At 36.1% G+C, this 72,089-nt stretch overlaps 2 protein-coding genes across 4 annotated transcripts; one reads left to right on the top strand and one right to left on the bottom strand.

The window, feature by feature from the left end:
- Nucleotides 1-30,956: 30,956 nt before the first annotated feature.
- Nucleotides 30,957-62,910, top strand: LOC131160024 (uncharacterized). The gene is made up of 12 exons (XM_058115309.1): nucleotides 30,957-31,145; nucleotides 31,506-33,090; nucleotides 36,439-36,446; nucleotides 37,811-37,986; nucleotides 39,743-39,803; nucleotides 39,916-40,014; nucleotides 44,590-44,684; nucleotides 57,549-57,662; nucleotides 59,546-59,613; nucleotides 60,019-60,129; nucleotides 60,876-61,113; nucleotides 62,662-62,910. The coding sequence occupies exons 2-12, from the start codon at nucleotides 31,634-31,636 to the stop codon at nucleotides 62,770-62,772; spliced, it is 2,538 nt and encodes an 845-aa protein (XP_057971292.1). The 5' UTR covers nucleotides 30,957-31,145; nucleotides 31,506-31,633; the 3' UTR covers nucleotides 62,773-62,910.
- Nucleotides 62,911-67,235: 4,325 nt separating this feature from the next.
- Nucleotides 67,236-71,111, bottom strand: LOC131160255 (uncharacterized). 3 transcript variants are annotated; one of them, XM_058115705.1, is made up of 5 exons: nucleotides 70,934-71,111; nucleotides 69,349-69,675; nucleotides 68,336-68,820; nucleotides 68,017-68,248; nucleotides 67,236-67,885 (listed from the first exon to the last, which is right to left on the bottom strand). In XM_058115705.1, exons 2-5 carry the CDS (start codon nucleotides 69,629-69,631, stop codon nucleotides 67,413-67,415), a joined length of 1,473 nt encoding a protein of 490 aa, XP_057971688.1. In that variant the 5' UTR covers nucleotides 69,632-69,675; nucleotides 70,934-71,111; the 3' UTR covers nucleotides 67,236-67,412. The 3 variants fall into 3 exon arrangements, with proteins under 3 accessions (XP_057971688.1, XP_057971689.1, XP_057971690.1); XM_058115706.1 differs by having other exon boundaries at nucleotides 69,349-69,625; XM_058115707.1 differs by having other exon boundaries at nucleotides 69,349-69,621.
- Nucleotides 71,112-72,089: the final 978 nt, after the last annotated feature.

The following is a 72,089-nucleotide window of genomic DNA, read 5'->3' as shown; positions in this document are numbered from 1 at the left end:
GTCATGACTTGCCCCCTCATGACAAGGTTGTGCGGCCCGTAGGCTGGATTTACCCTGACTGGCCAACCGGGAATAAATCATTGAACTCCGTCAGTCGATCTGCCCACCTTAACCCATATTTGGATGGGGAGCCTAACCTCTTCAAGGGCCTAGATGATCGACCTTACCACGTATTATCTAAATAGGTGGTTGCACTCATAAAGTAACATAATATCTGTAGCAACGGTACCGTGCTCTGTAGCTGCAAGTCCAACAGGGTCTGATATCATATAATATATTTCTATACATATCTAACTGATTTATCATGATTCTGAAGTAATCGTAATAACCATGATGCTGCATAATTATACTGTAATTCATATGTCGTAATACTAAGAACTGTATAATCATAACATTGAACTGCATAATCATAATATTGGAATTCATGTAATCATGGTACTGAGATCTGTATAATCATGGTACTAAAATCCATAAAATCATGATACTGAAATTCACATAATCATAATACTGAAATTCGTAAAAATCATGAAACTAAATTCATAAACCGTATCTCCGTACCATATTCATATTCACAAGCCACACCATACTAAATACATAATTTTCATAATTAAATAAACTGTATAATGTTTCTAAAAATACCTAGCATAGCATATTTTCCTTACATGACTACTAGAAAGCCCCTAGGGAATACTAGCCTAACACCTGCAGGGCCTCCTACAAAACACCCTGAAAACAATATATGCCAGAACATAACATCAGTATTTCTCCGCCTACATCATTTTCTATAACTGCCATAAGGCCAAAAATAGGTTAAAAGGCCTTACCCTGAATTTGGGATGAAATCCAACTCTGTTTTCCCGACGATTTGCTCCGGCAAATTTGCAGAGAACTCCGCCAGGAGTGTCGTAGTAGCTTCGGATCGTTGATCCGATGACTGGTGGGGCCGAAATCGAAGAGAGAAGGGAGAGGGAGACGTAGGGAGAGAGAGGCGCAGTGAAAATGATAAAAATCCCGGGTTTCCACTATTTATAGGGCCAGGTTCGTCGAAGAAACACGTCACTTCGTCGACGAATCCTTCAGTAAATTCGTCGATGAAGCCCTATATTCGTCGACAAAATTCAGAGAAGCCCGAATCGTCTCTCGGTATTTTCTCGTCGACGAAGCCTTGTATTTGTTGACGAAATTCTTTAAACCTTCCGCGTTCATCGACGAAGTCTATGGCTTCCTTCTGTTTCTGTATCTATTTTCTCTCCCTCTTATTATTATTAAAATGCTATTATTCTTCGGGTCACTACATATCGGGCCGTGTCAAGATAGGTACTGCAAGGCTCCAACTATGCTTCAATAGGTAGAGGGATTAGGGTATGAAGCACTCGAAAAAAATCATAGCTTCTGGGAAGAAGACATGGATGAAGATACAAGCTTGGCATCGAGCATTTTCATGGGGTTGAGTAGATTATATATGCACTGACTTTGAGATAAGAATAGCCCCTTTTTCACGTGATAAGTTGTAATGCCCAAAAAGAAACTTAGAACACCTAGGACTTTGACAGCGAATTCACTGGCGAGAGCAGAGATCAGTCTAGATATAGCTTGCGAGGTGGAGCCAGTGATGATTATATCAACGCATACTAGCACAAAGAGAGTAACTGAAGCTTTCCGAAATGTGAAGAGAGAAGTATCAGAGCTTGAGTTGACAAAGCCAAGTGATTGAAGGTGCTAATGCAGACAGTGGTATCAGGACCGTGGGGCTTGTTTCAAGTCGTAGAGTGCTTTGTGCAGTAGACATACATGATTTGGAAAATTGGGGTGAACATATCCAAGAGGTTGATGCATATATACCTCCTCCGATAGATTCCCATGAAGAAATACATTTTGTATGTCACTTATTTAGATTGGCCGACGTTTGGAGACTGCAATGCTTAAAACAAGCTAGATGGTTGTGGGCTTGACCACTGGACTGAATGTGTCGTCAAAGTCAATTCCGAGCTATTGGTGGTGGCCCTTGGAAACCAGTCGTTGTTTACGGCATTCGAGAGTGTTGTTGGCTTTGTGTTTGGATTTGAAAATCCAATTGGAGCCGATGATGTTTATGTTTGGTTTTGATGGCACTAGAGACCATGTGTCATTCTTCATAAGAGCATAGACATATAGTGGGCATGTGGCTGTCAATGCTGGCTCAAAGTAATCTTCCTAAAACTTTTTGGGTTGATGCTTTTTCTACAGCAATGTTTCTAATAAATCATCTCCCAACAGCTATGTTACAAAATAAATCTCCCTACCATGTCCTTTTCGGCAAAACACCCAATTATACTAAATTTCATGTTTTTGGGTATGCCTGCTATCATTTTCTTTGTCCATATGCTCATGATAAATTAGCCTTCAAAATAAAATTATGCATTTTTCTAGGCTATTCATATCAACTTGATGGATATAAATGTTATGATCTTATATCTAAAAAAATCCATTTTTTTAGGCATGTCGTATTTGATGAGAATGTCTATCCTGCCCGAGAGTCCTCTGTCACTCAATCTCAAAGCAATGATGTAGCTGAACAAGGTCCGTTACTCATTCAACCTCAATATGGACCAACACAATCCCTCACACAGCTCGTCACAATACTTGACCCCCTAGTGCTTAATTATCTCATTATCTCATCACCTGAACCTATTACGATACCTGGTCCTCTGGATGTAAATCTAATTGTCCTGTCTCCAAAGCCTTATGAACCCCCATCTCCACTTAACCCACCTATACAAAATAACCCTCAGCCTGACCCGTCTCCTACGTCATAACCTGTGCCTCCTGAACCCAAACTAGCTCCTCTCGTCCCAAGTAATACATAGACGATCATCTTTTCTATGCCTCCAAACACCCCATAAAAGCTGTTGGAATTGGTGTTATCCCAATAGGGGGTGAATTGGGTTTTAAAACTTTTTGGCTGATTTAAACATTTACCCCGATTCAGCACTTATCATATCCCATTTTCATGTGTGTATGTAAATTAATAAAATGACAAATGCAGATATGCACGTGGAACATATCTTATTTAAATAGAGGTGTGCATGCAAATAATTATAATGATAAATGAAAGCATACACATGTGGAAGTTAAAGTGCAGTAATTAAATGAGATAAGGAGAGAAAGACACATAATATTTGTTATCGAGGTTCGGCCGAACCAGCCTACATCCCCGCCTTGGGCATACTCCCCAAGAATTCTACTAAACATGTGTACTTAAACGGGCAGAGTAGAAGCCGTTTACAATACCTCTCCTTATGAGGTGAGGAAACTCCAACTTAATTACCAAGTTGAGCCCAACTGGTCTCCCTTACAGGGCAGAGACTCCCCAGTTCAATTTTCAGGCTAAACCCAACCGGTCTTCCTTACGGGACAGAGACTCCCTAGTTCAATTTCCGAGCTGAACCCAACCAGTCTCCCTTACGGGGCAGAGACTCCCCAGTTCAATTCCGTACTGAACCCAACCGATCCATTAAAAACATTTTGTACATATAAAGTTCTTCTGAAAATATTAACAGAGATTTACACGTTAAAGCTCAAATACATACACTCTAATATGATATGCAATTTGCTCAGTAGAGTGAGGGTGCTCATCTAACAATTTATGCACAAATAAAATATATGAAAATATGAGTATTATGTTCTCCTATAAATATTTTTCCAAATAAAGAACATTTGGATAACCTAGGAATTTAAACTCAATAAAATATTTGTACTGTAAATAATTTCTCCCAAAATATTTATCAAATAAATAACTGGGAGAAATGCAAGCAATACTCTCAAAAAATGATTTCTAGAACATAAAGAACAAGTGAGAGTATGTGCAAGTAAAATGCCCTAAATAAAATACTCTCCTCAAAAATGATTTTGAAGTAAAAGCATGGAAGAGATTTGGAGAGGTTTGGATAAAAAAATTTTGCCCCAAAAGAATGATTTTAACTATAAAAATTGGTTTGGAGGAACTTTGATTAACAAAGGTTTAGAGAGAATGTTAGAGTTAGTCAAAGTTACTAATTTGATGTTATGAGGGGGTACTTATAGACTTTCAACAAATTATGACCGTTGGGGATATAAGGGGAATTTTTTGAAAAGATTTAATGAGGTTTAATTAAAATTAACCTCATTTAACTGCGGTAAAAATCTGGCAACCCAAGAGATTTAGTCAACTAAGAACAAGGTTCCGTCGACCACTTCTATAAGTTCGGTCGACCGAGGCAAATTTAAACTATATGTTTAGTCGACCATCTTAGGGGGGATTTTGAACCCTTTGTGGCTCCGGTTGACCAAGATAAAGGTCTAGTTGGCTACTTATCTAGGTTCGGTTAACCAAGGCTAACTTGAACTACATATTTGGTCGACCAAGTAGTTGGGGGGTCGGACACTTTATGGTTAGGTCGACCTAGGGAGGTACGTTCAAAACAGAATGGTCGACTAAGGGAAGTCAACATGTTGACTTCTAGCATGCTCGGTTGACCCAGCCAATTTGTGCATGGTGGGTTCAATCGACCGAGGCTTCATAGCACATGCCTCACATGGTAGGTTCGATCGACTGAATCATTTAGTACATAAGGGGTCGGTCAACCGAGGCTCTTTAACTAAGCCAAAAATCCAATGTCAGTCAACCATTGTTTTTGCCTCGATTTTGACCCTAACCAATTTAAACCTTTTTGTATGATTTTAGTTGTTAAGAGACGGTTTTCTATGAAGTGTGTTGGTCCCTAGGTTCTGTCTACGGCCTTTTGTAGTGACCTGAAGAATAATAGCATTTTAATAATAAGAGGGAGAGAAAATAGATACAGAAATAGAAGGAGGCCGTAGACTTCGTCGACGAATGCTCCACGTTCATCGATGACATTGCATTTTGGAGATAATATTAAATAATTATAAATTCAGGAAATTGCCTAACTTCGTCGACGAACACAGGGTCTCGTCGACAAAGGTCTTCAGAATTTCGTCGACGAACACAGGGCTTCGTCGATGAGAAAATACCAAGAGACAGTTTGGGCTGCTCTGAATTTCGTCGACGAATTTTGTGAAGGGCTCGTCAACGAAGTGACCTGTCTTGTCGACGAACCTAATCCTATAAATAGTGGAAATTCGGGATAATTCTCATTTTTCACTGCGCCTCTCTCTCTCCTCTCTCTCTCCTACGACTCTCTCTCCCTTCTCTCTTCATTTCCGGCCCCACCAGTTGCCGGATCGTCAATCCAAAGCTACCACGACGCTCCTAGCGGAGTTCTCCACACATCTGCCGGAGCCGATAGTCGAGAAATCAGAGTTGGAAATCATCCCAAATTCAGGGTAAGGCCTTTTAGTCTCCTTTTGGCCTTGTGGTAGTTATAGGAAATGATGTAAGTAGAAAAATACTGATGTTTAGTTCTAGCAAATATTGTTTTCAGGGTGTTGTAAAGGAGGCCCTGCAGGTATTGGGCTAGAGTACAGTATGGGCTTTTCAAAGTTAAGGTAAGGGAAATATGCTATGCTAGGAAATTTCTAAATGTTATACAGTTTATTTATTTACGAAAATTATATAATTTAGTACAGTATGGCTTGTGATTATGTATATGGTACAGGGATATGTTTTACGAATGTAGTTTCCTGATTTTATGAATTTCAGTATTATGGTTATACGAACTTTAGTATCATGATTTTATGGATTTCAGTACCATGATTTTATGATATTTCAGTACCATGATTTTATGAATCTCAGTACCATGATTATACAAATTCTAGTATTACGAATATGCAGTTCCATGTTATGATTATTCAGATTTTAGCACGTTATGCAGCATCATGGTTATTTCAGTACTTTAGAATCATGGTAAATCAGTTAGTTATGTATAGAAATATATTATATGATATCAGACCCTATTGGACTTGCAGCTACAGAGCACGATACCGTTGCTACAGATACTATGTTACTTTATGAGTGCAATCACCTATTCAAATAATACGTGGTACGGTCGACCACCTAGGCCCTTGAAGAGGTTAGGCTCCCCATATAGATATGGGTTGAGGTGGGCAAGTCGACTGACGAAATTCAGTGATTTATTCCTAGTTGGCCAATTAGGGTAAATCCAGCCTATGGGCCGCACAACCTCGTCATGAGGGGCATGTCATGACATAGATAGCCACAGAGAACAGTTTCAATTACTATATACACTAGAAGTACTTTGAACTATAACCTATAATACTGTTATGTTAAGCAACATGGAAAGGGGTGGTGTACTTTATTATTTGTGCTGTACTTTGTATTCAACTATTCATGTTTATATGAAAACAAATTTCATTATATATATATATATATAGTAGCTCATTTGCCACACACTAGTAATAGTATACTTCTCCTTACTGAGCGTTGGCTCATCCCAGTGTTGATATATTTTTCAAGTGATCCAGGTAGGCGAGCAGACCAGGCTCGCAAATAGAGGGGCTTCAGTAGTGCCCTACCAGAGAGTGAGTATCATTTTTGGGAACATTTTTGTATAGCCCTCACCAATTGAGGTTATTTTGGAAACAGTGACATATATATATTTTGAAATTACATACTAGCGCTCTGGTATTGTACATAAACATATATGGATGTGTTTATTCAGTTTCTGCTTCTTGCTGCTTAGGTTTATGGATGGGCTTATCTCAGTAGGGTATCAGAGCATGTAGTTTATCCTAGTATAAAAAAAAAATCAATTTATTAACCAGGTCACTACACCTTTGATTCCCTATGGTTAGTATATGGTTATGTTCGAGCATATAACCATATCATGCACATGCATGCATTATTATAGACCAAATGATAAAAATAAATGCATATACAATTGAAAATAGATGCCTTCGTCTTTCTTTTGCCCTTCAAGACTCCATTGAAATCGTATGAGTGTATAGTATTCTTGTCCATCCTCGCTTCCATTTCTAATACACTTATGTGTGTGTTGAATTATAACCTATTCAATCACAAAATATACACATAAGTGACTCGTGCTTTGTCAACATCAAAACAGGGATCGGACTCAAAAAGTCAACAAAAGCCCTTCACACTGTGCTTGAAATTTTTGAATCATCTTACTACTCACGAGCAGTTGTGTCTAGTGATTGGCATAGGGCAATGCAGGAGGAGTATCAAGCACTGATGGACAATGAGTCCTAGGAGTTGGTTCCTCGACCTCTAAATAGAAAGGTGATTCCAGTGCGCTAGGTATACAAGATCAAGCAGACTCCATTTGGGGCAATTGAATGGTATAAGGCGAGATTAGTGGCAAAGGGCTTTCATCAAGTTTATGGAGTTAATTTTTCTAAGACATTCGGTCCTATTATAAAGCCAGCTATAGTCCAAATTGTGTTGACACTTGCAGTGCATTTTGGGTGGCAAGTCAAGCAATTAGATGTTTCTAATGCTTTTCTCAATAGAACTTTACAAAAGGAAGTTTATGTTGAGCAACCACAAGGCTTTCAAAGCTCAGAGTTTCCAGATCATGTCGGTTGCCTTCGAAAGGCACTTTACGACCTTAAATAGGCCCCTAGAGCATGGTATCTGCATCTATCACAGAGCTTACTAGAATTGGGTTTTGTTGCCTTAAAAGTGGATACGTCTTTGTTCACCTATCACCAACATAATATGCACATCTACTTTATCATCTACGTATATGATTTGCTTGGTAATGGAAATAATTATGTCTTCATTGAGGCTCTTGTCACCAAACTTCAGGCCGAATTCAAAGTTAAAGACATGGGTTCCCTCAGTTATTTTTTGGGAATAAAGGCAAGTCGAGATAATACAGGTTGCATCTGAGGCAAACCAAGTATATCTTAGACATTTTGCATCGCAACAAGATGGTGGGTGCGAAGCCTTATAACACCCCAGGTGTCTTTGGCCGCAAGTTGTCCGCCCTATCAGGTCATCCTCTTCATGACGTTACTAAGAATCGGCAGCTCGTAGGAGCACTTCAATATTATACACTAACTAGGTCGAACATTGCGTACACTGTGAATCAACTATGTCAACACCTTCATGCTCCAACTTCTGAACATTGGAATGTAGCGAAATGGGTTCTTCGATTTCTAAAGGGTACAGTTGATCATGTATTATATTTCACCCGTGGTGCACTTGATCTTCATGCCATTTGTCATGCTAATTGGCTTGGAGACCTAGATGATAGGTGATCAACTACGAGCTATGGCATTTTCCTTGATCCTTGTTTAATTTCGTGGTGTGCCAAAAAACAAAACGTGGTGTCTCGGTCTAGTGCAGAGTTACCATGCTTTCGCAATGGTAGTTGCTGAGTTATATTGGATTAGAATGGTGTTATGTGATTTACAAATTGTTCTCCCTAAGGCTCCTGCTATGTGGTGTGATAATGAAAGTGCACTTGCTTTTGCTGCTAATCCAGTGTTCCACGCACACACAAAACACATCAAGGTTGACTACCATTTTATTCGTGAAAAGGTGGTCAATCATGATGTTAACCTTCACTACATACCATCCAAAGATCAGATTGACGACATTTTCACTAAGGGTCTCACCTCGAATCGCTTCCAATTTCTCAAGTCCAAGCTCATGGTGCATAAGCCCCCCTTTCGCTTGCGGGGGAGTGTTAAACAAGATAACTCAGAAATTGGAGCTATCATCGGTCAATCAACGCGTGGTGATTGACTCGGCTAATTTCTCTCCAACGGACACATAGTTTCCTATCATAATTGTATTTCCTTATTTAGACTGTGTCTATAGCTAACATGTTGTCACACTTAAAGTCTTTCCTTGTATGTAAAATTTCCTTGTATATTTTTTGCAATTCTATAAATAAAACATGTAAAGAATGGTGTAAGCATCGATTGCTACACCATATTTGTATAATCTTTCAATTGTTGGACTTCTGTCCTAGACAAAAGAAAATTAAATGAAGGAGGAAGAAAGAATGTTTTCTTGTAAATGAGTGAAAGAGGCATCAGAATTCCTAAATTCAAAATTTGAAGTGATAAAGAGGATAAATTATCGATTGATTTTGAAAAGGATGAATTTTGAAATAATTTGATTTTGAAAGTCAATGTTTAAAAGGAAAAGTGTTAAATGAAAATATCATATTTGCCTGCTGATTTGAATAAAAATATTATTTTAGAAATGATTTAATTTTGAATACATGTAAGTGCATCATCGAAATTAAAAAGAGACAAAGAAACTAAAGAGAAAATAGAAAAACGGAACCTAGCTTTCTACAATAATAATAATAATAATAATAATAATAATAATAATAATAATAATAATAATAATAATAATAAGGAATGTCTAAATTTTTTTATTATTTTTATAATTTTTTTCTTATTTTGAAGATATTTTATGTATTTATTTGGATTTTAGGTTTTGATAATTTTCTACAAAATAAAATATGAGGAAACACATAAAAACAAACCAAAGTTAAATGGGAAAATAATAATATAATAATACAATGATAATCTAAAAAACTGAAAATTAAGGAAAAAAACAAGAATAAGGAATATTTTCTATTGACTTTTTTTTTATTTTCTATTTTTTTTTTTACATTTTTCTAAAATTTTTGGATTTTAAAATAATTATAAATATAAATAAATAAATAAAGATGAAGCGAGAAAGAAAAATATGAAGCATAGGTACGAAAAAAACTCTAATACCTTAGTGAAACAAACAAACATTTCCAATTGTGGTATATTTTCTTTCCGAAACACTAAATCTTACAATCATAAATTTTGATTCGATATTTTTTTTAACACCCCGGCCCCCTACGTGGGCCCGGAGTGCTACTGATCTATTTATTTACCTGATAATCTACAAATCAATACGCAGCGGAAAACATAAATATAAACTCCACAAATATAATACTAGAGTATACTATCCCTATCTATCAACCATAATAAATTAATCATCCACCTGTATTCAACATATATAATTATCCCCAAAAACATCTAGTATTCACAACCATTCCTATCTCAGAAAACTTAAAACATAGAACAAAAACATAAATTTATACATCTAAAAATTAACATAAAAATATACCGTTTTCTCTTTCTATTTCCCAAAAATGTTATAAAACCTCGAGCTCTCTAAGCTCGATTTTGAAGAGGTCTTGAAAAAGATGAATTCATATTTAGGTGAGACACATCTCAATAAGGGAAGAAACAATATATTAAAACAGTGTGTGACTAACAAGAGTTTATATAACAACATATTATTTAATACTTGAAAATCGTTAACATAATTTCTGAAATCATTTTCTGATCCTATTCAAACACATGTAAGATATTTTACCCACAAGATTACCTAAGGATAGGGGTGATTACTTACTCATACAAGTAGCACCCCTCTTCTTTGATACATTTGGCAACCCGAAGGTCACAATTGATGTGATGATCCAAAAATATATATATATGATTAAAGTACAATAATAATAAAATAATAAAAATAGTCATTAAGTTAATATCAATACAGAAGTGTTTTTCTGTAGGATCCTTGATTCCATGTTTGATGCCTAAGAAAGACCTTGTCTTAGCGAGTGCTCAGAGACCATTGCGGCTCAGTCGCTCCCTGGAGGTCGGCCTGGTCAAAATGGAATTTCATAGGATAAACAGGATAGACACTATTTGTACACGTAAATAAGTATATATACATAAAATAGTGTTTTGACAGACATAATTTGTCGAAATACATAATAAGATAATAATAATATAGGTATCATATGTGGGGCCCACAAGACTATGTAGGGTCCACATGAGTCCCGGAGCCACAAGACACTGTTTATATACGTAAATAAGTACATAAAATAATGTTTTAACTGATATAATTTGTAGAAATATATGATAAAATAATAATAATATAGGTATCCTATGCGGGGCCCACAAGACTGTGTGGGGCCCACATGAGTCCCGAAGCCGTATGGAGGTTTTCACAAGTCTCAAAGTTATGTAGGATGCATAAAATCGTATAAGAGTTATTCGAGTTACGTAGGATCCATTCGGGTCTCGAAGTTGTGTGGGGCCCACATGAGTTTTTAAAATTTAAATTTAATTCTTGTTCAAAAATAAATAATAAAATAAATAAATACTAAAAGTAGTTTAAAATTATAACAATGATAATAATAATGATAATAATGATTAGAAAAAAATAATAATAAAATAATAGAATAATTAATTAAGTTATTGATTAATTAATTAGGTAAGTAATTAATTAAAAAAAAAATTATTTAGTGGGAATGGTGGCAAGCACTCCCACATGGCTTCCATCCCTATCCCATACTCAACCCATACCTTGCCCATTCTTTAATTTTTAAAAATTATAATTTCACGCATCTCCCCACACTTTTATAAATTCCATTTCTTCCCCAAAATTTTCCTATAAATAGGGAGCTCTCAACCTTCATTTTTCACAACAATTTTCTAAGGAAGAGAAGGATTAGTGAGTGAAAGAATTTGTGGTGGAGTGAGAATTTTGAGTAAGTTCTCACTCACCCACTCTTTCCGATCTCATATCTTAAAGATAGTTATTGTGTTCGTAGCACACGGTAAAAGAAGAAGGTAAGTAAATTTTGATTATGTTAGTTTCTTTTTATTTTAAATTCATACCCGAGCTTATTTTGTACGTAAATTTTAATTATGTTACTTAGTTCCACAAAATTTCCATGAGTTTATTTTTACGCATATTTAATTATACCAGTTCTATCTTTAATATACTTGCATCTATTTTTGGGTTAAGAAATGTTCCAATCCCCTCGGGTAAATTTTCAGCATTTCTTTCTATTCAAAAATAAAATTATATATATTTATAACACAAAAATTGTGTGGCATGAGTTTATTTCTACGTTACATTTTTTATGTAAATATGAGTAAAGATGAGATTTTCACGATATTATTTTAAATTGCATAAATTATAATAAGATGATTTTCAAACCCCTTATGGCAACGAAAGTTCAAAGTTACAGATGCTCGGTACCGCAGCTTAAAGTTTATACGGATCAGAGTGCACCCACACTGTTTACAGAGTGGTTATTTATGTTAGTGGATTTCTCCTGAGTGCACACCTGGTTCCAGACCAGGACTTAATAAGGAAAATCTCACTTAAAGTTTACGTACGTTGATTTAGTTTGGTCGGCCAGCCAGCTAAGTCCAGTCTTCGGACCGCACAACCCAGTCATGGGGGTAAACATGACTTACGGCAAACAGGCCTAAGGGTGGGTTTTTATAATATATATTTATACATATTTAATTACGTGTACAAAGTTACTGATGATTTGAAGGAAAAGTGTAAGTTTACGTGAAAAGGATCATTTTGGTACTTAAATGACGATCTAAGGAAAACGTATAAGGAAAAGTATATGTGTGTTTATCATTAAATATTTTTACAGTTTTAAAGTTAAAAGTTTAATTTAGCAGTTATAGTATATGATTGTAAAAATTTACTGTTGAAATTGATGACAAAAGTTTTATGCAGAAATTTTTAAATTTATGTTTATTCTAAAAGCAGTCTTGAAGTTATAGTATTAAATATTATTTTACGAAATTCTTTAAAAGCTCATTTTGGCCACACACTAATAATAATCTTATTTACTTACTGAGCGTCGTCTCACCCCAATCATATTTTATTTCAGATAACTCTGAAGGACATGTCGGAAATCAGACTTAGCAAGCATGCGGGTGGGGATTAGAAAAATAAAGATTAATTAGAAATATAGTATGATTTCAGATATTTACGTTTGTGTAATTTTCTTCTTTTGAAATAAGTGATTGTAACATGAATAATTAGCGCTCTGGTTTGAATAAAATTGAGTTTATTTGCTTCTGCTGTAAATTAGTAGTAAAAAGTTAATATCCCAGACCCATCGGGGTCGGGGTGTTACAATTGAAGCATGCCAAAGCACCCACCTTACTCGATAAGCCCTTAAGTATTAAATTAATCTCGTACTCACACAGTTCATACAAAAGTTTATCGGCGAAAACTCCCAAGAATAGGGAAATCTACTCGCTTATACAAGTAGTTTCCCTCTACCCTAACACGTTATGCAACCTACTGCTACACCTGATCCAACCAGGGCACTCGCCTTTCTCAGCGAGCCCTCGGGCGAAGAGTTCACCTCGCCCAAATGTAACATGCTCTACTAGCATAAATACTGCTAATACCATAATACATTATTTTGTTTGTCATTATTCTGCATCTTTCAACTGTTCATGTTTTCATCTTTTACTTTTCGTTTCATTTCACTTTACGTGGTTTTTTCCTATTTTACATTGTTCACATTTCACACTTCATTTCCATTTTCATTTTATTTCATTTCATACCCAACATTTTTCAGCTATTTTACCCAACATCTTTCAACTGTTTTACCCAATATTTTTCAGCTGTCACACATTTACCCAACATCTTTCAACTGTTTTATCCAGTATTTTTCAGCTATTACACATTTACTCAACTTCTTTCAGCTGTTTTACCCAGCATCTTTCAGCTGTTTTACCCAACATTTTTCAGCTATTTTATCCAACATCTTTCTCCTGTTTACATGGTTGCATTAACACACACAAACAACACGGTTCATATCATATTTCATTTTCAATGCATTACTTACTTAACTTGCATTACATACATTTAACATGTATTTGCACGAAACCTATATTCACTCATGCCACACAATTTAGTAATAAAATTCATACACTGTCTGTAAAATAAGTCAACTAACATTTAATGTTTATATACCAAAAATACCTTTCATTTCTTACATAATTATCCTGAAATTATTTTCCATTTTCATGAGTTCATTTCCGCATATATGCATCTAATAAACAACCCTAAACTCGGAAAAAACATAATTTAAATGGTTGACATTTTAAACACATACCAAAACATATACACATATATATAACACAATTTATTTTCCATTAAATTCATAGAAATTATGGTTCAATATATATTTTTCTCCTTACCTGATTTCTTGAACTGCGCCAATAGGGACCCAAAAAAATACCTGCGGCGCTTACCCAAGCCCTGGATCAAAAATCATAATTTCATTAAATTAACCTTAAATAAAATATTATTTAAATATTTCATAAGACTCTTAAATACTAAATAAACAGTTATACCCTCAAATATAATCAATTTGTCAAAATTTTCAAATCTCACTCTCGCTTTGGAGTGGGGTCTAGAAAATCTCAATTGGAACTTTACTTATGTCAAAATAATGACGATCACAACTAGGACCCCGTGGTAGTGTTTAATCATCGATTTAACAGCAGATTTAATGAGGAATTGAGAAATTAGAGAAAAATTGTCTTACCCCAAGAATGATGTCTATGCCGCTCTCACGACAAATCCGTTCTAATAGAAATATTGGTGACGGAATTAGGAATCCAACAGCACCTTCTATTTTCCAATCGGCTCTCGTTAGGCTAACGAAATTGAGGAAAAAGAGAGACGGTGACGAAGGAGAGAACCGACTGAGAAAAGGGAAAGTGACGGACGCAGGCTGAAGATGGAATTGGATTTCAAAATGAAATCCAATCCATCTTATTACATTTGATATATATTATTTTAATATTATAATTTACTTTAACTTATATTATATAATAACCTTTATATATTTATTTATATATCTTTATTTCATTTTTTTTACTATTCCTTTTATTTATTTATTTATCTCAATAATGTTTAATTAATTAATTAATAATTAGTCTTAATTTTTTTTTCATACTATTTCTTTTTATTTATTTATTTAATACATTAATTTAATAATATTTAACTAATTAATTGATTAATAATTTTAATTAATTATTTTTTAAAATTTTTTTTCGGTTATTACATTTTTCACATAACATATATTTTATTAGTTAAAGTGGAGAATTACCAATCCATTATTTTTCTATTTAACATTAAAAAAAATTTCTTCTAGATCTTTTTTTTTTTTTTTTGCTAGGCAAATCTCTTCTAGGTTTCGAAAGACATAAAACAAGTTTCATATCATATTTTTCACCGATATATCAACATGTAGGTATACTCCTAATGCTCGACATTCACATTCCTATTTTATGAACTAGAAAGTTTGACGTTTTAGATAACGTTGATATAAATAGATAATATATTCAATCAAACATACACATGTATTTTCTTTTATTGATTTGTGCAAAAAATGAGATGTTTATTATGCTTATGATAAGTGATCATCTTAATAGCACACTTTCATGGTAAAACTACAATTCTCATCATGCTTGGTTAGGACAAACTATGAATCTAATCAAACATAGAACAGTAAACGCTCGATAAACTCAAGGGTCTCCTAGTTAAATGGTCGGAATTCAAGTAATAGGAGGTTATAACTTTTCATTTAAGTGCATAAGAGTAGAGGTGTGGGTCCGTTATCCCGGCGAATTAGTCAAGTGTCCTCGAACACCATCATTTAAATTTTTTTTTTAAAAAAAAGGCAAAGAGAAAGCTTGGTTTGTGAGATTGCATGGGAACTTGTTGTGTATTTATTTATTGATAAGTGGGTGCATTTGTTGGGACAATGAAGAAGAATTCTCTTTCTAACCAAAAAAGATGTTCGAATATAATTGTGGTGGATTTGGATTACAAATTTATGATACAATTTCAAAATATTAATGACTTTATTCATGGATTTGGATTCATAATATTGATTATTTTATTATACAATTTCAAAATTTTAAAAACGTTTTTTTTTAAAACCCAATGCTTAGGTTTCGACTAAAGTTGGATCTAAGTAAAACAGAATACTTGCATGCATGCATGACACTACTGAAATTCCTTTATTATTCGACTTTTGTTCACGATAAAAATAATTTTCTTTTTCAAAAAAATGATTAACTGTTTACGAATCTTTATTTTATAAATGTATGTAGCATAGCTCTTGTTTCCCTTATCATTTATTTTAGGGTAAAATATATTCACCTCCCCTAAGGTTTGGAAAAAAGACAAAAACCTCTCTTGATGTTTTGAAAAATGTCACAAATCTCCTTTAAGATTTAAAAAATGTCACAAATCACCCAAGAGGTTTTTCAGAAAGACATAAATCACTCCTAAAAAAACTCGCCTTTTTATCAAATATAATAGGTTGTTTGTGTCTTTTTGACAAATTTTATGAAAAGTTCCTAAAATTCTTAAAACTACGGGAGAGGATTTTGAAAGTTTTGAAATCTCAGATAATGTCATTGTCTTTCTGCCAAATCTTAGAGAATGTTAGTGTCTTTTATCCATTATTTTACTGATGGAAATTATTGTTTTCTTTCTTGTATCCGTAATTTCGACACTTTCCAATTACTCTTTTACATGCATTTGACTCTCCATTAACAACTTGGTTATGATTTTGAAAAAAAAAAAAATGCAAAATCCAATAATACCCTTTGATCTTTTGAATATGACAGTCCACTACTTAAATTTTTGAAAATTATGAACACCTTTGAAATTTAATTTTATTGACAAAATGTGTTTTTCATTATTTGATCGTTAGTAAATCATTAAGTCTAGTGAAAAATATTACCCCTAATAAAATGACAAATTCACCATTTTTTTATAGGATAAATTAAGAAAAAAAATTAATAAATTAAGTTTGAAAAATTGATCAATTACGTACAATATATTTTGATAATTACTTACGAGTGAATTGAACATGTAACAATTGGCTCAAGTCAACTAATTGATATTCGTGTGACAATATAATTAAATTATTATTTCAAAAAATTTAAAAATATTTAAAAATAAACAATAATATCAATAATTTAGGAAAAAAAATACTTAGACAATTATATTGTTTCAAAATATTTGTTATATACACTTTGTGTAAGTTAAATGGCTAAATATATATTTCAAAAATAAAATATAATTTAAAATTGGCTCGAATTGACCGATTGGTCAAATCGCAACTCACTTTTCAGGTCTAATTGAGTTCTATATTTAATAACATAACAATTTGAATAAAATCTTAAAAAATTAGTGAATTGGTTCAAACAAAGGTCAGCCAAATTTGAGTTTTATTTAGTCAATTAGCTTTCATATTTACACATAAAAAACTAGAGTTCAATTAATAATGTTTGAATTTTGAAATTTTAGTTTACCATATGTTGGACAAGTTACTTAAATTTAAAAATAAAAAAATTATGTTTTTTTTTTTATGATGTGTTTGGTCATTAACTTTCATGAAAATTACATCTAATAAATATTTTTATATCATTATAATTAATAGGTATTTTTTATGATTTATTAGTAATTTTTCCATATATCTTTATATCTTTATTTTTTGAAACAATAATGTTTTATTTATTATTTATTATTGTGATATCAATTGATTGATTCAAAATAAATGGACTGGTTTAATAAATTAGTTCGAGAATTGGTTAGGTTTTCAATTCTCTTAGTTTTTAAGACATTATACAATTAAATTTACTTAATTTTATTTATCAAATATAATAAATTAAGATGTAATAAAATAAAAAGTAATTTAAACTAGTGAAACAATTACTTTAAAGAAACTGAGGCATGGTATAATTACTGTCCTTAAAATCGATTTTGTTATAGAAAATGCAGGACATTTTCATTGATGTAGAGATGTCCTATATATAGGACTTGTACATGGTATAGTTTGTTACAAATTCAAATACATATTCAAAAGTATTTAAATACTAAATCAAGGAGATTCTAGACTATAAAATATAAATAGATATTTAAGTAATACAATATAAAGAATCCTAGTTGCTGCATACAATCAGATATTCGCAAATCTTCAACTGCTAGGATTCTCAGTAAATTTCCTTAAGATGCCCTCGCAAGATAGGTGTGTCATCAGTCAAGCCAATCTTGGAGCACAGAGAGTGAAAGTTGTGACGGAATAAAGCCTTAGTTAAGAGATCGGCAAGTTGATTGTAGGTGCTAATATGAGAGACTTGCAGCAAACGTTTTGTAACCAAATCAAGAACTATATGAAGATCAATAGCAATATGCTTCATTCATGAATGCATAACAGGGTTAAGACTCAACTCGCAAGCACCAATATTATCACAAAACAGATGTGGGGGCTTAGGAACCGGAATACCAAGTTCTTGAAACAATGAGTGAATCCAAACAAGCTCAGAGGTGGCTGAAGCAAGAGTTTGATCCGCCTCAGTGGAGAAACGAGCCACAGCATGCTGCTTGCACGTGCTCCATGAAATGGGACAATGACCCATAAAAAATAAGATAGGTAGAGGTGGAGGATCTGATATTCCTATCACCGACCCAATCAGCATCTAAAAATCCTTGAAAAGTGAGATTCCCAGTGTGCTTGAGGAGGATGTCATGATGAAGAGTACCTTTCAAGTACCGCAGAATACGCTTGGCAATGGTCAAATGGAGCTGAGATGGTTTATGCATGAACTAAGCTAGCTTATTAACCAGGAAGGCAATGTCAGACTGAGTTAGAGAGAGATATTGAAGAGCTCCTATAACTCAACAAAATTCAGTTGGATTAGCAGGAGAAGAGCCATCGTGGAGCTGAAGAAGATCCTTTGTGGCAAGTGGAGTCATCACTACCTTAACACCATCCATTTTAGTGCAAGAAAGGAGATCCTGAATATACTTTTATTGGGAGAGGAATAGTCCATGGGAAACTGAAATCACCTCAACACCAAGAATGTAATGCAAGGGACCAAGATACTTAAAAGAAAACTGACGACCGAGCTGTTGAACAACCTTAGAAATAGAAACAAAGTTACTCCCAATGATTAAGAAATCATCGACATATACCAAAAAATATAGGGTAGCATCAGCACTCATGTAGATAAATAGAGAAGATTTAGACTGCTGAAAATCAAGTTGAATAAGACAAGCACTTAGTTCTTAATACCAAGCACGAGGTGCTTGTTTCAAGCCATACAAAGACCGCTTTAACTTGTAAACATGAGAAGGCAGATTAGGATCAACAAAACCCAGAGGTTGAACCATGAATACATCCTCCTGAAAGAGGCCATGGAGAAACGCATTATTAACATCCAGTTGGCGAAGGGGCCAATTTTTATGAACAATATTGGAGAGGATAGCCCGAATAGCTACCGACTTCACAACAAGGATAAACGTATCATTATAGTCAAAGTCAGATCATTAATGAAAACCTTTGGCCACTAGTCAGGCTTTATAACAAGAAATACTACCATCAGGATTTCGTTTGATACGGAAAACCCATTTGCAACCAACGGGTTTGATTTTAGAGCGCGGTGGAACTAGCTCCCACGTACCATGTTTAACCAACGTAGTAAACTCTTCGGACATAGCATGCCGCCACTTGGGATCTTTCAAGGTCTGAGACACACATGTGGGCTCTACAGGTTGAGGAAAAGGGCATCGAGTGGCAAGGTAAAATTGTTTGGTCTACGAATATTATTCATAGACCGGGTAGTTATACCATGAGTACGGGTGGACCGGGCCAAAGATGTAGGTATGGTGGATAAAGGGATTACCTTTGGCGAAGAAGATGCAAGAAAGAGTGATGAAGTCAAAACTGTAGGAACGTTGTCCGTCATAGTGGTAGGAGGGGAGGGTATTCGTCCAATGAAAGACACCGCTAGAATGGCAAGGTCATTTGTCATAGCACTTGAAACTAACAGAGAAGGCACAACAACATGGGCAAAAAAAGAAAAAACACATTCATCAAAACCACAGGCCTAGACACGTAAATGCGAAAGGTAACAAGGTCCATACATCTATAGGCACTTTGAGAACTCGAGTAATCAAGAAAGAGATAAGGCGTAGATTTTGGTTGAAGTTTACCTATGGCATAAGGTTTAAGCCATGGGTAACACTGACAACAAAAAATAAACAACTTTTTGTAATCGGGGTTACAGCTAAACAAACATTTGAAAGGACTTTTATTTTTAAAAATAGGAGTGGGCATATGATAACCACCGCCTGAAATGTGCAGGACCAATATGAAATAGGGAGACTCGCTTGACTCCACTGGGTGAGAGCAGTTTTGACAATGTGCCGATGTCGGTGTTTACTTGTACCATTTGCTTATGTGTATGAGGAGTAGTGGTAAGTCAGCCAATGGAATTAGAGGAGAGAAAATGACGACGAGCTTGAAATTCGCCCCCATTATCGAAGTATAAGTGTTTGATGTGAAAACAAAACTGTGTTTCAAGTAGCCTTTCAATTGACAAAAAATGTTGCGAACATCACTTTTTCGTCAAATGGGAAACAACCAACAATATTAAAATTAGAGAATAAAACTTTATGCCCCTCAGTGCAAGAGAGAACTATCAACATTTCCACAATCTCCTGGATCCAGTTCTCTACCACGACCATGTCAGCTCCACCTAAAAATGACAGGGGATTCATACGAGTAAACTGCTCCATGGTGCAGCCTGATCAGCAGGTGGGAAAACTTATCCCCTAAAGTTCCGTGCAATTTCTGCCATGACCCGCTGCACAACCCTACACAGTACTAGATTTGAATCACTGCCACCCCTGCTGGAAGCCCCCACGTTGCCACTACTCCTAACATTTGCGTCGTTATTCCCTAGGTTCATCTTGGAAATAGAACAAAATAGTCTGAGAATCCTTACTTCATAACACAACTAATGCATTAATCTAATTGAGAACCATAAGACATCCTCTTACAACCAATCAACTTATCGTCCTCATTCCCAATTTAAGATTCAGTCTTACCACTCAGAAACAAGAACTGGCGATAATTTACCATGACTTTCCTAAAACCGTCACCTCAGGAAAATCACAAAAACCGTCACAGAATTCCTGCCTCCAGGTTGTGAGAAAAAACCCTAAATTCTTCTTTGACCTCCAATAATAACTTACTAAAATCCTTATCTACCCATTCCCTCCCTTTACCAAGATCCCTTCCTATATTCTGGTATTGTTATCCGTTGTACGCTAAAGTTTATAAAACCCAACAACCTAGGCTCTGATACCAAACTGTAACGACCCGAAAATTCTGCTATATATATATATATATATATATTTCATATATATTTGATCTCTGATACCATACTGTAATAGCTCAAAGCCGAAGTGGGTTCTGGGAACACCTGTCCATATTTCATATATAATGTAGTGGAAACATATACATAAACTAGGAACACAATACTAAAGTTCTACTGCCATCATATATACATAAGTGACTCTCCAAAAGTGCTATCACCTCCCCACCAACCAAAACACATAGCTGTATGTATACAAAATAATGTCTCACCGGCACTAGATTTATACCAAACTATCTAGTCTTGTCTCGGAGCCCTCTAAGTCCGACTCCCTAGATCTCCTAAAATGTTGAAATATTTATTGGGGTGAGACACTTCTCAGTAAGATGGAATAAATTAGTGCTAGTGTGTAGCAATAAGCTTATATATATACGTATGATTCATCTCTTAATTAACTTAAATGAAATAACAATTTAAATTATACTCATACCTATACAATATCATAGCACATATTCTTTTTCAGTACATAACTAGGCTCAAAAGCCCTATACATATAAATTACAAGTTACATGATCTGTAAACCTATAAATCATTCGCTAGGATTGAGGCGTTTTGTACTATCGTCCCCCAATCCAACCATTTATAATCAGTTCACAATTCGGTCTAACAACCGTATACATATAAAACCACAAGTCACTTGATATGTACATATATAAATCATTCGCTGAGATTGAGGTGTTTTGTACCACCATCCTCCAATCCAACCATTTATAATCAGTTCACAATTCAGCTCAAAAGCCCTATGCATAAATCCACAAGTTACATAATCAACACATATATTAACGTTGAGTTTTTTCCCATTTTATTATTTTTTTATAATAAAATATAAAATAATACTCCGTTTAGGAAAAATTTTCCCGGTTTAATGCTTACGTAATCTCGGAGCTTGGTGTTGCGAGATTTAGCACTCATCAAAAACCTAATAGCCCTAATCAATCAAATCTCGCAACTTGGTCCCGCAAGATTTTTCACGCGTTAACCAGATTCAAGAATACGTGCACAACATATACATATATATATATATATATATATATATATATATATAAAATTAAAAATGCATTTGTTTAATTGTGAGCGAATTTTTTGTCCTTGAATTAATTAAAAAGTAATAACTATGATTATAATTATGAGAATACAAAGTGTCATAAACCAAAAGATGTTCTAGTAAAGAATAAAATTAATTCTAATTATTTTTTTATTATTGTATTTTTAAACTTTTCATTGTTTCTAAAACAACCTACTAGTAAATTTTATTTTGAATTATGAAGGTTGAAAAATGGGGAAATTTTTCTCAATTATTTTATTAATTTTTTTCAAAATTTTGAAAAATTTAAGGGTATCTTTATTACAACAATTAAAAACAAAACATCTAGTGTAACGACTTGAAGAATAATGGTATTTAAATAATAAGAAGAAAAGGAAATGGAAACAGGAACAGAAATGCTCATGTTGCCACACACTAGTGTTAGTTTATTTCCCTTACTGAGAGGTGTCTCATCCCGAATTTCATAAACATTTTAGAAGCCCCTGATAGAAGAGTGGGTAAAGCTCCGCTGATCTAGTTCTGTTGATCTGCCCTCTCTGAAGGGTAAGTTTTGGGTAGAGACTGGATTTTGTGGGAGGTGTCCCTAGATATTTCTATTTGGGATGTGTATATAAATATAATGGATATAGAAACTTTGGTACTGTGATGGATGATTTTGTATTTGTGATATTATGATTGCATGTTTCCTGCTGCTTAGGCTTATGTTATGTGTCCTGATGTATCCCTAGAACCCAAGGGATCAGGTGGATTATGATCTACTGAGTTTTGGTGATATTGATTTTATTATATATAAAAAAAATGTGTGGAAATTAAGCAGGTCGTCACATCTAGCTGCTTTAAGTAGTTATTGAAAAAAAAAAACTAAAAACTAGGAAAGCAAATACATGTATTTTCGCCACTTAAGAAAAAAATAATTCAAGCTTATTGTCAATTTATATATTTTTGGTACAAGTTCAAAAGGGTTTTTGTCTTTTAAGTTGGAAAGATTATCTTCTTATAACTTAGCTTTAGGTTTGGCCTTTTGCTTAATCCCAGCATTATCTTCAATCTTCCACATTAATTAACATAGAAGGTAGCCTTATCTTCTTCAATCTTTCACATTAATTATTAATTGGCGTAGAAGTTAGCTTTGTGTACTTTGCTTCTTAATAAAATAAAGATACAAAAGTCATTTTTTTTCCTTTTATGAAAGTTAAAAGTACTTATTTATTAGTTTATAAATAAACTATTGTTTACTTGAATATTATCATATTTTGTTTAGCAAACCAAATATAAAACAAGTAATGGATCTTTGATAATTGCACAACTTTCATTCACGTATATATGTTGGGGAAAATGAATAAGCATTCCCAATTATACATAAATAAAACAACGATACTATATAAATGAAATGAAAATAATGTTATGTTACTCGGTGCTGCAACAAGGTCATCTCTGGGGTCGTGGTGGCTGCCGTCTGCATTTGCCCTCTCCCTGTTAGTCATCTGCCTAAGGTATCCTGTCCCATCGTCGTCCTATCTGTGGATCATCTCCACCAAGAGGTACTGCGTAATCATCATCTATGCCAAGCGCACAGGGAGAGAATTGATATGATGTCTTTGGACAAGAACGAGGCGGCATAGCGTGTGCATCAACCTCCTCCCCAACGAAAATGTCATCCAATAAAAATGACGTCGATAGGGTGGCAGCAGAGTCAGAAGGGGCGTCAACTTGTCTACTAAACGGTCCCACAATATCAGCTCCTGATGAAGGCACATTCGGTGCTGACGGACTGAACACGTACTCCGTATGTACAACCGGTGGCAAGGATATGAGACTCACTGGATGACTAGAGGGGGCATGTCGTCCTCCTACTGGAGTTGCTCGACCTCCTCATACTGGAGCTAGTCGACCTCCTCGTGCAGGTACATCAGGTCGAGCAACTGGGATCCGTCGGTCGTCCTCGTGGACAAGGTCCAATGCAGCACTCATCAATTGGTGGATTGCGGGATCTGAAGAGATCTAATCTACCTCATGTAATATGTCAGCTTGCAAGATACGAAAAAAATTGGTTAACACATGCAGATTGTAACGTACACATAACAAAAGGAAGTGTGGGTTAAAGTCTTTTTATGAGACTAAGAAATATAGCAGCGGTCTTGTTGACAAAGCGTTGTGTGACGGACCTATACCAGGTAAAGTATGGGTCATCCAAACGCATCAAATTGTCCTCCACCACTCCTGGTAAGATGTACTCTTGCTGATGCTCCCACATAGTCACGAATATCGCATGTGTAGTTGCCCAATCCATGACCCCTCGACTGCGATCGATCCATGCCACGGAGGTCATCCCCAAGTACATCTACCCCTAACGTCAAGTATTGGTCAGGAATGCCCTGTCGATAGCCGAACTGCCGCATAACTCGGTCAGGGAGATACCACTTGATAATATGAAAGCATATGAGTGGCACTCAGGCTACCCACAGGTCACTCCCGACTGCATAATTGGAAGGTAGGTCGACTAGAATCTCAGTCGTGCAGGGCCTCCATAGGAACTGCACTTAAACATAAGTAAAATGTAAGCGAACTATACATATTTGGTAGAAAAATACAATTATATGCTACACTTTAATCGGACTATACCTCATGCTCTCGGTGCATGTCCAACTAAGGTAGACTGCACAACGTGAAAAGTTATGGTAGGTTCGAGCGTGATATATTCGCACTACCACTATCAACTGATCCTTCAACCCAAATAGCATCCCCCTACTCATCTTAAACGATTCATCCCAACGAGTCGCCCGTATAGGAAGTTTCTCATCACGTGAAAAACCTGCAACATCTACGTCAATTAGATCATACATAGGAGGTTCATCCATAAACTGGGCATTGTACATGGCATCATTCGTTTCACGAGGGGGTGGGTTCACATCATTGGGGAACTCATTTAACTCTTCACCTGTTTGCTGCTCGTGCGTGACATCTTGTAAATTAACATCATTTATAATGTTTATCCCCTCATCTAATGCGTTGTGGCGAACAAAGATCCGGGACCTTCTGCCGTAACTTCTTTGCAACCTCCTTGATCATCCGTGTAAAGAATAGGTCTTTCGTACGTCGACGGCTCGAATGACGATCTTGGACATTTGTTGAAATCCACAACAGGCATCCCACCAACACCTGCACTTGTGTATGGTTCAATACCTTCTTCCGCAGTCATATCATAATGACGTGTCTGTTGGGTGTCTTTATCCGCTTCAACCACATGCTCGACAGATGTCCCCATTTCTCTATCCGCGGCAACACCCATATGAGGAATGGTTTCGACATATAACTACATAGTTAAATATGTTGTATGTAAGAACCCGAACCGTATAATTGGGTTTAAATAAATAGGAGAGGGGAAAAATGGGAATTTGGCATATTTCGCTGACGAAGCCAAATTTCGTTGACGAAGCCTTTGTTATTCTCATTGACGAAATTCAAAGATTTGTCGACGAGGAGAAGCCGAGGAGTCTCGAAAAAATCGAAGATCCCAGATTCTTCGACGAGGCTACCAATTTGTCGACAAAGGCAATGAAAGATTTTTTGACGAATGTGCCATTTCGTCGATGAATTGGGCCGGGTCAAAAGGCTATAAATAAGAATTTTCATTACTTCTTCATTAGGAAACTTCAAATATCTCTCTTTCTCTCTCTCGCTCTCTCTCTTTCTCTCTCTCTCTCACTAGAACTCTCCCTACTCTCTCTCTCTCTCTCTCTCTCTCTCTTTCTAGATTTCTTCGCCGATCGTTGTTGGAATTAGAAATCTAAAGTTACCATGAGGATCGTGGAAGAATTCTTTACAAGTTCTATGGATCAGAATCTCGTTTCGAAAATTTTTGGGTTTCGGTGTAAAATCGAGGTAAGACTCGGTTTTCATTTCTAATCCGATAGTTTTGTAGGTAACTGCCTTGTGAGCATATTTTGTACTGTGATTTGTAGGTTTTGGAACTCGGTTCACTGTTTAGGGGCCTTGGAGTTCAGGATTTGTTATTCGGGGAAAAGGTAAGGGGAACTATGTTTATATTGGTTATTTTTGAAATCGGACATGATGGAACTGTGGTTCACGGTCCTGTGTGTGTTTTGGCTACTCATTTGGGGGGATCTAACAGGGAAAACTATGAGTTTTTCATTATTACAGTTTTGGGAAAAGGGGGTAACGGGCTGCATCCCGGGTTTTGTTGAAAATCATGGGTATATGTTGATTTATACTGTGATATTAGGATGGTCATGCCTTGACTTGTTTAAACTGTATTTTTTTGAAAAACCATGATTTAGATTACCAAATGGGTGTGGTTTGTTTGGTTATATGAGCATGCATGTGTGTGTGATATGTTGAAATGCTAGTAAGAACGCGGTTCCAAAATTGTTCCAGGTACTGAGAGTGTCCGACTCTATATCTGAGGGCGTGTGTTTATCGCCTGCCATGTAGGCAAGAGTGTCATGCTCTATATCCGAGGGCGTGAGCCTATTCTGGTAGATCAGGCCGAAGGGTGTGGATCCACCAGTTATGCGTCGGTACGATGCCATGGGAGTCTAGGACTAACCATGTGCCGGTGGAGCCGTGCTTCGCGGGTTGGCTACGGGCCAACACCGGATTGTCGCTGACTAACTTCGGGCCGAAGGGTGTGACGACACCAAGCTTACTAATCATGTGTATATATATGGGTGCATGTGTGCACTGTGGAAATTAGTACTGGAATGCATTTAACTGCATGTATGTTGTATCATGATAACACTCAAATCCAACACGAACTCTACGGCTCCTAAATAGAGAACCGAGTTCCCAAAACCTATAAATCATAGTATGATAATTACTTACAATCTTATTCCCTACACATTTACTGAAATGGAAATGAAAACCAAACCTTACCTCGATTCTTGGGTCAAAACTCGAAGACCTCAAAACGAAGATCCATTCCATAGAACACGTAGAGATTCCTTCCCTGATCCTCGCAGTAACGTCGGTTCGTCGATTCTAACAACGAACGATGAAGAAATCAAAGAGAGAGAGTGGAGCTTCGAGTTATAGAGAGAGAGAGAGAGAGAGAGAGAGAGAGAGAGAGAGAGAGAGAGAGAGAGAGAGAGAGAGAGAGAGAGAAATTTGGCTATCTTAGCCAAGAAGCAAAGAAATGGATATTTTTAGAGCCTTTGACTCGGCCAACCTCGTCGATGAGGCGACGTCTTCGTAGACGAGCAAGTGAAGAAAATTCATTGACGTAGTGGTGGCCTCGTTGATGAGCCTAAAATTTTAGGATTTCCCAATACCTCTCAGCTTATCCTTGTCGATGAACCTTTGCATTTTGTCGCCAAACAATAGAAGAGCCTTTGTCGACGAAAACACTGCCTTCGTCGACGAAGCCTGCTTGGTTTGCTGTTTTACCCTTTTCTTATTTATTTAATCCACATCTCAAGGGTCGGGTTCTTACAACCATCATATCAAAACCCCAGCCTATAGCCGTCATATCACACTTCCAATACTTTCCATAACTAGTATAAATCCCAATTTTGTTGTAATATCATGCCAATACTTAGGTTCAGTTACATAGTACAACAATGTAGATTATTCTCATGGCACACAATTTTAGTATTAAAACATAATCAGCTAAACAACTAGAACACATTTCATAATATACTTAGTTTGCTTTGATGAAAACCAGGCCTGATCATCTCCATGGTTCAATTTACTTAACATATATATACATAGTTATAGGTTTTATAAAAATGCAGATGATCACCCCTCACCCGTTTTGTTTCCCAATTTACTCATATGATAACAAAACCTACAAATTCAACCGTTTAAAATCCTTAAAAAATTACTGTATGAAAATCCCATATTTACAAACTTAGTTTTATGCGGTTGGATTTCAAAATACCAACTGAAACCATGAATATACATACATATAGCGTAGTTTAATTAGTTCAATTTCAATAAAAAAACCTGACATACCTTAATCCCCTTACCCGTTTATGAAAATAAGCCAATTATGTTCGGAAAATGGGAAACCCTAGCTTTCGAACCCGCTGTCAGAAGTGAGCTAGCAAGCTGAGATAGGAGAGAAAAATGATCGGGGACCGATGACGGACTTCGGGTGATCTTAGAGAGAGAGAGAGCCACGTGAGAGAGTGAGAGTAGAGAGTGAGAGAGTCTAAAAAACCTAATTTAAAGAGAGAGGGAAATGTTAAGTTATGAAATAAAATACATTACTTACTACTAAAGTAAGCTTGCATAGAGGAAAACTGTCGACGGTTTTCTTGGGGTTTTTGAAACCGTCGACAGTTTGGCAGTTCATTGCTCTCAGTTATTTGTAATCGTCGATGATTTTTCCTAAGTTCAATGAAACAGTCGACGGTTTTGGGTCCTGCCAAACCGATTTACTCTTTTTTTTTCTTATTTATATTTTCTTTTATTTTCCGGGTTCAAGTCCCTACATATTTTGTAAAGTATTTTCTCGATTTTCTATCCTAATAATTCAAAAGGGAGGCATGAGCTCTGCGGAGTACAGTATGTCCGGTTCTGAGGGAATACTTATATAGTATTTATTTTAGGCATTTCTTTACAAATTTTTGAAAGAGAGTAATTTCAAAGGCTTATTAAATTTAATTGGAGGGATAATTTTCAATTAATTAGGTACCGTTCGTAAGAACGGGCGCATAGGAGGTGCTAATACCTTCCTCTCGCGTAACCAAACTCCCGAACCCGACTCTGGTAACGTGGACCGATTCTACCCTTAATTGGGTAGTAATCAAGTGTTCTAACCACACTAAAATGTTAGTGGTGACTCCATTACACATTATTTTCCACAAAAATGATTTTAAAAACCACCTTTTACACTCTCGTCCAGTTCTCGTCTGGGAACGTTGTGATAGTGAGCATAATTCGAGTTTAACCGAATTAATCGACTGAGTTCGGTCGGTTCAGTTCATTAATTTATAGGTTTGGTTTGGTTTGAGATTTGGATAATTTCGGGTATTTGATTTTTGGTTCGGGTATGGGAAATCTTTAATTTGGTTAACCGAATTACCCGAATTACTAATTAACTAATCATTAAATATAAATTAGTAATATTAATATATGATATATGTTAAATGTTTAATCTTAAAATATCTCTTTTATCAATAAACCCTTTTATTAATTAAGTTGTAATTGGTAAAATATAAACAAAATTTGCAATCATATTTTATTTTTATAATTAATTTTAAATTTATTCGGTCAAATTTGGTTAAACGAACTACCCAAAAAGTTGGTTAGGTTGGGTACAGTTCGGTTACAACAACTAATTCGGTCGGTTCGGTTAGAGATTGCTGTTAACTGAAAAATTCGGTTAATTAATCGAATTTGACCGAACCGACCGTTTGCACACCCCTAATAAATATAACAATAAAAATACGAGTAGGAAATTGAAATAACGAACAATGCAATAAAGAAAATGTTAGTATGTTCTACTACTAAACATTGTATATACATGAAATTTAAATTTTGTGAAAGCATTCACCATGCATTTGGGAACACAAATTTTTATCTATCATGTGTCTTCTAAGTACACTTACTCTGAGTTCGAATGCATAAATTTCAGACCTTAATTTTGATTTGGGTGAATTTGGACAAATTCTAATACAAATTTATATTACATTGTATCTAAATATAATATAATTTCAAATCTAAGGTCACTGATCCTATATTTGGAGATACTTTGAATTTGGATTTATATTAGATTTTGATAATATATAGTATAAAATTGTATTGAAATTTATCCAAATTTAAATTTAAAGTTTAAGACTCGTGCTCCAAATATAGTGTTATATTATATATTAGCAAATATATGTATGAACAAATTCTTAACTATTTGATCTAACAAAAGAAAAAAAAAGTGAATACAACATCATAGATAATTGCCTCAAATGATTGGAAAGCTTTAATAAATTCTTATTATAATCAAGATATGAATACTTAAAATTATGGTATTGAGTTTTTAGTTGTGTGGACGAGAGCACGAGGTTGGGAGGAAAAAGTCATACTTAAGGATGATATTCTTATAACTAAAATGAAGGGGAGTTTAGACGTAATGGTAAAATTATCGTTGTGTGACTTGAAGTTCATGGGTTTAGGGCGAGGAAACAATCTCTGGCAAAAATATGAGGTAAAATTGCGTACTATAAACCCATTGTGGTCCGCCCATTTTCTAAACTTATATACGCTAGAGTTTTGTACACTAGGCTGCCATTTTTATCCTTATAACTAAAATGTTATATTAATAATGTACAGTTAATCGATCTCAAACAAAAAAAAAAAAAAATCAAAATTTATGATGGCATCTTTTTAGGTTAATAGAGGAATTCCAATAAATCACCTTTCTTAAAAACGTCTGGTCAAACTAATGTTTCACGTATGTTTCTAAAGTTTAGAAAAAGAAATAACACATGTACGTGCATGTGCAGAAACATGAATGCTATTAGTGCCGTAGGAGATAGTAGAAGAATTAAAACTTAAGACTCTCATATTAGAAATTTTAAGTTTGAATCAATTAATAGTAGAAAGAGGTATAAAATCGGAGATGTGAAACTCCACTGTGTAAATTAGGTGCAATAAGGGCCTCTAATTTGCCGAAAAAAGAGAGCATAGTTGTTATTTGCAGCTAATAACAATTATTTTATACAAATATATATATATATATATATATATATACACACACACACACACATGCATAATTAACTAAAATTTAATTATAATTCTATTATTATCTGGGTTTAAAACATGGGCACGTGCAATGCACGTGATCCATGAATTGTATAATTGTATTTATTATTTTTCAAGCTCAATTAACAAATGTATTTGAATTTTTTTAAAAAAATTTAAATTAGTTATATATAAGTGATTAAATTTATTCCGCAAGAAATCCCGCATTGCTCACTCTCGCCCTCTGCCTCTCCCTCACCCTCTAGCCTCTTCCTGCTGCGCATTTGCGACCGACGTGAAGAAGCCAAACCCTAGAGAGTAGCCAGTGCGAGTGCGACAGATTGCAGTGCCGACGCCTGCAGCAGAGCAATTAAGATTGGAGATGAAGATGACCCACCGGCCGGTAATTCAAACCCCACATTTTTTCTCTTTTCTACCCTTCTCTTCTCACTCGAATTGATGCCATCTTTGGGTCTTTGACGCAATCGAAATCTATTCCTCATTTTGCACGTTTATGCCTGTGTGGATCAGTAGGGAAGGAGGGATTTTTTATATCCCTATTTTCAATTGCATTACTTCTTCTTTTCTCCTTCGTCCTCTTCTTTGTCATCTTTTTCATGATTTTGTTTTCTAATTTATTTGATTCTAACTTTCTATTGAATGTTTATTCTCAATAATTGACAATTCTATGTAGATTGTATCAATGGGGATTTTTCTTTTTTAGAGCGCATCGCTCTGAGAAACTTCATCTCTTGATTTGCAGGTTTTAGCCATTGGGTATTACTTGTACCCGTAAGATTATTCTGATTAGAGGAACAGGAGAGGAAGATTCGAAATCATCAACTAAACCCACCTGTCTGTGTAATTATTTATTTTTAGTAGCGGGACAATATGAGTGGTGCTGGTGGTGGCTCTTCCAAGAGATTGCACGAAGAGGCAGGGCATGCCCATTTTTCCTCCAGTGCCAAATACCCTCCACATGAAGATTCAGGCAGCGGCTCTGTGACTGCACCTCTTACTGCCTTCCCCAATCGAGATTCATCAGTCAAACCGTCTAGCGAGTACCACAGTAGTGCTGCCCCCTATGAGTTGGGCACTGATGCTCCTCGTATGGCCAAGATTGCACGTACTGAATCGCGTGAAACAGATAAGCGATTGTCACCGCTTCTTTCAATGTATCGGATGCCTACTTTATCTTCTGGGGATTTGCATTCTGATCATGCTGTTGCTTCGGAAACTAGGGTGGAGTTGCGAGATTCTACAAGGGACGGCAACAGAGATCTCAGGATGGTTGAGAACAGCCGGGATGTCAAGGTAGAGTCGAGGGAGTTACATATTGAGATGAAGCGGGATCCTCTGAGTACTAATAAAGGTGAAAAGGATATTAATAGATTTGAAAGTAGTAGAGCTGGGGATGATAGTAATAAAGAAATAAAATATGATCGGGAGGCTCATGCTGCTGAGCCGAAAGGTGATATGAATGTGGCTAGTAGTCACTTGAATTGGAAAGAATCAAAAGAATACCACAGGGGAAAAAGATATCCTGATAGCAACCTGGTTGGTAGCAGTGGAAGTATGGAATCTTGGCATATTGTCCGGTCTGCAATGCATGGGCCTGTGGAAATTGGAAAAGAAGTTGCAACTATGGAGGAAAGGGAATATGCAGAAACCCATGAGGCTGTTGGGGAGAACAAATTTGAATTAAAAGGCGAGGATAGGTTCAAGGACAAGGACAGAAAAAGGAAAGATGCCAAGCACCGTGATTGGGGAGAAAGAGACAAGGAAAGGATTGATCGACGTAGCAACTTTCAACTGAGTAATAGTGGTAGTGAGTGCAGAGACTCAGCAAGGGAAGAGAGAGAGGCAGAAAGGTGGGAGAGGGAGAGGAAAGATCTTCCAAAAGAGAAGGAGAGACCAAGAGAGAGGGAAAAAGATCATATTCATGTTAAGAGAGAAGCATGGAATGGACTAGATGGTGAGGGCTTGCAGCACCATGACAAGGAGGTAATTGATGGATCTGTCAGAAAGTCAGAGCAGCAGGAGAATGCAGGATTAGAGCAAAAGAAACAGAAGGAATTTGATAGCTGGAAGAATGCGGAAAGGGATGCTAGGGATAGGAGAAAAGAAAGAGATGCTGATGTTGAAGGACATAGGCCTGAACGGCGCAGCAGGATCTATGACAAAGAGTCCGATGATGGATGCACAGATGTTGATGGGGGCACTGAAAGGGAGAGAGAAGCATTTAATTATGGAGTTCAGCAACGTAAGAGGATGCTTCGGCCCAGGGGCAGCCCTCAAGTGGGAAATCGCGAGCCTCGTTATAGATCTCGTACCCAAGATGCTGAAGGGTATATCTTTCTATATTTATATTAATGATAGTATATTGATCATGTCAATTGGTTTTGCTTTATTTAACTCTTTATGAACTTAGCATATTTATCATGTCAATTGATTTAACTTTATTTATGAACTTAAGATGTAGTCTAATTTTTGGAGACATTCATTCCCCTAAAGCTAAATTCATGTATTTACCTAATTGTAATTTTTGTAGACATTCATTCCCTTAAAGCTAAATTCATGTACTTACCTAATTGTGATTCGTGATAGCATTGATCTCCGTGAATCTTTAGTTGAAATTGTACTCATTAGTGAGAGCAATTTTGTTATTTATGTTGGTTTAGATTTTTAGATTTTTTACCAAGCCTGGGAAGCTCATTGCAGTAATTCCAAGTGCAAAAAAAGTGATTTTTTTTGCCAATCAATTCCCCTCTCAAATTAATTTCACCCATTTTTTCTATTCCATTTAGGGCTTTTTTTTCCTTGGAAAGAAATTAATTTATAAATCAGTGTCACAGCTTTCAGCAATTTTTTTGTCCATGTATGCAATCAAAGAATTTGCAAGAAAATTATCTTCCATCTTGTTTATATTCTTGGACTCATTAATAGTTTTGGGTTGGAGTGGAACTGCAGAAGAAAGAGGCTTGCATTGCAGGGATAAGCTACTTTAATAGTTTAGCCCACCAATCCAAGCACATGTTCAACATGAAGTCTCAAACATTTTATTATTTTTTTTTCCCTAGGGGGAGGGGGTGGTATGTTCATTATGGAACTTTGATGATAAAAAGAAAATAATGGCTGTTTATATTTTGAAGGGAATGCTAATTGCATTATTTAAGTTTTAAGATTTTTTTTTCCCTGGATGGTGGAGGGAGGCTATTGCTCCCTTCTCCCTCTACCTGTCTGGATGTGAACTGGTAAGGTTCTACATTTAGAATATAATTCCATTCACACAATTATTTCATGTTGCAAGGGAATTGATTCAAAGTTATTAGAAATTTTCTATTTCAAAAACAAAATTGAATCTGTTTGGTTTTTGTACCGATTAGACTTGCTTTAGAAAGTTTTGGCTTGAATAGGAAGTTTCTAAATTTTATCGGAGAGGTTTCGTGTACTAACTGTGATTAGATTTTTGATGGCTAAATTTTGCCTTAGTTTCATTTTTGAACATTCAAGGTAGGGTTCCCTTTTTTTCCCCAGCTTATTGCTGTACAATTTTTTTACAGCCAGCTGTCAGTTGGGCTTCACAATAAATGTGAGGTGCTAGGTTTGGCTGTATCTTCTCTCCCTCTTAGGCACATTTGGTTTCCTTCATAAATCCTTAAAACATAACCTTTCATAATCTTTGGACCACCCTTGGAGAGACTTTAGGCGAAGTCAAGATAAGACGACCCATTGCTTGTTCGATCTCCTAAATTCAGATCTTGTCGATTATTTTGCTATTTTTTGCTTGGGAAGTTGAAGAAGGTAGTTTTGCTGTGTGTAGTAAATTGAGAAGAAGCTTGTGTCATGGTTGCGGTGTTGTATGGAAGCTTTTAAGATAGCTACAGTAGTGTTTTTAACGCAGTTGAGACCTTCATCTTTGGCCATGTCTCAAGTTCGTCCTTGTATATTTAATTGCACCAATTTCGTCGTTGTACATTTAATTGCATCAATTTCGTCCTTTTACTTTACAGTTTACATAAATCTTTAATTAGTCCTTCCATTCATGATCTGCCTAACATAAAAAAGAAAAAAAAAATTAAATAAAAACACAAAATATTTAGTTAAAGTCCAAGGAACAGCCTCTCTACATAAAAAGTAGGGGTAAGGCTGAGTACATTGTGACAACTGTCTCCCTACTCTCATAAAGTGGGGAGCTTTGTGGCCTGGGGACACCCTTATTTAGTTAAAGTAGAAAATTGCCTTCAATGTGCATTTTTGAGGACATATTTCATTAGCATCCTTGCCTTACCTGCTAGTCAAAGCGATTGGGCTGGTTCCTTTTGATGCACACCTGTAGTCATTAGTGTAATGCTTTTGATAATAAATAGAAGGTTAATTAAAATTTTTTTTTGCCCCACTGGTATTCCTATCTACAAGTGTTCCCATACAAATGGTCATATAAGATCCTACTTCTCCCAAATATCCTCGTCCCAATCCTTACCACAACCCCAACATAGAAGGAAACTGCTAGTCATTATGGGCCTGCAATGGTCATGAGAGATGTGGAGAGTTGAGAGCGCGGGCTCTATGTGGGCCTCACTTGTCTCGTGCACTTTCTGGTTGTCATGTCAGCTTGTGACTATCATGGGCCCCTGATGAATAGCGTGGCTGCAATTCCAAATCCTCTCCTTGGAAGACTCAAGCCCCAGTCTCCTCTTTTGGAAACCAAGAGATATGCTGCAGGAACCAACGCCCTGTGAATATATATACCCATCTGTAAATTGACGGGTGCCTTTGGAACACTTCCATTATAAAAGAGATCACTTTCCTTTGATCATATCACTAAATAAGCAAATTTAACTCATCATCTCCTCTACCTAATGGATGTGGAGAGTTGGCGACCACTAAAATACAAGCCTAGATGAATTTCAGAACATATAATACCTTGACGACCAGATGTTTTTATTTTTTATTTTTGATAAAAGAAGACAATTTATTATTGTCCAATAAGCCCATTACAAGTGTTGGAGGAAAAGGATCCCACACAAAAGAACCAGAGATCAGAAAAAAACAGAAAATTACATGTATTTAATTACAAAAGTTCTGCCTTTCAATCCCTTTTGAGATCAGAAAGCAATAGACCCCCAAAAATACTGAGAGAGTGCACCCAAAAGGAAGCGAGGCATATCACCCTACCATAATAGCCATGAGCAAGTTGTGTGACCCTTAAAAATTTAAGCATTCCTCTCAATCCACAAGGTTCAAAGAATGGCAAAAACTGCCATCCTCCAAAGGGAAGGAATGACTTATTCTCTATTAACTGGGCCGAAGGTATTGTGATGTTAAGAACCCTTGGCCCAACTCATTCCAAGTCCACTGCACTTCTGGCTGCACACACATTTGCCCCCTTCCCTTAGCAAAACCCTAGTTTCCCCAGAATCCCCTAGTTTGCCCTGGATGCCAAGCAGGCTGAGTGGGAGTTGACTCTTTGTTTTATGCATTATTCATCAGTTTTTAGACAAGTGTTTTTTTTTTTAAATAATAGATTTCAGCCATTTTATATTCTATTACGTGACTTGTAAATTATATTGTGTGAATATTATGAATTGGAAGATAAAAATTTAATTTTTCTTATGTGATGGAACTCCTTATACTATGTTCTTGGTGGTGAAGGGAGTTCTAATTCTTTCTCTTTGTGCCTTTTTTGTGTGCAGATCTCAAGGTAATTCGTATTATTACATTGGAAGTTGGTGCTCACTGCAGTCAAGAGGAACTTGTGTCTGTGTATAAAGTTGCTTTTTATTTAACATTTTTTTTGTAACTCTAATTCTACAATCTACATATGTTTTTCAGTGTTGTTTTAATCTGCTTTATATATGTGTGCCTTCAGTTATTTTCATGTGTTAGCATTCATTCTGTGGATGGTTGAACTCATGCCATGTATGACTGTGCTTGATGTGCTTTCTTTTCTTGTTTTTTTCTTTGATTTATTGGTATGAATTTATCATAACTTTTTTTTTTTTTTGCCTGTTTGGCAACACTTATGAAAAAGTATGTAGTACTTTTCACATATAGGTGCTTGGGATTAAAACATGAATGTTTGGTGAAATTCTGATAAGTTACTTATGATATCAAGTACTTACATGAATCTTTTTATTTAAGAAGTTTTCCCATAAGTAATCTGGGAATGCTTTTGTTAATAATTTAAGAGTTCTATGTGGTTGCTGTTCAGCTTGTTCCCAGGGAGCGAACTGTACCATTTAATGAGACATATTTTCCCTGGTATAACATTCCAAGGTTCCTGAGTTTTTTTTATTTTTTTTCTTTCATCAATCATCTTCTTCTCAATGTTAGAAACCAGAGCAGATGTATCATGAGTCATGACCGGGCTTCTTCTCAAGAGTGACACTGACTTGTTTGACCAGTGATCTAAAATCTGCAGCATAAATTCTCTTACATTTAATCTTCTGTATCTGGTACAACCCCTTTCAGTTGGCTCTTTCTGGTTCAATGTTAGCTATACTGCATCTGCCATCTTCCATGTATGATCTTGATCCCGCTGACAATTGATAGTAGCTCCTTCTCATGGGTTCTTTCATTCGTTGTCTCTCTAGATCAGATCTGGGCACTTACACCAATCTGTAAGGTTTGATGAAGATGGGCTGGTGGAGCTTTTTGTTATTTTTTTGGCTCATTTTTGGTGATGCTCTTGCAAATCTAGAAGGTCCAATATGGTGGTTTGGGTGGTCTTGATTTTTTCCGCTTATTTTCTTTTTCTGATTGTCAGTGCTCATATTGGATTTTTTCTGATGGTACTGTGTTGGATATGCTCAATTGATGGCACACTTTTTTTTTTTCTTTTGCTGATGATCTTGGATATATAGAAGATTTTGGGAGAAAAACTAGAGAACTTAATTTATGTTGTATCTTGCAATACATGATTGTTTGTTGTTTTGAGATATTCTTGTAGCATAATCCTGTAGTATATTGGTGGAAAAGTGAACTGTTAAGACATCTTTGGAATTTAGATGGTGCTTTTCTTTTTTTCATTTTTTGTTTCAAAAGCTATTGGTCTCTTTATTTCAGGAAAACCTGAAATATCCATTGTTGTTTATAAAGTCGGTGAATGCATGCAAGAACTAATAAAGTTGTGGAGGGAATACGAATCATCACAAGCTGAAAACAATGGCGAAAGTTCCCACAGTGGTCCTACTCTAGAAATCCGGATACCAGCTGAGCATGTTACTGCAACAAATCGCCAAGTAAGAGATTGGATACAAAATATGCCTTTTCATTCTATAAAATTGTGCAGCTTTTGCTTATTTGCTTTGTGTGTTTTGTAACATTGTCTTGGTGAAATATGCAATGTAAGATTTTTATTTTTTAGTGGTCCTGGTGGCCTTATTGAGAATATATTGATGTCGACTGAAAACATACCTCAATTTTCTTGTTTCATGTAATTCATGAATACCTCTGCAAATTTCTCCAAACCTACGGTGATAGGGGAGAGGGTGCAGAAGTCTTTTTAATAGAAAAAGAAGTTGATTGAAAATAACAAGGAGAATAAAAAAATACAGAAAAGGGGGACAATAAGTTTGTGGAAGAGGGTGCAAAAATTGCTGCAAGCGTTTGTATGTTTGCATGTTGTTGGTGGGAGTAGGACTTAATTTTTACTATGCGGTGACAGCTGCTTGTGCATTTTTTATTCTGGAAGCTTGACATCTTCAGTCTCTTATTGTGCAATCTTGGGAAATCCAGCAACTTTTTGGGTGTGATTTGAGAGCTTATTATAGAAAAGACATATGATCTGTAAAATGGAATTGTTTGATGGATTTGTTTCTGAAGTTTGGGTTTGGAGATAGGTGGAGGCTGTGGATTGGGTTTTGCAATTCAACTGTTGAAGATTTTCAATGATCGTCAATGGTAATCCTGCAGATCTTTTTGGAAATTCAAGAAGGCTGCAACAGAGAGAGCTGTTATCACTTCTATTTAATTGGTGACATAAGTGCTCCATAAAATGTTGATGAAATTTGTGTAAGCAAGGCTGCTCTCTGGTATTCATGTGGATTCAATGGGATAGGGTGGTTTTCTGTTCCTGTTGCAGATACAGTTTTTTTTTTTTGGGATGCTGAGGAAGGTCAACTTGTTTGTGGAATTTTGATATGTTTTGAGGTAGTTTTTGCTCTTAGAGTGAACTTGGGAATGAGGGAAAAAGTGGTAGACTCTGGGGAAAGTAAGTAACTAATTTAAAGTTTTTGGCTGAGTTGCTGCTAAGGCTGCAAACAAGTTGAGCATCTGAAATTCTCCATTGGTGGTCCTCCATCACTGAGGGATTGGCTCTGCAGTTCTCTTTTTTTATTCTCTGTTTGAATGCCTTTCCTCACTAGAGTTCCCTTTGCAATGGACCCTGCTGTCCACCAATGAATGCCAGGCATTGACAGAGAAGTGTCCCAAGATTTCTGGTCCAGTTACATCTAATAATAAGATGATATACTGTCTCAACCTCATTTTGCACAGAAAGCATCTGCTGTTGCAAGTTAATATCTTTAGATACTTGTAATCTTTTTCATAATTTATGCATGGATGTAGGACTACCCTAGTGTGGCAGCTAGTAAAAATTGTTAGTGCTGATGCTACTAGATTGTTACAGATGGTTCTTTGGTTTATGAAATGATTCTTTCCATTGATCCAAGTGTTTTGGTACTTGGGCATTATGTACATCAGGAACTCAGTTGTGAGAAGAACCTATGATGCTAAATCATCACACTGGGTTTTCTTGTTTTATGGGAGGTTGAGATTAGTTCGACTTGTTACCCCTAAAAAACTTGCTTTTATGCACTCTTTCCCCCCCCCCCCCCCCTTTTTCATAAATTCTCCTTCATTTTTTGGGCTGCTAAGTTGAATATGAACTGCAATTTGAAGTTGTTCGCTGTTGAACTTATTGTTTAATAAACTGATAAGTTTCTCCTTGTAAACCATGCTTTACCTGCTTTTTGAGTTTTATGTATTTTTGTTCAGGTTAGAGGTGGCCAGCTATGGGGGACAGATATATACACTGATGATTCAGATCTTGTTGCTGGTATGTGGTGAGATAGAGAACAGTTTAGAGTTTAGAGTTTATAATTAATCTTCAGTTTGTTGGAATTGTTCTTCTTCCTAGCAAGTCCTGATGTCTCAATTCTGTGTTCCAGTTCTCATGCATACAGGTTACTGCCGCCCAACAGCTTCTCCTCCGCCACCTGCTATCCATGAATTGCGTGCGACTGTACGAGTACTACCTCCCCAAGATTGTAAGTCCTTTTCAAACTATATGGCTCTACATATGTTTGTACCTTATTATGCATTCTGCCATGCCACTTAACAATTTGACTCTGATGTATGGTCACATTTTATCAGACTTTCAAGTTGGAAAATGTTTGCACTGGTTTGTAAGCTCAATATTGCATTGTTACAGTTTATTAGACTTTAAGTTGGAAAATGGTTGCACTGGTTTGCAAGTTCGATATTTGATGGCTTCTCAAATCAAAGTTTTTAAATCTCTTGAACTTGGATAGTTGGTTTTCAGCAGTGTTGTGGTGAATTTGGTTGTAATAAAAAGCACTTGTTTTTATGGGGAAGGTGGTCATGTTTTCTTCACCATGGAAAAGGATTCATTATTTGGCTTCACTTTTTGGTCTTTTGCTGCTGGATATTTTAAAAGGGGCGTCTCTTTGGATTACAGCAAGATTAGAATGCTGTTATTTTGATCATTGTTTCTTCCTTTTTCTTTTATTTTTCTCATAGGAGGATGTCTCTCCTTTTTTCACATTCTTTGTTCTTTAATGATTTTTTTTTATAATTTAAAAAAAGGATATTTTTTTCAAGATAACTGAACTCGTTCTCACACGATTCTTGAACTTATTCCTGTCAAATGGCAGTGCAGGGTGGGGGTTAAAATGAGGATTTTCTTTTTGTAGAGAAATGAACTTGTGCTCATTTAAAGATGTTGAAGTCTCTGATAAGAGATTCTAAGGAGTGGTTATGTATTTTAGAAACTCCAGTTGCTAAGCAGACTGTTTCAGGTGGGAATGAAGGTAAGGGGCTTGTTCTGAAGAAAGGTAAAGGATATGAAGAATTTGTGTGACGTGTCTTAGGGTGAGAGTGATGGTGAGTTTGTTTGGTACGATGGATTATTACTGGATGACATCCAGGAAAAATATGGGCATGCTTCAGATTATCCCTTTAGTTGAGGATATTTCTCACATGCCTCCAACACATCTCAAAGGTTTGGAAGGTATTCTAATTTTATGGTTGATGTTTTATATAAAGAGTAGGGAGATCTTGAGCAAACCAGGGATGACATTTTGTCTGCTCCCCCTTTGCCCTTGAAAGAGATAAATTGAAAGGAAACTGAAGTGCAAAAAATGGTGGATCAGATGGGATTGTGGGTGTCTGATAAAGGTTATTTAGAGTCTTTAGATGGGTAAGAGTAAGGTAAATGAAGGTTTCCGGGGACTAGCCAATTTGAAATGCTCAATTGTTGAAAGAGTTTTAAAAGGGATTTAGGGGTTAGGTAGTGGGTTAAGGTTTTTTTTTTTTTTCCCCCCTCAATTTCTTTTTGTGAGGACTTCTGGTCCCCAGATGTCTTCTAATTTCTTTCTCTCCCTCTTAATAAACTTCTTTATCTAAATAAAATCTTTTGAACTTAGGTTTCCTTTGAAACTTCAAGTGATGCTATGCTTTCTACTTTTTGTTGTTTCTGTTGGAATGAAATGCAAGAATTTTCAGTAAGAGATCATCTATTTGCTCATCTGTTATGAGAGGGATGTTTTCTGCCTTTAATTGAGATTTGATCATGGGAGCTTTTGCAAGATTTTCCGTCACTCATATTCAACATGGTTAGAATACTCTGGTCACTTTATTTTGATTTTTTTTCTAATTGATTTTTTTCATTCTTTCTTCTCTTTTGGAGGGTTTCTTCTCCTCCATTCTTTATATTTTTCTTTGTCCATTTATAAACTTTCCTTTTAAAAAATTGATGCTCTAAATCAAAGTTTGTGAACTACTCAAAGCAACACACACAAAATTTTAGTTTCAGAAACAATGCATTTGTGATTTTAAAATAAGGACATGAACTATGCCTTTAGTTAGTCATGAGGAATCTCACACATCAACTCATCGTCTTCATGCATGGAGCCAATTAGATGTGTGTATAACACTCAGATGGTCTCCGCACTTTGAAAATTCAAGAGTTTCAAAATCTCATTAACAATAAGGTCTGAGTTTGTTCATCTCTGTCAGAATCATCCTCAAACAGATGGTGGGAGATTAACTTTCCTCATGATTTATTTTATGTCTCCTTCCTATACCTATTACCTAGTGCCTGGGAGATTGGAGAACATCCAAAATATGTTCCTGTGGGGCAACACTGGGGGAAGTTTAATTTCCATTTGGTGAGGTAGGTAGGGTTGAAGCAGCCTCTTTGTAAACAAGAAGTCTCAGTTGATGGGCTTGGCTACATGAGTCCTCTTCCACTATTTTGCACATTGGTAAGGAACTAAGGATTCATCATTCATGAGATAATGACAAGTTTTACACTGGATGTCAGCTACTTAACACAACCCTGCTTTACCCGGGCTTGGGACCAGCTGAGGGTGGGAAGAATTAGGACCAGTACAACACATGGAGTTAAGACTGTTTGTAAGTGAGAACTTAATTAATTTCAACATGGCTTTGCTGCACAAAATGTTTTGGATATTTGTGACAGATGAGGATGATCTTTGGGAGAAGTTCTTCATGGTGATGTATATGGTGGAACATAATCGGTGGATAACTAAGCACAGAAGAGGCCTTGTTCTGTGAGGTTATGAATGGTGATCCATCTCTTTTCACCACTCCCCACCTCTCTACTAGAACCCCGATAAAAAATTCTATAATTTGATATGACTTCTTAATTTCCTTTTTGCTAATTGTTATAGGAGAAAGAGAAGGCTCTTGGAGCCCTGTGCCCTTTTATCAGTGGTCTAGGTTGTATGGCTAAAGCCTCAGAAGAATGCTAGCAATTTAAAAAACTAGCACTGCGCTTGATGCTTTATGAGAGGATAATATTCCTTAACACATGCTGATAAAAAAAATATTCCTGTACGTTCAATTTGGTGGTATGCCTTAGACTAAGGAACTGATTTCTTAAAACTTGAGACCCCTCACATGGGATGAGTCAAAATGGTTGCTCTCACTTCCGGAATCCTGGCCAACTGGCTGCAGGTATTTGGAGGAATCTTGCAGGGAACATTCTTTTGACTGTTTTTGCAGAAAATATAAGAAAAGAGCGGGAATACTTCTAATCAGGTCAGTTTTGATGTTGGAAATGGAGATGCTATTCTTTTTTGACATACCTGGTTCTGCGACTCTCCTTTAAAGAGTCAACTGGTCTGTGCATGTTGACTAGAGAGATGGAGGCTGTAATTAGTTCCTGTGGGTATATTTCAGATGGAGGAGTGGCATATGACAGACAATATTGGGAGAAGGAAACTTTTTTCTGAGTTTTTGGATCACTTGTATGGGAGTGTCCGGCATTGCCTCGTCACAAGCTGAGCTTGTTTAGGGCATTATGCTTGCCTGTAACCGCTTGGCTCGTGTGTTTGGGATGGGTTTACATCATGTAAATACTAGTGTAGGTTTATTTTCTAGTAGTTGTTTCTCCCTATGCCAAATAAGTAGTGATGTTTCCTAGTGCCAGAGTGAGAATTGTATATAAAGCTCTTTAGGGGGAGGGTGAGTGGTCATCAATCTTGTAAAACTCACTAGCTATTGTCAACGTGTTTAGCCTATTTGCCTCCCTCGCTAAATACCCAATGTTAACGGAGGTGTTGTTAATGAATTACTTTGCTTCAATGTTTACTGTTTGCTTGCCATTGCTTTCATAATTGCTTACTGCTTTCGCTGATATTTGATTGATTGATAATGAAAGTGTTTCGTGGATGAATTGTGGTAAATGATAGGCTGGCTTGTTAAGCAAGAGTGCTTTGGCTAGCGCCGCACGGTCCTTTCACAAAGGTGTGAAATAGTCGGCCCATGAGTGACATGGAAGAACCTGAGAGTTGTTTGTGTTGAAGTTATTCTTTTTCAAGTCATTATTAGATGTAAAATCTTTTGGAAAGTTCCTTTCGAAAACCATTTGGAAGAAAATGCACTCACTAAAGTACCCCCCCAATTTTGCTTAGTAAGATGCATGGGAAAGGATTTTGACAGTTGGTCATCTGTAGAAGAGAGGAATCACAGTAGTAAAAAGATGCTTTGTGTGCAAAAGAGATGGTGAGGTAGTGTACTATTTGCTTCTTATGTGTTATCCAGAAATCACTGGGAGAGTTTGCCTATGATGGGTATACATTATGTTGCAGCTGGTACTGTTTTATGATAATTGTGGACCTGGAAGGGCAATGAAGCTGGCAAAGGAAGGAAGAAAGTTGTAGAGTTGATTCCCCTACCATATTTTGGATGGTTAAGAGGGAAAGAAGTTGGTTAGAGACATCTATTTTGGTTTGATGGGCAGCATTTTGTAGTGTTCAGGTTGCTGTTGATTCCTTCAACAACAACCTTCAGATTAATTTATTTTGATTTCTGTAGACTACCTTATATTTGTTGATTAATATTATTTCTTCCCTGCAAATACTGGAAATATTAGTTTGGATTTTGCCGAGGAAAGAGCTGAATTTTTAATTCTTGCAATGGTGCCATATGAGTATATAGGTCTTCTCTATTCATGTGCTTTATTTTTTACCAACATATGGCAGTTAATATTAGATGTTTTTTTTTTAATTTAAATTTATTATTATTTTTATTTTTTTATCATTCTGTTCTCTTGTCTAATTTGAACATCCTTCTAGGCTATGTTTCTACACTGAGGAACAATGTTCGTTCGCGCGCTTGGGGGGCAGCCATTGGTTGTAGTTATCGTGTTGAACGGTGTTGCATTGTTAAGGTAATAAACACGCAGAATTCCTTATATGTCATTTCATTTTTAAGCGTATGATGGTTGATTTCCTGCCTCTTTATTTAGCATTGAAGATGGTTGAAAGTCCTAGATTGCACACTAGGATTTGTTGTTGTTTCATTAGTCTCTAAATGCAGTTTTCTAAATGCTTTAATTCATTTTGATATGTAATGAGGTTCCAATAAGCCAAGGTGAGCATTGAGTGAAAGACAACTGTGTCTAAGCTCAACTTGTTAAAAAGAGGGTGTATTTTTTTTTAGTAATAAAAGAAGAATTTCATTAATAGAATAACAATATACAGCTAGGAGAATAAGACATCTCCTAACAAAGTCAGTAAAATCTGGATAAAAAAACACAAAGAGACAACCTAAAGACTAAAAAACAAAGGAGAGAAAAAGCAGCAGGAACTAACACTCCAACACAGAACGCCAATTGTGCTGAATATCAGAAAAGGTAACCCCCTTAAACTCCCTTGGCCCACACACCAAAGAGAAGCCAAAAATGTATCTTTTCCTGAACCAGCAATGGGGACAACTTCTTCCCTAGAAAAATGCATGCATTACATTACGCTCCATCTCCAACCCCCAAAAAACTGCAAAAAAAAGCACATTTCCAAAGCATTGCCCTTTCCTTTTTCCTGCCAAAGCCAGCAAAAGACAATGCCAAAAAAGTCGTCCACTGTCTTGGAACTCATCCAACATTCGCCTAAAATAACTTATTTCAAACCTTCCAAGCATAGTCACAATGAATGAACAAATGCGATGGTGATTCTGACAATTAAAGCAGAGAACATATATTTCTGAGGATATATCCTTCAAAGGTGTCCTAACCTGCAGCAAGTTATTGGTATTAATTCTATCAAGCGCAACAAACCAAATAAAAGCCTTAATTTTAAAAGGGTCTTTGGCCTTCCAAATGGAACTATAGAGAGGAAAAGATAAATTAGACCTATTCAAAAAATCAGAAAAAGGTTTGCATGAGCAAACCCCAAAGGATCCAAAGACCGAGACTGCCTACCCTCTAAAGAAAAATGACAGTTATTCAACATGACTACCAAAGAGTACTCCTCTACCACCTCCTTTGTTTAATGATCCATGAAAGTTGAAATCCCAAGAAGGCAAAGAACCACCTTGATCAACAACAAAAGAAGAAATGGACCCATCCTGGCTGAGCTCAGGCAAAAAAGGCATGAAAAAGAGGCCAACAAAACTAAATTCCCCAGCCAAGGATTTTTCCATTCGGATATTACTACCTCTTTCCACTAGGAATTTAATATGGGGAATGAAGAAGGGATAACTCTAAGAGAGAGTTTTCACACTCTCCAAAGAACATCTAAATCTCAAATTTGTATCTCACTCATTCTTGTCTAATCCATACTTAACAACCAAATGCCACAAGGAAGAATTCTCTAGCAGAAACTGACAAAACCATTTAGCCAGAAGAGCTGTGTTTATAGACACCTGATTTCCAATACCCAAATCACCCTTCTGTTTTGACCTACCCGCCACTCCCTAACTTACCAAAATGATCCCTAAAACCCCCTATTCCCAACCACATGAAATCCCTCATTATTTTCTCAATCATATTAGCAACCCCTGCCGGAATCTTGAAAATTGAAAAAAAATATAAAGGGTTACTAGAAAGACAGGCCTGGATAAGCGTAATTCTACCATCAAGAGAAAAAAAGAGTGACTAGCTACCCATCCAGTATCTTAGAAACCCTTTCCACAATAGGATCCCAAAAGCTAGCAGAGTAGGGTTACCCTCCAAAGGAACCCCAAGATAGGACATAAGCCAATCCAAAACACTACACCCAACTCCACTGATAGCTCCCTAACACTCTCAACAGACATATTGATAGCCGTGATTCTGCTCTTTCCTATATTAATCTTAAGCCCAAAAACCTTCCTGAAAATGTGAAGGAGACCCAAAATATTCTTAAAAGATGGTTTATGGTCCTCTAGGAAAAAGATAGTATCATCGGAAAACTGAAGGTGCGAGACCTTAACCCCCCTCTCTCCCACCTCCAAAATTTTCACTAAACCTCTAACTACTGCCCTATCCACCATTGTACACCTTGTGAGCTTGAATAGTACTCCTTCTGAAACAGAATCCAACCTCAACCTTCTACTTTAGGTTGAGGAAGACAGTGGTTTGTGTATATTTTATTCTCCATTGGGCTCATTCTGAACATTCTCATCAACCCAGGTCATGGACCTATTTTGTCCAACGATAACTGGATCGGTGAGCCTTTAACTAAGTCAATTGGCCCAAAGGAAAGTAAAACACTGTTTCCTTAAAGCCATTGTGATGAACAACAAGTAGAAACAGAAGAGAAATGGAGGAATGGGGCAAACCATAGTGCAAAGAGGAATTCAGAGAATGATGCAGAATAGCAATGAGAACTACTGCCAAGAGAGAAATTGCAAGAGAAATGGAGAGGTGAAGGGAAGAAGAAGGCAGAAAAGAGGAGTAAGAAGATACTATGCAATGGGAACGAAACACATGTTCACTTCAATTCAAGTTCAACAAAAACTAACTCTTACATGGCTTTTCACACCGTATTTATAAGAAAGGCTAAATTACAAGAAATTACGCATAAATCTCTAAAAAGACATGAAATTATAAATGAACTCCCCAAAAGACATATCTATTACAAACAAACCTACAAGAACACATAAGCCTACTATAAGTGAACAAGACATTTGGACTTAGGACCCAAGACCATGTTCTTTCAATTGGTCTCCAAATTGGGTCAAAGCAGTCCTTCTGACCACTTGCTTCCATGCTACTTTGCATCAATCCTCGTTTTATTTTAAGCCAACTGCTCTCTGCCCTCTGTGCAAGAATCTGAAGCCCCATCTACTTTAACTACTGGTTGATGCTCTTTTATTGGACGGCAAGGATGTAGCCCAGAAACAAGCCCATGTGTGACATTCTTGTGCAATCGTTATTTATTTATTTTATTTTTTGATTGAAAATGAACATATTTTGTTGAATAGGAGAAGAGTACAAAAAAGGAGCATGAGAAATTCTCCTTGTAAAATAGAAGAACTGAAGGAGAAAAAACTGCCCAACCTGCCAGTCACGTTGTAGGTCTAAAAAGGACAACCCAGCAAAAGCCCTCAGTGAGGCGAAAAACTGGATCCTATCCCAAAGTACAGATGAAGGCATTGTCTTTCTTGTGAATATACATGCATACTGCTCCAACCAAATTCCCTACAAAACAACAAAAAAAACCTTACCTCCACAATGCCAAACCATCTCTACTCTTAAATGCCAAATAAGAGATAGCCCAATGATCCTCCAATGACTACTGAAACTCAATTGTCTCCAAAATAACCAAATAAATTATTCCCCACCCTCCATGAAGAAGAGCAATGATCACAAAGTGAGAAACAGAATCTGAACTGTCAAAACATAAACAACATACATCTGGAGATAAAGCCTTAAAAGGCCTCCTACTCTGCAACAAATTGTTGGTGTTAACTCTATTAAGAACTACTAACCAAATAAAAGACTTAATCGTAGAGGGAACTTTAGCCTTCCAAATAACATGGTAAGGAGAGAGAGTGATGGTTGTGTTAAATGCTCAAAAAAGATTTGCAAGGATATTTCCCCGAAGATTTAAGGACCTAAATTTGGTAGCCCATCCTAGGAGTAGGATGACTATCCTTCAATAAACATAATAAGGACTTTTGAAAATGAAAGTCCCAAGAGAAATCATACCCAATTGAATTAAAGGAGGGGGAAGTTCACTGTGCAATGAGGACAGCCTATATAAATGAGGAAATGGAGTGCAAATTCATGAATCACAAACATAATTGTCTTCCCAAAACAGAATGCGGAACCCATTACCCACAATAAATTTAGTATGAGGGGAAAAAACGGACATATCTTGTGCCCTTTTGATGTAGAGGGCATATTCTCTTTATAATTTGAAATTTATTGCAACTCAGGAGATCTCCCCTCCCTTCCCGTAACAATTGCAAACCGGCAGCAGCAACCAGCCATTAAAAAGTTTCTATCGATGAGCAAGATGAGCTTCCTTGTTTTAATAGTTGGTTCATATTTCCTCAGAAGCTGCCACGACCTGGGCCGCTTTCTCCCCAACTGCATCCCAAGCTCTATCCTATCAGAGTTAATTCACTCTGCAGACACCATCATCCAGCAACTCCTAAACCATTATCTATTTCGACAAATCTGTGCTGCCTTATTACTGGTAGAAAGAAGCCTTCTTTACCAAATCACCAAGCATCAAATTCTTCAAAACCTGGTAGAGCGACCATGTACAGACACATCCACATCATTTGGGATACAAAACAGAGCAACAACCTCCTAATCACACCAAACTTTTCTGCAGCAAAAGATCTGCCCATTCTATTCTCCCGCTACCTCAAAAAATAGAAAATAACCTTACACTCTAGAGTTTCACCTGGGATTATTATCTCTTATAAAATGGCCCTGACCAAGATCAATACAATTGCTCTGTTAACCATTTGTATTCTCCCCCTTCCAGAACCACGAGTCTGACTCAACAAATTTGGTAGTACGCAAGCAAGACTCTGTTTTACTTACCGAGTCAACATTGAAGATCTTTCTATCTGACTTGACCCTGATGGAAATCCATATTTCAGTGAACAGTTTAGACAACAGAACAAATGAGAACCGAACCACTATTCCTCACCTCTAGTTATTTCATGCTAGATGTCCTTTAATCTATGATGTGGTCATGTGGCCACCCTTTGAAATAACGTAGTAGTCAATCTGTATTTTTTGGTAAAAGAAAAGGCAGGGAATTGCCCAACAATTAAATGTATGAATTATATACTCAAAGAAAACCCATACTGTATAGAGCAAAAACCACCCTTTAAAATAATGTAATAGTCAATCTGTATTTGGTAAAAGAAAAGGCAGGGAATCGCCCAACAATTAAATGTATGAATTATACGCTCAAAGAAAACCAATAATGTGTAGAGCAAAAAAATAAGAACTTATAACTCGTAACGTTGTTTAGAAGAAAAATCAATAGGAAGCAGAAGATGCTCTTTAGGGTGTCAAAATCTGGTTCCAGTTTCTTTAAGCTAGCTTTTCTTTAATGGCAGAATCAAGACTGAACCTGCACCTGGACCCAAAGTCTTAAATTTCAATTTCAGCTAAAATTTCAAGGCTACAGAAATATGGAAATTTTGATGGAAGTTTCAATATCGATGTCGATTTTAAAAAATGATGGAAATTACCAGTGTGGAATTCTTTTATCAAACTCTAGAAATTGTCAATAAACATAATAATGCAAGATTTAGAACTAGAATACTATTAATAAAATAGATCAATGACATGTATGTGGTGTATAAGGTGCAGTAATGTAATATTGTAATTTTATTAAAGATATTAAATTAAAGTAAATGAAATCTATAAAATAGTTAAAATAATTTAAATACAATTTACCAAATCAAATGTTGTAGCTAGTATATAACTTTAATTTTCCATACAATTTTGAAAGTATGAAAGTTATCATTCATATCCTTCATGCAAGAATCTTTAGTTTCGAAAGTCAAAATATATGATTAATTAAGAGAGAAATTTCTGTTTGGGTTTCAAGTCTCAAATTTTAAATTCGAGGAAATTTTATTTTATAGTTAAAATTTTGCTGAAATTTTGAGATTTCTGTAAATTTCAGATGACTTTGGGAGATTTCAATGGAAATCTTGCAAGACAGAAATGGACTGCCATTTTCAATTCTAGGGTGGTGGAAAGAGGAAGTTTCAATGAAAGTTTTGACAATTTCATGGAAATTTAAGACCGTGCCTTGACCTTTACTGAAAGTTCTTAAGACTATAGCTACGGGAATATCAAAGAACAAAAAAATAATATTTTTTTCTGTGATTGTCAGGTTGGATAGGTTTTAGAGCTAGGAGAATGTCTTTTTGATGAGCTGGAGGTGCTTTTTGCTGAGAGAAGAGAGTTGGCGTAAAAAAACAAGGATAAACTGGGCGAAAGAGGGATATTGTAATTTTGGTTTGTTTCACAGGGTGGCTAAAATATGAGGAGGAAAAGTCGTAGTAAGGAGTTGAAGGTAGATTCAGGGAAATTAGTGAGGGATATGGACAGATTGGGATGAGATAAGGAATTTCTGTAAGAAGTTATACATAGATGATTGCTAAAAATAGGTTGGTAATGTAGGTTCTTGATTAGATCCCCACAGGGGTGGATCTTGCTACTTGGTTAGAGCAGCCTTTTGAGATAGAGGAAGCTCTGTTGCTAGATATGTGTCTTATGTGTGGAAACAGTTCAGAGGATGTGTTCACTTGTTTATTCTTTGTTATTTTGTTTGGAATTTGTGGAGTTTTCTTTGGTGCTTGGTGCCCAAAATCAGTGGAAGATCTGTTGCTTATTTCTTTTGCTGATTGGAAAAGAGGAGGATCCTAAAAGATTGTGAAGATGTGCTCTTTGTGCTGTGTCGTGGGGAAAGAAATTCTAGAATTTTTTTGGGGAAGAACTTTTCAGTGGGATCCATTTGGACAGAACTCGATAGTTGGATTCTCTTTGCGCTTATAGTGCTAGCTTTCAAGATATCACCAGATATTGGAGTGCTTTATTAAGGTGATATAATTTTGTTTTTTATTTTTTATTTTTTGGTAAAAGGACTTCTTGTTTTTGTTCTTTTTTTTTTTTTGGGCATCTTTTTCTCCTGTTTTTTCTATCCAAAGAAAAAAGAAAAAGAAAAAAAGAGGAAGTGAAAGAGGGCAGTGTTCGAAATGGATAGAGCTAATGCTCTGGGTCTTAATGGTTTTATGATTTTTCAGGGTAGTTAGGAGGCATTGCAAGAATATATGATGCTTTTTGGGGAGTTTCATAACTGTAGTGTGGTGCGAAATAATGTAAACTCTACTTTCATTGCTCTTATTCCTAAGAAAGAGGATGAGGAGGATGAAGGACTTGGTGACCAGTTTTAGCTAAGGTATTGTCCATGAGCCTTGGGGATGTTTTGGGGGATGCTGTTACAATGGTTCAGGCTTCCTTTATGATGTGCAAATTTTATATGCAGTTGTGGTGGCAAGTAAGGTGGTCTGGGATGTGAGAGGGAATTGTTAGAAGGGTGTAGTTTTTATACTGGATTTTGAAAATGAGTATGTCGTGGTGCATTGAGGCTTTCTAGATAATTTGATTTGTAAGAAAGATTTTGAGGCAGTATGGAGTAATTGGATAAAGGGTGCCTTGTTCCATTGTTGGTGATTGTGAATGGACAGCTGAGGTATTGGTTTATGCTTTTGTGGGGCTTAAGGCAAGGGAATCCCTTGTCTCTCTTTTTATTTGCTCTAATGGTTGAGGGGTTGAGTAGGTTGATTTCACATGCACATGGTTTAAGGGTCATCAGGGGTTTATCGATTCGGAGGAAGGAGGTGAAGTGTCTCATTTTCATTTTGTGGATATTATACCATTTTCTTCCTGGAGAATAGTGCTGGGAAATTTCTTTTTCTTTTTCCTTTTTTATCAGCTAAAAGAAAATATATTATTATTTTAAGGCATCAAGGGGATGCCTACCCGTGGTACAAAATATCAACCACCCTGTAGAGTGTTGCAAACATCAAGGACTACAAAATGATCTTCAACAATGTTCCCACTAAGCCAGCTGGAGATGGGAGTAATCCATGGGTCTTTGTAGGTCTGAAGTGAAGTAGATGAATCTTTTAAGGCTCTCTTATTTCTTTCTTTCTGAGCTCACCAAAAGATGGCGAGAGGGATGAGGTTCAAAGCCATATTCTTCTCCTTTGTGGTTCCGATGCCTTTCCAAGCCTTAATCTCCCATCCACCTGAATTTGCCATAACCCACTGCTGTCCATTCAAGGATAGAGCCAAAGTCCACATGTTCCTTGTCTAGGGGCAGTGGAGAAGGATGTGGTTGACTGATTCTGTGTCAGCCATACAGAGAAAACACCTATTCGTGACTGTAAGCCCTATTTTCTGCAGATTGTTGAGGGTTAAAATATTTACATGTACGGAATCCCAAGCAAAAAAATTCAACCTTAAAGGGGCTGCTGTCCTCCAAATGTGAGTCCAAGGGGAGTTATTGCAATTTGTTCCTAGCAGTGAGAGCTTCTTGTAAAAAAATTTAACAGAGAAAACACCATTTTAGTCCAAAGCCCAATTTGGCTCGTTGGGGATGTTTTGGTGATGGAAATTGTATAGAAATTTATAGAATTCAGAGTGTGTGTGTGAAGTTCTCAATCTGCCATGTTCCTTGTAAAAGGAATGCCCTAGAAAATTCCTTGATCAGTGACTTGGGGATGATGATCGATAAGCACATTTTTTTGTCTATCCGAGTTTTGGATAGAAGGAAATGCAGCTCTAAAATTACAGTTCTTGAGCCACACATCATGCCAAAAGTAAACATTGGCCTCATTCCCCACTTGAAATGTCACAAATTGAAAAAAATCATCCCATACTTTCCTGATGAATTTCCAAACACCAACTCCATAGGGAGCTCTTCCATTTTGTTTTGTCCAATCATGGTGCTCTAGCCCATATTTAGAAACAATAATATTCCACCAAAGGTGGGTTTTCTCCTTCATGAACCTCCATAACCACTTCTCGAGTAGGGCTTTATTGAAAGTGAGAAGGGATTTCAACCCTAGACCTCTTGAACAAATGTGTTGTTTGACCACTCCCCATCTAACAAGGTGGTATTTAAACTCCTCACTTAAGCTTCCCCTAAGAAATCTTCTCTGAATTCCCTCTAGTGACTGAGGCTGATAAAGGAAGTAGAGACATGAAGTAAATTGGAATATTTGTCAAAATGCTTTTGATAAGAGTGAGTCTACCTTTTCTTGATAAGAATTTTCTTTTCCATCCTGCCAATCTCCTTTCAAATTTATCAGTAATAAGGTCCCAAACTCCTTTATCTTTGAATTTGGCCCCGAGACTGAGGTAATTAAAGGGAAAGGCTCCCATCTTGCAGCCCAAGAGACCAGCAAGAAAGTCTCTGCTGTGTTTTTCCCGATTGAAATGAGCTCACTTTTGCCAAGGTTCACTTTTAGGCATCAACCCTAACAAAGTGCATCGGAGGTTGAGGATGTGGAGGCAGTCATCTTCATAAAAATTAATAGTATCATTTGCAAAAAGAAGATGAGAAACTTCTGTAATCCTTCCATTTCAGCCCACCTTGAGATTTCTAAAGATCCTTCCTTCAGTAGCTTTCATCAGCATAAGGCTAAGCACCTCCATGACCAAAATAAACAAAAAATGGGACAAGGGATCTCCTTGTCTCAATCCTCTTGAGGAGCAAAAGAAATCAAAAGGGCAGCCATTAATGAGCACTCAGAAGCCTGGGGTTTTGATACATTGAGCAATCCAACTACACCCTCACCAAAGCCCATTTTCTTGAGGAGATAAAGAAGGAAATTCCAGTTGGCATGATCGAATGCTTTCACCATGCACACTATTCCTCTTTTTCCCTCCTTCATACAGGCAATTACCACTTCATTAGCAATAAGGGCAACATCTATAATTTGTCTTCCAGTCACAAAAGCATGTTGATACTGACCAATGAATTCTGGTATTGCTTTTTTGAACCTTTCAACAAGTACTTTGGCAGTGATTTTATAAATGCTTCTGTCAAGCTAATGGGGCGGAAATCTTTGATGTTAGTAGCCCTGACTTTCTAGCTACAAAGGCGTTATTTATGCAACTGACAAATTTTCCTGATCTATGGACGTAAACCTGTTCAACAAGTCATGTTTGAGGAGGCTCCAGTTAGCCTGAAAGAAAGCCAAGGAGAAACCATCCAGCCCCAAGTGCTTTATCCCCATTGCAATTTTTAAAAGCTTGGGGTACTTGTGTTCTTCATAAGGTCTCTCAAGACCCCCTGCAATGGAAGAACTAAGGGATCTGAAATTGATGCCATCCATTGTAGTTCTCCAAGACTTTGATTCGTTGTAAAGGTCCTTATAAAAATCACAAATACCTTTTCTATAGTCCTCTTCCCACTTTAAGGTTACTTACCCGATTTCAATGTTAGAAAGGGTGTTACTTCTATAGTGAGCATTTGTTGTCCGATGAAAGAGTTTTGTATTACGGTCCCCCTCTTTGAGCCATAGAGCTCTAGATTTCTGCCCTCTTTATGATTGAAAACCTCGTACAATTCCTCCTTAAGCATAGCTCATTTGGCTGTTTGTTCATCATTAAGACCCTGGATTAATTCTTGCTCATCAATCTCTTTGATGCTATTAAGGATAGCAATCTTCTTCGCTTGGACATTCCCAAAGGTGTTTCTGTGCCAAATCTTAAGCTTTTCTTTTATTCCTTTCAGCTTTAAGACAAGCACAAAACTAGCCTTCTCCATGACTAGAATAGAAGACCACCAAGTTTTCTCTGATTCGCTGAGACCATCATACTTTAAACACACATTCTCAAAGCGAAATGGGGGTTAGCCCCCATTTAACTCCTCCCATGTCAAGGGAGATGGGGAGTTAAAAAAATTAATTTGTCCAAAAGTGAAGTGGCTAGCATTAACTTGGGCAATGGTTACTTTAAGGGTTTCAGGACTCTCGCTGGCTATGATTCTTTGGCAATTGTATACGGGTCTTCCTTTAGGGGGTAATCCTATGTTTGCAGCCTTTTGGGATCTAGTGGTTGAGGGTGTGGGGAGGAGATTAGAAGGTAGGAAGGGTGCTAAACACTTCTATTTTAACATTCTTATTTATTATTTTTATCCTTGTTTAGACTTCCCATGAGTGTGCTAGGGACTTTGAAGAGAAATATGTGAGATTTTCTTTTGGCCCAATAGTGGGGGAAATAGGAGGGATCATCTTGTTAGTTGGTAAGTGTGCTTGGTAATGTGGTATCTAAAAATCTCTTTTATTGGAAAAGGTTATGAAGGTTCCCCTAGAGGTTAATTCCCAAAGGCACTAGGTTGTTAGAAGTACGAAACTCATTGGAATGGGTGGGTACTGTGGAATGCTAAAGGATGTGGCGATGTTGCTCATACGAGTCCCTGGAAGTTTGTTTCACAGGTTGCTTGTTTGTTCTTTCCTCTTATTCATGTTAAAGTCAGTAATGGTAATAGAATTTGATTTTTGGGTGATGTTTGAGCAAGGTTCTGTTGGAGCTATTGGTGACATGATTTTTTAGATTATTTACTGTTCATAATGCCCAATTTCAATTTTTCTCTTTGAAGTGGGGCTTGCTTTCTTGGGACTTCCATTTCTTTAATAGTCTTAATGAAAGAGGTGTTGATGAGCTTAATTTTATACTGAGTTTTTTTTCACTCTTTTGTTCCTAATATGAGGGATGATGCTTGGATTTGGCCAGGGGATTCTTCAGGATCGTTATCTTCTATGTCTCTCATCTTCTGAAACCTACCACTCCTTGCTCTCCTTCCTTTGAATCAAGCCATTTGTAAGGGAAATTTTTCTTTGAGATTCAGGCTTTCATCTGGACTAGGGATACAAATGACTTGTTACAGAGAGGACGACCTTATAAGGCGCTCTCAGCCTTGTGCCATGAGTCAAATGAGACTAAATGCACTTTTCCTTGTACTGTCAGGTGGAGAGGCATCTTTGGAATGCTCTCTCTCTCTCTCTCTTCTTTTTTTTTTTTCAATACTTTGGTGAAGCATGGGTGCTCTGCAAAAAATGGGTATGATTTCTTGCTAATGAAATTTTGGGGTTTTTGAAGAGTAGAAGACAAAAGGCTTTGTGGATCTGTGCAGTGTTTGCCATTTCCTGGACTCTTTGGCTTGAGAGGAATGTGATAATTTTCGAGGATCAGATGACCTTCTTCTTCTTCTTCATTTTTTTTTTTTTTTGGGAATAGAGTTAATTTTCTTGCTTTGTTCTAGGCACACTCTTTTGGGATCTTTGGGGCAATATCACTGTCCGATCATCAAAGGAATTAGAAGGCAACATTATTGTAATTTCTTTGATTTTCCGAGGATGTCTTATCCCCCATATTTTGTACCTGTTTAGTTAATCTGGAATTTTGTCATCTAAAAACAAAAATAAATAAAGCCACTTACAAGTGAGTGGGATAGTCCTTGGTTTATAGTTAAGCAGGTCTGGTCCTTTTTTCAGTTTTGGTTTCAAACATCCCTAGACTTCATAGTGACAACAAATTACAAATGAAACACATATTGCCTAATTATTATCATATTCCACATTAAAGCTTTTTTGTTTGCAAAAGGATTTAAAACTATAACTCTATGTAAATAGTTTGAAAATGCTAAATCTCAAATAAAAATTTAACTTTTAAAATTTTAAAAATTGATAGATAATTGGTATTTTTGAAAAGAGTATTGAAAATTTTTGGAATGCTTTGCATTAAGATTACAGTGACTTTATTTAATATTCTTTGTGCATTTATTATAATTTGTTATGTTTATTCATACGAGTGCGCACATGTTTGTGTTTAGTCTTCAGCTATTTTTTTTTAACTAATACTTAAAAATTATCAGCTGTTAAGATTCTTAATTTATAGATTTGTATAAATTATAATACCCTTGATAGCATAGATTTGTGATCTGTGCTAGTGAGGCAGAAATTTGCAGCATTAGATCTGCCAATGTTCAATCAACTTGCTATATGTTCACAAATCACAAGGCTCTCATTGAGGTTTCTTAGGCCTGGTAGGGAACTTAGCGTGTTTTAGATTAATGTTTGTGACTGGCTTCTTTGATAGGCGATTAGTTTGCACGAACTGCATGAAAAAGCTGAGTCCAAGCTGCTCATGGATAGCTTTGTTTATTTGCATCTGGGATGGTAGTTTGTGCTTTAGTGTCCATTTAAGAAAACTGTCCTATTCTTATATATGACATTATTTGATGCATCATTTTCTACTTTACCTTTTTTACTCTAGAAAGGGGGTGGGACCATTGATCTCGAACCTTGCCTAACACATACCTCAACAGTGGAGCCTACTCTTGCACCAGTATCTGTTGAGCGGACAATGACTACAAGGGCTGCTGCTTCGGTATTATTTTTCATTCTCTTTTTTGTTCAACTCATTTGTTGGATCTAAAGAATTATTTATTTTTCTCTTCTTCATTTTATCTGTGTTTATGTTACAATTTGTTGTTTATGATAGTCACAGATTCAAATTCATCTTGTCTTCGTAAAATTGCCAATATTTGACACAGGAGATTTTCTTGTTTCATTTATAACACGAGATTCCATGGTAAATCAAGATTTTTAAAATTTTTTATGAAACTGAAAAAATTGGGTAGAGATTATACAGGTTGATACAGAGACAAATTTCACATGAAACATTACATGGGTTCAGCATGAATGCTAATGCCTACAAAATTCTGAGATTTGCATTCGACAAACTATCTAGTGTCTTTGTGATAAATGACAGGCAATCAGTACCATATACAATCTGCCAACCATGGCATATTGAACTAAATATTCTTTCACAGACAACAAACATCGATTACGATAAAGGAAAAAGAATTGTTGAATCCTCACCTATTAAATTGATTAATGACTGAAAACTTTGTAGGGATGGTGTTGCCAGGGCTTTTGACAGGAGAGTCGAGAGGCTGGCAGAAAGAAAACACTCATGTAGTGTTGAGGGGAAAAAAATATGATCCTAGTGTTTTCTTCCACTTACAAGTAGAAGCTTGGTCTCCTCAAAATAAGTTAATAGTGAGAGAGTGAAAAAAAGGGCAGTCCGGTGCACAAAGCTCCATCATATGCGGGGTCTGGGGAAGGGGCAGACCACAATGGGTCTATAATACGCAGCCTTACCTTGCATTTTTGCAAGAGGCTGTTTCCACACCTTGAACCCGTGACCTCCAAGTCGCACAGCGACAACCTTACCGTTGCGCCTAAGCTCCTCTTCTTAATAGTGAGAAAGTAGTTATTAAAAAACATGCTTCTTTAGAAATGTTTCAAACACCACTTCAATGAAAAAAAAAGTCTCAAAAAAGTAATAAGTTAAAATATAACTTTTTTTTTTTTTTTTAAAGTAACACTATTTGTCACCTTATATTGCCAACCATCTAGATGGCTGAAAGATCTTGTAAGTTCTTGGCATAACTAACTAAATAGGAAGATAGGGCAATATTTTGAGAGTTTTTTTTTTTTCCACTTACATAAGATTTGCTTCTAAAAGTTCAAACCTAAGAAGCAACTTTTCAGATGAATTGGAACAATGCAGAATTTTTGGAAAGGGGAAGCAAACAATGAAAGTTAAGAGAAGATCAGCGCAAGTGGAAATGGAATGTCAAATAGAAGATTGTGGTTTAATTGACAGGACAATATTCGTATGTGTGGTGACGTGTACAATACATTGTGATGCTAGAGCATCCAAGTCTAAAATGAAGTGCAAGTAGGCGCAAGATGTACTGTTCTTGCTATAGCAATATTTAATTTTCATGTTACTGTTTTTATTACTGTGGAATGTATTATTCATCCTATTTTTCATGTTACTGTTTTTAAGGGCTTTGACTTCTACTAAGTTATTTTGTTCTAGTCTTTTTGAGTACTTAAATGACTAGGATGTGACTAAGTGAATGCAGCGTCTAAAATTAAGCCTTTCAAGGGAGAAGGCTGGAATTGTAGAGGTTTCTGCTGCACATTGTGAAACTCTATTGTGGAAGCTTTTGCATCTGTTTTCTTAGGACTTTTTTCTCAATAAACTACATAATTGAGTTCTCTACTAAACTACGTAATTGAGTTCTCTACTGGAGTTATTGAAGCTCATATCCCAGTTCCTTCATTTGCTTTGCTTCCTTTCAGCTATCCTTCTGTTTTATGGCTGCTGAAATTTTCTATTTGAAAGAGAGAGTTTGTATTTAATAATAGCTTATCAGACATCAAATGGAAGTTAACTTGATTGTTTTCACTCTGCAGAATGCATTACGGCAACAAAGATTTGTGCGTGAAGTTACAATACAATACAACTTATGCAATGAGCCTTGGTATACTACAAGTTTTCTGTGTATACTTCAACCTTAATGTGTTGTGCAACAAACCTAATTTGCTTGACCACCTGTATGGACAATTCAATTTGAATTGTCAGCAAATGTGTTAGAAGTGATCCCTTATGTATAGTTTTCTTGTTACATTTCTGTTGGTGTAATTTCTAAGCACTAGTAATGCTCATGAATTAAAATTTTGATTTGGGCTTTGGTATCTTATCTGCCTGCTGGGACACGCTTGGTGGGGGTGGTTGTTATTGTATTTGACTCTAGTCATTATGAAGTATGAAGAACGCCAAATCCTAATACCTCCAGTTTATCTTTTTTTTTTTTTTTGGTAATAAATTTTTATTTGAATTTTTCTTAAATGAATGGAGCAACCTGACATGTCATGATTTTTTCCAGGATCAAGTACAGTATAAGCATTGTTGCTGACAAGGGTTTAAAGAAGCCTCTTTATACATCTGCTCGTTTGAAGAAGGGAGAAGTTCTATACTTAGAAACACATTCACGCAGGTACTTGCCTTCTAGCCACAATTGTGAACCCTAAATGATTTATGCCTGTTAGGCCACTAGGTTGTCTTATGTAATATAGAATAGTACTTCAGTATTTATAATTCCCCAAGGGATGAACTTTTTTCATGGTTTATAACTATATTTTTAATGTTTATGTCGCTGTTTATAATTAAATATAAAAATGTATACTCGTACAAATGGATGAAATTTATATTAGAAACCCATTAAAAATCTATTGCATGTTTTTAGGTAAAGTCAAAGGCTCACTTCTGGAAGATTCAAATTATTTAAGTTGAGGAAGTGCGAGCAGATAATTCTATTCTGCTGTCAATTTAATATATGGTTTTGAAAAAATGGAATTATGTAGTTTAAGCATATATGTAGCTGGTGCTTGCAAATGACATTTTGACATGGAGCATGCAAAATGAGTGAAAGGACATTATGATTATAGGATTTTGTGTCTTTAATAATGTCTTATACCTGCCTGTAGTAATTCTTGCATGCCCTCATAATTTTCTTACTAATTTTTTTAACATGAGATTCTGACTTTTGTCGGCAGTAGCCTTGCAAACCTTTAGCCTCCACCATTTGCATTGATAGATAATATTACCCTCCATTTGGTTATTGTAAAATGAGAGGAGAAAGGAAATGATACAAAGCCATATATAGGCCTTGTTTATTTTTCCATTTGTTAGCGTATATTTTTCATTCATGTACCTTCTAATTTTGGGTTGATGTCTTGAAAGGTATGAACTCTGTTATACTGGAGAGAAGGTGGTCAAGGCTGCAAATGCATCTCAGGTGCATGATGTGGAGACAGATAAGTCTCACAATCACAACTTGCACTCCTCAAATGGTGAAAGAAATCTTATGGATGGTGATAACATTGTGATTGATGTATTTCGATGGTCTCGTTGTAAGAAGCCCCTTCCGCAAAAAGTAATGCGCTCCATTGGGATACCACTTTCCCTAGAACATTTGGAGGTATTTTAAATCTACTGATTCCAAGTGCTTCCCTGAATTTTTAGAATGTTGAGATAGAGATCAGGTGAGTGAAGCAAAGCAAAATCGCATCTGGTTTTCAGGCTTAGCTGGTCAGAACAAGTTCAAGCTTGGTTATAGTTTTGCCAATTGTGATCAAGCTTGATCTTTGTGGGGTTGAGCTGCTAGGGTTCTTCTCCTTTTACTGGCGCTTCCCTGTTGCCATATATTCTTGGTATAGCATACTTGTCACTTCATTGAGAAAGAGTAGTATTTCATTTATGAGCAGAATACAAATTTTTTAAGTTTCAAGCTGCTTCCTAGGCTTTCAATTGCTTCATTGCCCCCAAACCTTCTAATTTGTTTCAATGTGCCCTTTAAGCGAATAAGCGTTTTAATTTGTTTCAATGCCCCCTGCACTATTAATACCTATTACGTAAAACATTGCAATACGGCAACATTGCCTTCAATTAATGAGAAACTTTTTTGTAACTAAATATTACAAACTATATTTACAAGACAAAAGAAGTAGATTTGTCTTGCAAATTGATGAAAAAATTGCGTTTATATGTGCTATTAAAGACAGTGGAGGGTGACACTGAAATAAATTAGAAAGTTTAGGAGGCAGATTGAAAAATTTAAATTTCTTAGTGGCAGATTGAAACTTGGCTGAAGGATTAGAGCTAAAAAATGGGAAATTCAGAAATAAGAAACAAATAAAATTGTTTTGATTTTGATTTTGATTTTGAAGAGACTGATTTTTTATTTTTTGAACTAGAAAACTTAAAAAAAAGAAATATTATGGTTTGAAGTGAGAATTCTCTATTCTACCATTGCAATAGATTAAAAATACTTAAATCGTCCAAATGTCTTTGATAACTTTTAGTTTGATTTCATGTCGACATTTTTTTTTAAATAGTAATTTTTATTATTTTTTTCAAGAGAAAGTCAAATAGCATCTTTCTTTGAAGATCATCAATAGACTAGGTAAATATTAGCCACCTCCTTGGAACTGACCAAACCAATAGGTTTTTGGCCCGTATGATATGTGATTTTGGAATTGCTTGATACGTAGGCCCATGAACCTCCAAGGATACTCGTTATACCTTTTTTTTTAAGAGGGATATCGAAGGTAAATTATCAGTTTCAAACATCTCAAATTTTGTTGAGTTATCCACCCTTCTGTTGTTGGAACCACCATTTATAGCTTGTTACTGCCATTATTAATTTTTACATAGGCTTGTGTAAGTTTGGGTCATTTTCTTATATACAATTGCACCCTTCAATAATAAGTAAAATTGATGTTGCAGTTTGTTTTTGCATGTTCCTCGTAGTGTAAGAGAAATGTCAAGAGTATAGAAGTGTATTTTAGATTTTAGAGAAGTATCATGCAAGGTAGTGAGGTACTCCTTGAAGTTGCTCTTTGCTCCATTTGGATGTAGCACCTCTGTTACTGTCTTCAAAGTAAAAATTGAAGATCAATTGTAGTCGGGTGTGTGAAATTGTTTCCCTTCTTGCTGGTTGTTCAACCATAGTTTTTGTTTTGGGCAGGTATTGGATGAGAATCTCGATTGGGAGGATGTGCAGTGGTCACAGACTGGTGTTTGGATAGCAGGAAAAGAATATGGGCTTGCTCGGGTGCATTTCTTGTCTCCACATTAGTGAATGCCTTTGTAGCTATATTCCCATGGTATGTAATAACTAGTCGATATATGTAATAGATTCTAACTCATCTTGTTTTATGGTTTAAAATTCCTTGTTAAGAGTTTTCGGAATCAATTGAACCTGCTACTTATTTTATTGCCCCGTTTTATTTATTTATTTATTTATTGAGTTGGATGGGAAATGCCAAACTGGGAAGCCAACTTCATGGAAGGACTCGGAATTGGTGGGCATAGTTGACTGCACTCTGGATTTGTTTGACAATGATAAGCAGATTGATGAGCTCAGGCCAGTGCAGTCCAGTGGCTGCCTTGGCTTGATGACACCGCTGGTGGTGGTGGGTGCTTCATTGTGGATTAGAAATTGCAGATTAAAGCTGTGGCTGGCAACTGTTGGCTGTGCCACTTTTGACTAAAAATTTAATGTAGGAAAATATAAATTGGTATTGTTGTGGAATTGGCACGCCTCACTTCTCAGCTCTTTTCTTTCCACATGCATATGACTTAATGGAACAGTGGTGGCCATGATCGCTAACACAGCCTCCCTGAGAGGCTGAGAAATAGAATATTGTTTCAGGAAAACTTAATTAATTAATTAATTACTTGTTGAAGGAATGGCAGGGAAGGTTTTGTAGTTAGTCCAAATATTTTTGGGAGTTAAAAAAAAAGGCATGATTACTTGGAATCAAAATTTTTAATATTAACTAACTAGATGTTCGGCATGTATGACTAGAGTGAATTTGGATAGAATGGAATTAAAATAAACTATGCACAAAATGTGAGAAATAAAATCTTGATTTTCTTGTATTTTTAGTATATAAAGATGGTCTTAATCCAATCATGACCAAGTATGAAAGTGTAGCGACACTTGGACCATTTTAACTCGTCCCATAATAAACAAAGTTGAGTAATAGGATAATATCTTTAAAGTCATGTTTGTCTTGGAAAAATCTCGAGTATGAAACTATGAATGACTCATTTTTGTTTTGGATGATTGAATGATATCCCATATACTCTATGAACTAGCTCAATTCTTGCTCATATGCTTGCGTAAAATAGTACTACTAGAGTTAGGGCAATTCTACCTCAACACTCCCCATTATATATGATTTTACACTTGATCCATCAGATGTGCTGGAGATCTTTCATGTGAGTGTTCGCTTGATCTTTGCCCATGTGAGTGTCCACTTGATCTTTGCATTTTAACCTGTATCTTCATGATTTCGCCATTTGTACCTATCAAAGCTTGATATGTAAAGATTTGTAATCATCAAAATACGATAATTAGGATCTATATGACTAACATTTCCATTTTGCATAATCTTATCATTAATATTTTTATTTCACTTCATCCTCAAAATTAAACGTATCGCAACAGGTACGGTTTGGTTGGTATGATTTGTGCCTACTAATAGGTCTCAGCAATTGGTAATTTTTATGTAAATTAGAACTGAAACTTGTGTGCCAAATGTGTAAATATATGATCTTAACCGAGAGCAGTCATGATCGAAGCTTAAAGAGGATAGATACCATGAAATTGGAATAAACGAAATGGATGAGGATAAAAATGCATCATCATAAAATGATTGATCATGCAAAAAATTGTATTCATCTGTAATGCATTTTGTGCCTCAGATTTATTTTTTTTTTTAACAAAAAAAAAAATTGCAAATTGAATATTTTCAGAATGGACCGGATGCCAAATTCTTATGACTTTTTCTCTCTATAAATTATTACACATTTTTATATTTCCATTTTTAAAATTAAATAAAATCAATGGTTGTCCTCTTTGGGAAAATTAGAGTTGGAGTGAATAGTCTTAAACCTGTTAAAATAATAGACTATTTTTTTCATGAAGGGAGGAGTGCTAAAGCGTTGCGCTTCCATTAGCCATCATCCTAGATCCTTGGAAATTCCTTACTAGTAGAGCAATTGAATTGCATAATTGTACAGAGACAAGATCTCACGCAAAGCAAACTTCTTGTTACTAGTAGAACAATTGAATTGTATATTAAAACTAAATTTATACTTGGAACATTTATTTGTCAATGCGAACTCCTTGTTAATAGAGCAATTGTCACATCTGCACGACTCAACTAAATTTATACCTCAAACACGAACTTCCATTCGTTACCCAAAAATTACAGAGGCCCGTTTACATTCTGGTCATGTCTGGCAGTGTGACCTACTGGGCAAACAAATCACACATAGATGACTCGTTCCCCCTCGAAATGCTAGGGCACTTAACCATCACCTTCCCATGAGATCAGACTCAAGAATTGAATTTCCTGGGACTAAAATAAAATGAAGTTAATAAATATATTGACAATCAGTTAACCTAAACTAAACTGCTCCTCCACAATGTACATTGGCAGCCACTATGTCAACGTCGTAAACTTACACTGGCGGCAAAATAGATACACCATTATATAAACCAGAATATGAGATAGGATACCGATACAAAACCTGCAAATGGCTCCCCCCAGACACATCCGCTACCCAAACCTGTCCAACACCACAGAGATCTGAAGAGTGATACCAAATCTCTAGGTCACAAATAATGCATTCCTCCCCTGTTGCTTTGACGTGTATCCATTCAAGAAACCAATATTTAGTTTATTTTATCAAAAGATTGAAGATTGATGTTTTTGTTTTGTTAAGCCAACACCTAGAAATAAAAAGCAGGCTCATACATAAAAATCGAACATCTCGTAGATCAAAGAGCACAGGGAATCATAATCTTTCTGTGTATGGTACAAAATAGTATGAAGACCAGCCTCAAGATTTGTGGGCAAGGCAACCGCAGCTGCAACATTCATCACTCACACAACCTGCACAATGCATTCATTTCAGCAGAGTACATACATTAACTTCCTACTCCATGCAAACAAATTCCCATTCTTCCTTTTCTGCTTCCTCTTTTTTTGTATGAGGTCCCAAAAGCTGCTGACCACAGTCTAAGCCTGCATGAAACTCCTAGCACCAGCATAAAGGTAAAGCAGGCCATACTGGTGGGGGTGCGTCCACAAGATGCACGAGTGTCATGGTCTTAAAAGCTTGGTTTAGAACCTAAAGACAGCACCCTATGGAAACATTTCATATTTCCATTTCATGTCACATAAAGTTGTATTACATTATGTATGGTGACAAATAATTTGACTACACGAAAAGAGGGAAGAATTAATAAAGAAAAACCAAACAACATATTTGCAAGGGTATATTTACAAGACATCTAATAAAATAACAGTGCAAACACAACTGATCAGATTAAAAGCAGCACATCTGAAACTGTGCTGCATCAGAATTCTACCCTCATTACCTTTTGCCACTTATTGAATACATAACAGACTGAACTTTGCCAGTAATAATCCAATAATGTAGCAGATGAGCTCTTCATAACATTGCACTAAGCTACACTTTCTTAGGATATGCAACTAACGAACAAATTATAAAGCAACATCCAGTGCGCTGCACAAGGCTGCCACACCAATATACATTGGCATATTGGCATCACGTGTTGATTGACATCACAAAATTGTTGCCCCACACAATAGAAGGCCGCAGCTTTTACTAAATGTATTGAGAAGAATTCAAGGTTTTTCATCCCAAGACAACTTACCGAAAAAAAAAAAAAATGGCAATGGCACTTGTGCTTGTCTTCTTCTGTTACTGCCATTTCTACTAACAGTAATTTTAGTGCACTACTCATGTGGAGATAAAAAAAAAAAAATTGACTAGAAGAAACAGTTGTTTAGAGAGACCCTACAGCATAGCATATCCCCATCGTCCCAAGATGTGTATCAGAATTCAAACAAAAACAGACGAAATATCTGAAATCTATATCATTGATTTCACACAAACATGGACAAAACCAATGCTCTGTAGAAATAGCACACATTTAAGTACCAGCAGTCACTGCCTTCAAACTAACAAATACGCCTCATTTAACCATAATAGCGATTAAACTCTTTTATATTCTGAAAAAAACTTTTTAACAACATGAGAGGCAGTCCTTTTCTATTTTCAATTTTTAAAAATGCGTGATAAAAATGTTTGACAGCCTATAACATACATTGGTGCATGCGCTAGGAATTTATGGAATAAGGTGGCTTAGAGGTGTTTCTGCACTTGCCTACATCGGAAAAACATATAAAGAAAGAGAACAAAAGGATGGATGACAAACGTATCATCATCATTTTCTAGAAAACCATAATCATTCGATGGTTTTACCTCCATCATAATGTGAATGAGTTCTACAATAGCTCAAGTTCCTCAACAAGTATTTCTTACCTCTTATATGCTCCACAAATTTGCATAAATATTATGAATAAAAAAGATTGCTGGGGATAAAAATATCAACGCAAATCCAACTAAAAGAAAAGAAACAGATTTAACACTTCCCTTCCTTGGTAAACAGGAGATAAAAATAAATAAAAGATGATGAAAAAATTGAAGAACAGAAACTAAAAGCAAGTTTAATCTTGGAATTTTTTTCATTTGTACCATGTTGAAGGCCATGTCATTTCCATTTAGCACAAATACTTTGTAACAAAAACAAAAGCAGAATAAGAACTCGTACTCTCATACAGCATCTATTCCAACAACAGTTTGTGCTGATTCCCTGATTGGTAGCACCATCAATCACCACTCATCCCACTTGTTTATGAAGTCATTCCACATAGCTGTGGCTATTGAGTCTCTCAATGAGGAAGCAATCTGTTCTTGTATTGGAGAACACAACTGCATATCTGCTTGATCATCAAGATCGGGAAATTCTTCCAGAGTCTTCCCTTCGACACCACTGAACAACCAATCATTTCTATCCTCCCGCCGGATAAAATTATGTAAAACACATGCAGCTATAACTATATCCCTCTGAATATGAAACGCATATTGAGGGGCGAGTTTTAGAATAGGAAATCGCATTTTCAACACATCAAAAGACCTCAGTATGGCATTTCTAAGAAATGAGTGCCGATGATTAAATAGTTCCCTTGCATTTCTAGGTAGTTGATTAGCACCTCTATAGTCATGGAGGTGGTATCGCACCCCTTGAAATGGAGCAATAAATCCTTCAACATTTGAGTAACCGGAATCAACAAGGTAGTACCTTCCTGAAACATAAAAAAGCTTCCAGAAATGAGCTTAAAACGAAATATTTTGCATGACAGTAAAAAAAATAATAATAGTAATAATAAAAACAGTTAGCCTAACTATGAAAATATATATATTTGGAAAAAAGAACCTTCAAGAATTGGAGGAAAATTCTGATCTGGATCATGGAGGACGGCATTTAATACACGTGAATCAGCAGCTGAGCCTTCCCAACCAGGATAAATAAATATAAACTGAAGGTCAAATGTGCAAGCTGCCAACACATTTTGTGATAGATAGCCTTTCCTATTACGAAATCTGGATTGATCTTTGGCAGGTACATGTGCGGGAATGTGCATGCCATCAATGACTCCAATACAATCCTGAGCAGAAACAAGTGTAAGTAAATGCTACAACATAAAGCAGGTTACATAAGGAAAAAAGAGATGATTAGGTACAACCGTACAAACCTTGAAATATGGATAAAATCTATTATTCCCAAGGATTTCTGGAGGAGTTGTGAGAGGTGGAAGTTCCAGGAATTCACGTGATAATGACTTGATTGCCTTCAACACATTATTGAAATGCCGACTAATTGTTTCACCTGAGTGCTGAAAACGCTCTTGGATTACTCTGTTTCGCTCATTGTGGCCAACAATGTTCAAGAAAATTGCCAGCTGCTCCTCTATCATAACACCAGCTGTATCCCGCAACATCCCTCTCTGCCTAAGTGCGTCACATAGCTTGTAGAAAACGTGTTTATCCATCCGAAACATTTCCCGACACACATCATCACTTCCATTCAGCACTTCAGTCATAAATCCAGATCCTTTGGGTGACAAACTACGACAAGGCTGCCTAGTTACACTATTATAATAATAGTAGCCAGCTGCAGCTGCCACTAATTCCATCTCATCCAGTGCTAAGTCAAAATCATCCATGCAAGCTGATGAATCTGTAGAGATGTATTAAAATACAGAATGTGTAACAACAACACACTCAATTGATGATACACAGTCAATATTTCTTGAATGCATTTCAATAAAATCTATTGCAGCATAACCTCCAAATACATGTAGAAGTGTAGAACATAACCAACAAAAGCATCTAAAACCATTAAGCAGTACAAGAGGTCATTAAGCCATAAGTGAAAATAAGATTGCTAAAACATAAGCGCAGATACGTTTACTAAGAACAAAAATGATAGTTCTGCAGGATTTTTCTATGACCTTACAGACATTTGTGAAAATTTTGGAACCACGAAAAATACGATTCAAATAAGATTCTCAGACTACTGAACTAGACAAAGCCCTACACTTGCCCTGCAACCATGTCAATCGTCTCTCACTTTTAACAGAGATGAAAATTTCTCTGGCATTGGGGTTCTCAAATAAATCCAAAGCTAGAAAGTACAGGCGTTCATCAACGCCCTGCATATCATCTAACACTTTTATGCATTTGCTTATAGAAAACCGGTCCTCACTCTTCATAATTGCGGTTGCCCTCATCTTGGAAGCAGCTGCTATTTCTAGCATAGCATCCACTATAGCATCACCAGTAGCCTTTCGACTTCTCTTGTTACGACCTGCAGTCAATGGTGTTGTAGACTGACGCTTGTTGTGTCCATCCACCATATTTGCATCCTCCCCGGAACCCGAAGAAGCATCATCATCCATGAAATTCATCTGTGCACTAGGATCAATTGACATGCTTGGTGTGTCGAAGCATGTCAACAACTGAGGAATGTCGATCCCAACTGTCTTCATTCAAAACGGCAACAAAAGGAACAATCATTCCAACAATTCCTCCTCTGATACACACACAGAGACACATAAACCCACAAAAAAAAAAAAAAAACAGAAAGAGAATAAAATGCAACAGATTTAAAAACCAAATCACCATCAAGAACTAAATCTACACAATAAAAACAAAATACTTTAATTTTTTTTTTTTTACCCTTTTTGTGGAGTTAGAGGCCTGATAACAATTCATCAACAAAGTTCACATATCGCACAGGGAAAAAAAATAGTATGCCAAAGAATGTGCTTTTCCTGAAATCTAAGCTGCACAATAATCTAAACATCATTATTTTTCCCATTTGAGTCGTTCTTGCTAATTTCTAATTTAACATAAGCATTCATAATTCAGAGCAACGCCCATATAATCTAATGAAAAGGATAGGATGTAGTCAATAAGCGTAATCCACAGTTCGAAAACTATTTGAGTGAGGTGAAAGAGTTATCAAAGTGAAAACAAAAAATAAAGAAGACACTACCCATACGTTAACTGTATGAAACTCCAAAAATTTGAAGTACTATAAGAAAAATTTATAATTAGTTCAAAAATTTTGGTGGCATATATTAGATTTGGGTCCTTCTTGCAAGGGCCTAACAGGTTCTTATTAACATTAATTTTGTAAGAAATTTTATTCAATCAATGTAATGAAAATCACCAAATTGAAGGTCTGCGACTACAGACCACTTAGTTAAATACAAGAATAATTTTTAAAATAGCGTCTTTACAAATGCCCTTAAAGCACTTATTACCAAAACCATATCAGATTCTTAGAAAATGGTTCCAAAGAAGCCAAAGATAGACTTCAAACCGACTTAACATGGTCCACAGAAATAATACCGTTGCTTTTAGGGCATCTTGCCTGAGCTCTCGAGTGCTTTAGGCGCGAGGACAAGAATCCCAAAGGTGGGCTAATTTCTCAAGTTGAATTGACAGCATAAATGCCGTTGTCCCTCTCTATAGCGTTGACCAGCGACGCTTTTTCTTTTTTTTTTGTAGCAATCACCGTGAAAATATTATGAAACATCCGAGTTACAAATTATAAAAACGTAATTCAAGACACCATGGCTATATAAGCGCCAAGGGACAGAAAATAGCAGAAACAGAAGCATTTTTCGCAATTGAGGAAGAAAAAGACGGCACGGTCTTCGTTGACAAGCGAAGGACGGGGAAAGGCTCTAAAACCCAGACCATGAAGCAGTGCATAACAATGGCGATCATAAGATAGTGAAAACTCGCAGGCAGCTAGAAAGAAGTGATGATCATACACTAACCTGCCGTCGTCGCCGTCGTCGTAGTTCTGGGGGAGGCTGAGAATGAGAATTGAGTCCACCGGAGATGGAGATGGAGATGGAGATGGAGATGAGAGCGAATGACGAAATAGATTTTCCTTCTTGATTAGGGTTTTGGAGTCTGACAGTGGCTTAAGCTTTTGGGGTTTCCGTCTGCAGTATCAAATAAGGCGTGGGAAAAATAAAAATAAGATTAAAAAATAAAAATAAAAACTTAAAAATAATTATTCCTTATTTATTATATGTTATAAACTAATAAAAAATAGTGTAATTATTTATTTTATGAATTGTTACATTCCTTTATTATGATTATTTCATTCTTAATATATTTTATTTTCATGAACCAAATATAATTTTTGAGATTAATTGACCTATTTTCCTTATTTTGCCTTTAAAAATATCACCTTATTTTTAACTTTGAATATCTATTCAAAAATTTTGAAACAATAAAAAAATGTTTGGTTGTTTTTAAATGCTTTGTAAAAATATTTAAAAACTAAAAAATATTGCAATGTTTTTACGATTATCCTAAAAAATTAAAAATAGAAAATAAAAGTAATTTTCTAAACTAACTAAGCCATTATATTTTATTTAAATAATGTGTGAGCATAATACGAAAGGCTGATGGGGATCAGCAGCCTTTACCCCTATCCTTCGCCAACATGGTGACACGTGGACGACCTCCAGATGTTTACAATGGTTTGTAATTCTTGTAGGAACACATGGAGTATTTTGAAGACTTTCGATACAAAAAGACCCGAGTTGATATACCATTGCAAGTCTGAATTCTAGACCCATATGGACCTCACATAGATCCATTGGGCCCCACACAAATTGGGCCTCCCTTTTGGCTTATGTTTGTATTTAATTTGTAAACATGCAAGACAGTTTGCTTGCATGTGCAGGTCTAGAAAATTGTGTGAGAGTTTATGATGTTAGAATTAGTGTAGTGTTTTAATTACTTAGTTTCCCCATGTTTAGTTTTCGATGCCTAGTCCCCATGCTTGTGAAGAAAGTCAATGTCTTGTTCTTTCCAGGTTAGCTTATATATCTCCATTGTAATACTTACAAAAAAAAAAAAAAGTGAAGTCTAAATATTGAATATGTTGAAAGGAGTTTCCTTTCGTAAAACTTGTTA

The sequence above is a fragment of the Malania oleifera genome, chromosome 7, assembly GCF_029873635.1.
Source record: "Malania oleifera isolate guangnan ecotype guangnan chromosome 7, ASM2987363v1, whole genome shotgun sequence".
In the NCBI taxonomy this organism is placed as follows: domain Eukaryota; kingdom Viridiplantae; phylum Streptophyta; class Magnoliopsida; order Santalales; family Ximeniaceae; genus Malania; species Malania oleifera.
Note: the sequence above shows the minus strand (reverse complement) of the source record. Positions and strands in the feature narration are given on the sequence as shown.

Excerpts from the sequence above, each read along its gene's own strand:
- LOC131160024 (XM_058115309.1), top strand. The coding sequence starts at position 31,634 with ATGAGTGGTGCTGGTGGTGGCTCTTCCAAGAGATTGCACGAAGAGGCA. Across the intron at positions 57,663-59,545 it reads CTACAAGGGCTGCTGCTTCG|AATGCATTACGGCAACAAAG; the intron begins GTATTATTTTTC and ends TTCACTCTGCAG. Across the intron at positions 59,614-60,018 it reads AACTTATGCAATGAGCCTTG|GATCAAGTACAGTATAAGCA; the intron begins GTATACTACAAG and ends GATTTTTTCCAG.
- LOC131160255 (XM_058115705.1), bottom strand. The coding sequence starts at position 69,631 with ATGAAGACAGTTGGGATCGACATTCCTCAGTTGTTGACATGCTTCGAC. Across the intron at positions 68,821-69,348 it reads GGCAACCGCAATTATGAAGA|ATTCATCAGCTTGCATGGAT; the intron begins GTGAGGACCGGT and ends ACATCTCTACAG. Across the intron at positions 67,886-68,016 it reads TTTTCCTCCAATTCTTGAAG|GAAGGTACTACCTTGTTGAT; the intron begins GTTCTTTTTTCC and ends TTTATGTTTCAG.